This window comes from Mizuhopecten yessoensis, unplaced genomic scaffold (genome assembly GCF_002113885.1).
Source record: "Mizuhopecten yessoensis strain PY_sf001 unplaced genomic scaffold, ASM211388v2 scaffold11177, whole genome shotgun sequence".
In the NCBI taxonomy this organism is placed as follows: domain Eukaryota; kingdom Metazoa; phylum Mollusca; class Bivalvia; order Pectinida; family Pectinidae; genus Mizuhopecten; species Mizuhopecten yessoensis.
Window position 1 is genome coordinate 1,055,311 of NW_018408918.1, and position 61,014 is coordinate 1,116,324.

At 34.2% G+C, this 61,014-nt stretch overlaps 2 protein-coding genes across 2 annotated transcripts; one reads left to right on the forward strand and one right to left on the reverse strand.

Annotated features, from left to right (window-relative positions):
• Window positions 1-2,253: 2,253 nt before the first annotated feature.
• Window positions 2,254-46,841, reverse strand: LOC110440285. Its single transcript, XM_021483258.1, has 19 exons — window positions 46,541-46,841; window positions 36,170-36,420; window positions 32,139-32,228; window positions 30,034-30,205; window positions 28,235-28,460; window positions 27,087-27,183; window positions 26,458-26,529; window positions 25,034-25,185; window positions 24,273-24,316; window positions 23,591-23,696; window positions 22,395-22,568; window positions 11,770-11,914; window positions 9,460-9,579; window positions 8,033-8,084; window positions 7,610-7,765; window positions 6,632-6,760; window positions 5,402-5,962; window positions 4,732-4,845; window positions 2,254-4,480 (listed from the first exon to the last, which is right to left on the reverse strand). Exons 1-19 carry the CDS (start codon window positions 46,611-46,613, stop codon window positions 4,080-4,082), a joined length of 3,135 nt encoding a protein of 1,044 aa, XP_021338933.1. The 5' UTR covers window positions 46,614-46,841; the 3' UTR covers window positions 2,254-4,079.
• Window positions 46,842-52,771: 5,930 nt separating this feature from the next.
• LOC110440276 lies at window positions 52,772-60,543 on the forward strand. The gene is made up of 9 exons (XM_021483250.1): window positions 52,772-52,888; window positions 53,526-54,083; window positions 54,731-55,378; window positions 56,281-56,475; window positions 57,382-57,744; window positions 58,645-59,015; window positions 59,465-59,552; window positions 59,762-59,841; window positions 60,277-60,543. Exons 1-9 carry the CDS (start codon window positions 52,810-52,812, stop codon window positions 60,328-60,330), a joined length of 2,436 nt encoding a protein of 811 aa, XP_021338925.1. The 5' UTR covers window positions 52,772-52,809; the 3' UTR covers window positions 60,331-60,543.
• The last annotated feature ends 471 nt before the right edge of the window (window positions 60,544-61,014 follow it).

Sequence of the window (61,014 nt, forward strand, 5' to 3'; positions counted from 1 at the left end):
TTTCATGGTGTTTCAGATCGTTCTTGACCTACATTCGTTCCCATACGCCAGAACGATTCCACATTCGGTTAAGGATTGTTTTTCCAGAACATCTGTTTTAACGTCAATTATTTCGTAAAAAAACAAACATTTTCTATCTCTCCAGCGTCCGTCGCTTGTTGTTTTATCCAGTTTGAGACTGGATTCTGGTCTTTGATATTGACGATTTGTATGGAAGGATATTGATTTAGTAATGCTTGACGATTTCAAGAGATAATGAATTGGTATTCGGACAAATTTACGAGATGCAAAGTAATTCATGTTGAACTTTATTCAAAACCAACTCATTTTATGAATTTTAATAAAAGTTAACAAGAACTCAGCAGAGTCTACTGTATCATATGATTTAAAGAATCTAGCCACTCGACGTATGTCGGTTCTCTCCGTGTAAATGGTTGGGGGTCTTTTTGGAGCAAATTACGCCAAGATTTTTCTCTTCTATAAACATTTTCAAATATTGCAAAAATTAGGCGAAAGTTAAAACTAAACGAAAACAACAAAGACACGAAAACAATTGAATAAATATATAAACCACAATCAGTAGGTTTCGTGTTTAGCACCGCATCTGTTCCTTTCCCTTTCTCAGTTTTGATAACAAAAATGCACCAGGAAAATATGTCAGCCACCAACTACTTAAAATGGAATAAATGACTACACATGATGGGAAAAAAATCCGAAATAAATGCAATAACATGAAACGTTTACACATATGTATGTCCACTTGATAAATAAAGTTTCCGTGATATCTCTGAGTGTGGCTATTCAAATTAAAAATCTTCTTGTGTGGCAGGTTGTGATATGCATAATGCTAGAAATAGGTCCAAGCATATTTCTTAATATTTAGCATATTAATTGAACAATTTGAATAAATAAAAAAACGACATTTGTAGATTAACCACTAAAATATATAAATAGCATTTCAAACCTATATATGAAAATGCCAATTACTTCTCATTCATTACCAGCGTGCTGAACAAAGCCGTATGCATTTTAACAGAACTAATTCAAGTTTTAATTATGGTATATTTCAATATCAAATAGTTTAAGCTCCATTTCGAATATATCATTGAAAATTGTATTTTTACAGCTATACAAAGCAAAATAACTCAATGTTCATTTTGTCTATCTTTCTCATATGTCTATTTATTAAGTAATCTATTTTAAAATCCGTCAATTGCTCAATTAGAAGCAAAAGCAAAGCTTTCTGCATGTTAACTTTTCAGCACATCACTAGTCAATTTGAAGGAAAGTGATGGATTAGACTCATGGTCCTTTTTAGTTTAAGCTTCCGTGTCCCCAAATACGCCGTCGAATCAGGACATTATAGTATACCTGACTCATGATTTTATTTTTGTGTTAAGGATATTGTACCTGAATCTTTGGAATTTTACTCCTTTATGTACATTACCGCGAGACTACATCTTGCGTGACGTCATTTTCTATATGACTTTACATTACGTAAGATTAGCCTGCAATGCAAGGTTCGTGATTGGTTTGTCATTACTTCTATTTTCCAATATAATAATTTCCTCTGACCCTCTAAAGTAGTAAACTTGACTCGAGTCATTATTCTTACATGACGTTGGTTCTTGTTGGATAGAAATTTGCAATACCACACAAAATATACGGAATTTATCTTAGTCCATTTTCGTAAGATCAATTCTCTTTTAGAATCTTCTTGAGACGTTTATTACGTAGCGTCCTTTTGACAGTTAATGCCATGTAGAGTGTGTTATTTAAGAAATGAATGTTTTAGCAATTGTTGTTATGGTCCTATAACACACAATGCTATTGATGACATAATCATTAAGTGTAAGGAAATATTAGACATATGGTATAGTAAAGTGTTTATTTTGTTCGGTTTTCTACATCAATAAACTTGATTTTATACAAGCACTTTCTTACCCCGTACTTCTTGCATTGTTTAAAGTGAAAACTCATCGCAGACACAATTAAATTGATTTAATAGCAATGGTTCTCATACTCTGCACAGAAAGCAGAATTTTAAATACGATATTTATGTGTTTTTTTTATTTATGTATAAATTATCAATAATCATATTCTATGTTTTTTTGTTTTTTTTTGTTGTTTTGCGAAAACAAATTATACTGTTGAACCTTTTCTTCAACCAAATGTTAAAATGTTTTGAAAGGAATATGATTATGCACCACTACTTAATTTGTATCAAAGTAATATAAAAAGGATAAGCCGGTGTTTACCAGAATTTGTTTTTATTTCACAATCCGCTATGACGCTTTGTCCTTGAAAAAAACAGCAAGTTTGAGGACGACGTATATCTAATTGTTGGCCCAGAACTTGATCTCTAGATACTAGAGATACTGCATAAATTGTACAAATCTTTTTTTAGCTTCATATATATTCAAAGTAATCTTCAGTTTCTACTTCTAACCAAGTTCTAACAAATTGTAATAAACATAACACGTTTTAATTTCATAATCGTAAAATTATCTTTTTTTGAGGATTGCCATACTGGTCTCCCCTGCTTATGACTTTTTCAAATTCCATTTCATTCTCCGCTCTAGATCCTGTGTTGAGTGTCATCATTGACAAGGATGATTGCATTCAGATGACCAATTAACTTTTTTTTCATTAGCTTTTCTCACTTTTTTCCTTATCTGGGAAACTTCAATAAACGTTGTAGTTTACGGTAATCATCATGACCGAATTTCTAGCTATTATCTTTCAGTGTCTCACATGAATAATATGTTTTACCGGGTGGTCTAGATCGGTCACGTTCTATTCCCGAAAAACTGAACATTCTGGCACACATGGTGTTTTGTTATTTTCTCATTTCGTATCATGACCAAACTTAGTAATAGTTTCTTGGGCAAATCAGCCGTGCGATGCCTAAAACTGGTTAGTTTTGTTCATAGAAAAACTTAAATTTAAACAAGTGCGTCTTTACTTTATGTTTCTTGTGCATGTAAGTTTTTTGATACAGTAATTTTACTTTTAAAAAGGAAAGAAACCTTTCCTTCCGTATCATAATGTAATGCGCTCTTTCTTATGATTCCTTCAGTATTATACGGGGGATATACCTGCTTAGTGTACCATAACAGTACTATCATGCAAGTAGATGGTATGAGAAACAATTACTGCTACCAGTATGACCAATGTATAATGATAGACACTATCATGATTTATTAAAGCATTCGGTAAAATTGACCAGAGGCAAATATCTGACATATTTTCGTAAGCGATTCATAAAATTACATATGTAAACCAAGTGATAAATATACTATTGCTCTTCATAACCTGTGTAAATCACCCTTGACCCCATTAATCATCACAAAATTAGTCGCTTTACATTCTGTACACTGAATATAGGCCAAACATATGTGTATTTGGTATTGTCCAGATTTGCAAAGTCATACCACTAAGAAGGTATTAGATTATGTATGTTTCCTTTTAATCTATTCATAGTTTCTGAATTATTAGATTATTTATGAATTTTCAAGTATTGTACTTACGACCTTTATATTAGTTCATTTACATGAAAAAATCTGATATTGTAATTATGGATTGTTTTATTGCTTGATAAAAATATCCATCAGAATATGAGTATTTTACATTATTAAAAGGCAGATGTAGTCATATTTGATGAAGGTTAATAAACTATAATGCCCTTACGTTACATTGCTTGAACTTCCTGATAATTTATGCTGTACAGGACTTCGAATATCTTTCTAACATAAACCTGATTTTCCTTGTCTTCACATGCCTTTAATTATATCAAACTGAATGTATCGATATGTGCGATTTCATTTTGTTTATATTTAGCTGGCACAAATCAGCAACACCATTGTTTATTAGTTCTAAGTACATACAGTCTGGTTTTGATGTCTCGAACAACGCACAAGAGAAATTGAAAGAAAACTTCTTTGTGGAAACATTTCCGAAATATCTATTGTATACTCAATTTGGAAGTTTCTCACTTTACAACTAGTTATCGAATCCACATTTGAGCTGTTAAGAGATAAGCTTCATGGACAAAACGTTAAAATGCATCTTTTCAAAATTTATCCACGATTTCCATTTTGGAAATTCGAGAAAAACCTATTTCTTCCCCTCATTCGCCTCTGCCTTTCTCTCTGTTCTAGAAATCGTTTGGCTGCGGCGTCTCTTCCTGCATGTCTTTCAGATCCATAAATTCTATGGCCCCTTCCGCCTGTCTGACTCCTTCTCCTGCTCTTTACGCGTTTACTGCTTCTGTGTCTTGTGTTCCTGACCTTTGTAGGACGTGGCGTGGACGTCGGGACATTTCTCTTGTGGCTAGAAGCAGGAACAGCAGGTTTCCCGATCCTAGCTGTAACTCCCCGGCAACTATAGCAACAGAGCGAGCGCTTCTGGGTACATGCGTAATCAGGGTCCATTTTAAACGTAGGTTGACATCGACTATTTCTGTCACCAAATGGACAATCTGTAAACACGATCAGATATGTTTTATTCTGTCGACTGTTATTGGGGGGATGCGCATAATTCATATCTGAATAGAGGGGTATGGTTCAATATAGGAAAGAATCTATGTATTTAATTTAGTATTAAAATTTATTTTGAAATATATCTACTATAAAAGCTTTATTATTTTGCAGAATCATCATTGTTTATGAATGGTGCAATTAACATCAACATAAATATCAATTAAATATGAAAAAGCATAATACAAATTACCAGCCATGTCGGTGCGGAGGGATTCACATGTAGCACAACATGTTTTTCTGGTGGATAAGTCGTAGCATTGCAAAGCGGCAATGTCGGCGCAATGTCTGCCGCTGTCAAAGCATGCTGCAGCAGAAACGTAACAGATATACTGATATAAAAATAAATGTTTAACTTTCCTAGAACTCAAATTGATCTAATACTAAACGCTATGTATTGCAAAATAATTAAAGGAAACCATAAAGTGATATATGTCGTCTTCTTTAAAATTCTACGCACAGTAAAGGTCAATATGCACTAAGTCAACCTTATCATACTTTATGACAAAACATATCGATTTGCATATAAGAATGTCTTTCGCCCTCTTATCTAGGGATTGCATATATCATAAAATAGTCTGTGTAAAGGCAGAACATTGAAGCGCACTCTGAGTAAAACGTTAAGTGGTTTACGTAAAGAGTGCGCTTCAGTGCGTATGGCATCATCAAATATGTTTTTATTTTGTCGGTCTATCACTTAATGGATTTCCAAAACCATTAAATGACAAAGTTCGTTACAAAACAATATATAATTATTATAAGATATCTTTGAATGTTTGATGTTATATCACAACAGGCATAACGATGATATATAAAAAATGTGAATAATTATAAAAACCAAATATTTGAAGCCTGACTGATACCTGGTTTGGTTTCTTTCAATACAGTTTGTTTCTTCTTCTGTTGTTGCAATAGCGGAATATTCTTGGAGAGAAGGAACTCGTTTCTGGGAACGTTTGCAAGAGGTGAGGTTCTGACAGGTGGTTTCAGTGGTGCACAAGGTTCACAGCAAGTTGACCTAAATAGATTATTTTTACATATCCCTCTCAGCCATGTGTCCAACCATGTACAGGAAGCTTGGAAAAAGGTTGTGTTCTCTTTCACGCACCACAAACGTGAATCTATTTGTCCTTCGGGGATAGTAGCATGTCCGGATGGAGACTGTGGAGGCTTGGGACTGTTAATGTCACGGGGTACATTAATTCGAGGCCGAAGGGTCACAGGTGGGCGAGAGGTGAAGAAAGGCCGACGCGTCGGCGGTCGAAGTGTCGTCAGAGACAGCAGTGTTAGTGGCGCTTGTGTAGCGAAAGACCGGTCTCGTTGTGTTCCTAAATCCCCACATGTTTCACAGCAAAATTTAGCATTCTCTGGCGTTTCACAATCGCTTGGGTTGCATAATCTATAACGATCTCCATACTCGCACCCTGTGTGAAGTAATATTAACAGTCACTCACCAATAACGATAATTTGATCATGTTAACTTTAAGTTTTCAAGTTAAATCATATACATTAAAACCTCGATATGATGCCCCGTTTCATTTCCCATCTCGCCTATCGCCAGCACACCAGCATATCTCAATTTTTGCTCGCTTCTTAAAATTGTTTTAAAGGTTCCTCTCATTTTTACCGACAAACCCTTTATAACGCCAATAGTCATTATGACAGACGATGGCAGTATACCGATGTTTTAATGGGGTTGAATATATATAACAGTCTCCATATTTATACCTCATCTATACAAACGATTTCATAAAAGACAATCATCAAGAATAATACTTCGCTAACATTAACGTAAAGATTTACCTTATACAAATAAAAATAAAAATGTTTACAGATTTTATTGATAATCAATTGGATTGCACATTAGACTTAACGTCTATATCAAATTCCTTCCATATGCAAATATATATATATATATACATTCGGGATATACGTAATGAAGTTATGAAATGTAACAGTGTTTGTATCAGCATATTACAACTAGTACTTCCCGAACTAACAAAGGAAGTATGATTTTCTCTCCTAGTATTTTGTGGTTTTAAGCTAACGTCACAGATCTAAAATGCAATACTAATTTTAAATAAATATTTTACCTGATACATTAGTATAATGTCTTGCGCAAGTGCTACAACAAAGAGCTGCATTCGCCTCAATATAACACAGATCCTTCCGTGATTCCAATAAAGCACACTCGGTAGTATTCTTGTCTCCGTACTCGCATCCTATAACATATCAATACTGAAATGTTAAAATTTACCATATCGTGGAGTGATTTTCTGATAGAAACTGTGTGTTTGTGTTTATTCTGTAAACATTATCAAACACTTAAAACCAAACCTAAGGTATTTTATGTCTATAAACCTTCATGTCTATTTCTATCCCAAATCCTGAAATGGTACTTTGTCTCCTATATATAAACTTTATTTATTTTACAACAATTATGAAACAAATTATTTCAACTTATATTAATCACTCTTGTTGGCCCGGATGATCGCGCGTGGGGGGTCTTAGTGTGGGAGGAAAGCGGATTACCCGGAGAAAACCCACGTGGTCGGACAGGTGACCCCAACCTTCTCTCCTATGTCGACGATTATATTGTGACGCTCTCTCTATGAAAATCTTTATGTTTATTTATAAGTTATCAATTTTGACAGGGGAACTTTCACGTAACACAGTTAACATTCAAGAAGAGATAAATGGAAAAGTATAGCAAACGTACAACTATATTTTTAAGCGCAAGTAGATATTAGCGTTTTCACGAGATTTTCAAAAAACTATTTGCGTTTGCCTCAATACACATATATATCGATTACCTTTAGAGTAATAAGGATCTCTCTAGAATGTAACAACCTACCAGGTTATCATTTGACTCTATACAGTTGGCACTTTCGAAAGTCAAATAAAATTTCCCTGAGTCACAAATACATATATCAAGTAGACATGTCCCTTAAAACCAAAGGGCCAAAGCTCTTTTTGTGGAGTCAAAAAAACACGTTTAATAGTCTTCTGAAAGTCATAGCCTAACTAACTAATTATTGCATACAAATTACTATCATGATAAAGTTACTTACCAACAGTGTTTTTCCTGAGACGAGCACACGTGCTACAACAGAACATGCTGTAGTAAGGGTCATAACAACGGAACGGCTGGGCAGACAGGAATTCATTGCAGGACATATTTCGATTTCGCCCAAATTTCCTTCGGGAGTCACCATGTACGCACACATCTAATAGGAAAAAGGTATCCAATGATACAATCAAGTCATTAAGAGTAATTTCCCTTTGTGGTATACAATGATGTTAGCTCATTCTTGTGTAAGCATCAAGGCAAATCATGTAAAGGGATATAATCCAGAAGAGTGTAGCTAGTTATTTTACCACATGAGAAACCTGAAAATTATTTTCCTATGATATGTTCACAAACGGTTATCAAGTTTCATTTACTATCAAGAAATACTTTTTCCTTTGACAATATTTTTTATGAAATCCCTTACCATTTCTTCCGGGAGCAAATTCGGATACTGTGCATACTCCATCAATGCACCACTGAAAAAAAAGTAGCTTGAAACTTGAGTGAATACATTGAATGTTTACGTGTACTTGGTTAGTATGCAATGTGGTATGGACTTGTTAAACCACTGACTCAGTTATAATGATGGTTCCAATAGTGTTTACGTGTACTTGGTCAGTATGCAATGTGGTATGGACTTGTTAAACCTCTGATTCAGTTATAATGATGGTTCCAATAGTGTTTACGTGTACTTGTTCAGTATGCAATGTGGTATGGACTTGTTAAACCATTGACTCAGTTATAATGATGGTTCCAATAATGTTTACGTGTACTTGGTCAGTATACAATGTGGTATGAACTTGTTAAACCACTGACTCAGTTATAATGATGGTTCCAATAATGTTTACTTTCAACGTCCATGAGGTAGTATGCTACTTAATGTATCTCAGTGCGTATCAAAACAAATTACAACAGTGAAATATCACTAATCTCAATTGCTATTCATTTGTATTAAACCAGGGCCCATATCCATGAAACTGTTTTCATGCTTAAGCATGAAATCTGGGCCTGTATTCATGAGACCGTTCCCATGCTCAAGCATGGATTCTGCGCTCAAACCAGCTTCTTGTAACGCACCTAAATCATGTCAATGATCAAAAAGTCAAATTTAAATATTAAAAACAGTATTCAGCTTCAATTTTCTTTAATTTTTGTCCAAAACTTTAACAAAATAAGATTTTATAAAGAATTTATAACTGGAACAAGAAATTAAACTGGAGCACAAAATTCATGCTTGAGAATGAGAACGGTTTCATGAATACGGGCCTTGAACTTAAGCCGTCCTTCTTATTTCTCTTGTTTAAAGAATGTAACAATGTCAAAAAGTCCAATGTAAACACTGGAAGCAGTATTCTACTTAAAGTCTTGCCAATTTCTTGCATATCATGGCCAATATGATGTTTTATTGATATATCACTGGCGCATGAAATTGGGCTTGATCACAGAATCTTGGTATGAGCATGAGAACGGTTTTGTGTTATACACACAATAAGAAGAATCTTAGTGGGTGAAATAAATGATGAAGAAAAATCAAACATATCAAACTACATCTAGAAATTTCAAACGAACAAAAATATATGTGCAATACCAATGATGTAACAAAATAAAGTAAAAGGCTTGAAATTAGATTGAGACAATAATTTTGAGAAATTAACAGTTTTAAGCATATTCTTCCTGATACTTGCATAACTATCTGAAATACTATCATATTTGTCCGCCATATGAATTACATGTATCTCGATAATACTCCCCATAAGTACAATGTGACAACAGCTCCCTGAGGTGTAAAGGAAGCCTAGGACCCAATCATAATGTACATTATAAATACTTGTATATTACATAACGACTTACCCTTTTATCCCCACAGGATGTGCCCCTGTACGCGTTAAATATGTTGAAACTTTCACTGCTGAGTCTGTTCTTACACGCCATACTGGTACATATATCGTGTGGTTCTCCAAGTCTTCCGCCCTGTAACACAGTGTTGCCAATTATAGAATCAAAAATATTGTAGCGTATTGCTACAGAAATCACGAAGTTCTCTCGTCTTGTATCTCAGCATGCCCACAAGGTAACATGCACCTCCCAGTATATCTCCGATAAAGTGTAAACACATTCAGGACAATAATACAGGCAATTAAGTGACAATAATAACTCTTCTTGAATACATTCCAAAATGGTCGTTTGATGCCTGGGTCGTATCGAGAGCTACCTTTGTCAATCTATGGCCTTACATATTGAACCTTTGGCATTTGATATTTCATGTACACTAATATATCACTTTTGTAAAGTATAAAACAATGTCGGCTCATTAGAACGTAAGCTTTAACTCTGCATGCTTAGATCGAGCAATGTTCACGACAACCATCTATGACACTATATTTGAAAAAATAAATAAATATCTACTAACAATACCCATGTGAAACAAGTTGATAGTGAATGAAAAATGAATGAATAATGTGTAAATCCAATTAAAATCTAATAAATTATTTTACGATAGTTAACAATATTACTAAGAAGAAATGAAATGAGAAGTGTGTTCCTATGCTTCGTTCGAAGGAGATACTAAGAAGACGTTATATTAAATGTAATCCAAATGTAGAGTTTTACTCGCTTTTATCATTCTCTATCTGCCTTCTTTATTTAATCAAAGAACAATTATTGAACTGTTAATATGCATGCGATGATATAAGGATCTTACTACATCATAAATCTTCGCTAAAACAGAAATATTCCAATTAAGAATCCACTTACGATGCTAATAAATGTTGGCGTCCAGAAGAAAAAAAAAAGTGCGTTCGGTAGCGAGAACGTTCGCGAGCGTTTTAACCGTTTGCTCAAAAAGTACACTGTTTGCAGCAAACGCTCGCGAACGTTCCGGCCTACCCGCGAACGCATTTAGGCGGTGACTCACCAGAAAACCAAGATGGCAGTGTGGTACCCAACCATATTATGACAAGAGTCGAAGTTGAAGGACCAATACACGTTTAAAATACTTTTACCACACATGCTAAGACAAGTACTCAATATCAGAGGACTTGGGTCAAAGCATGGTTTTTGTGTTCAAACTAGTTTTCTTGTAACTCACTTTAATCAGTTGAGAGAGAAAAGAAATCGAATGAAAACACTGAAAACACTGAAAACGGTTCGACTTTTAAGCTCTCAAAAATTCTTTTAAACCATTGACGAAATGTGTTGTTTTATTAATTTATTGACGGAAAAGTAGTCGGACTTGTCTGAGTTTGACCATGAGGACGGCTTCATGAATACGGGATCAGATCAAGAATATAGGATTCACACAACTAAATCAGCCAATCAGCAAGTGTTTCATACGTTTGTAGTTCCTATCTGAAATAAGTTCCGGCTAATTACCGGGCCACTGATGGGGTTTAATAAGGAACTAATGACAGATTTTTAAATAAATGAAATGTTCAGGTATTTAACTTTTGAAAAATATATACTTTTGATATATTTCCAAGTCTGTGTGCGGATTTGCACAGGGGCAAAATGCCTGGGAGCGTTTCTGTTTGGGGTCACCGGTTTTGCTTGTAAACTTCAGGTTGTCAATTTCTTGGCGCGGTGACACTCCAATTTGCCACTAAACCTACCAAAAAGTCATTTTGTAGCCTTTGCAATGTATGTATTTATGAATCTAGACAGTTGTCACTAGTTTTGAACTTCAAATATTAAAGTTATTAGCTAAAATGTTTGGTAATAACATATAGAAAATTATTTAGTTGTGTGAGTCCTATAATGACGAGCACCCGCGATTAATACATTATTATTCGTTGGCAGCATACGTATCATGGTTATGTTATGCGCCGGGAGGGGCCGCGGTGGCCAAGTGGTTAAGGCGACTGACATTCTGCTATACCATTAGTCACAAGTCATCCAACACTGGGTTGCGGGTTTGAGACATACGTGGGGCAGTCGCCAGGTACTGGCCGTAGGCCGGTGGTATTTCTCCGACTTTCCTCCACCACCAAATTTGGCGCGTCCATAAATGACCATAGCTATTAATAGGACGTAAAACATAAAAAAATAGTTATCCTTGGTTATCGATACTGTTGTGATAGATTATTGCTCATTTATATTGCAGGAATTATACATTGTAACTTGTATCAAGACCAATGGAACCTTACTTTTCTTGACTCTACTTACCCAGGCGTAGTATGAAGGGTACCCAAGATTAAGGGCACATTGCTCGTTCGGGTTGTACTTTTGGCCGAGCATGGTGCTAACATGTCTGTCAAACTCATTGGTATCATACACGAAATCTTCGTTTTCCAGACAATGGCCTGGACCTCTGGAAACGAATGACACCATATTGATTACGATATCATAGAATACTTAAATTAAAAAGAAGATATCGAAGGAAAGTACCTTCCAATTCAATTCGAAATGCATATTAAATGTATATACACAAATATCACGAAAGCGTGAAGGATTTAGATATCTGCAAAAATGATGTGTGAAGATAAGAAAATCAGTCGTAATTCCTCTATGTTTAATTGGAATTCAGTCTGGAAGTACTGTTTATACCACAAACAGCATTATACAAAGTATACCACACACAGGCCAGAACTATGTCACAGAATTATACAAAGTATACCACACACAGGACAGAAATATGTCACAGTATTAAACAAAGTATACTACACACAGAAAAGAACTATGTCACAGTATTAAACAAACCATACCACACAAAGGAAAGATCTATGTCACAGTATTAAACAAAGTATACCACACACAGGACAGAACTATGTCACAGTATTAAACAAAGTATACCACACACAGGACAGAACTATGTCACATACCACACACAGAACAGAAATATGTCACAGCATTATACAAAGTATACCACAGACAGGGCCGAACTGTCACAGCATTATACAAAGTATACCACACACAGAACAGAAATATGTCACAGCATTATACAAAGTATACCACACACAGGCCAGAACTATTTCACAGCATTATACAAAGTATACCACACACAGGCCAGAACTATGTCACAGAATTATACAAAGTATACCACACACAGGACAGAACTAGGTCACAGCATTATACAAACTATACCACACACAGGACAGAACTATGTCACATACCACACACAGAACAGAAATATGTCACAGCATTAAACAAAGTATACCACAGACAGGTCCGAACTGTCACAGCATTATACAAAATATACCACACACAGGACAGAACTGTGTCACAGCATTATACAAACTATACCACACACAGAACAGAAATATGTCACAGCATTATACAAAGTATACCACACACAGGCCAGAACTATTTCACAGCATTATACAAAGTATACCACACACAGGCCAGAACTATTTCACAGCATTATACAAAGTATACCACACACAGGCCAGAACTATGTCACAGCATTATACAAAGTATACCACACCCAGGACAGAACTATGTCACAGCATTATACAAACTATACCACACACAGAACAGAAATATGTCACAGCATTATACAAAGTATACCACAGACAGGTCCGAACTGTCACAGCATTATACAAAGTATACCACACACAGGACAGAACTGTGTCACAGCATTATACAAACTATACCACACACAGGACAGAACTATGTCAAAGTATTAAACAAAGTATACCACACACAGGATAGAACTATGTCACAGCATTATACAAATTATACCACACACAGGACAGAACTATGTCACAGCATTATACAAATTATACACACACAGGACAGAAACATGTCACAGTATTAAACAAAGTATACTACACCCAGGAAAGAACTATGTCACAGCATTATACAAAGTATACCACAGACAGGTCAGAACTATGTCAAAGTAGTAAACAAACTATACCACACACAGGAAAGATCTATGTCACAGTATTAAACAAAGTATACCACACCCAGGAAAGAACTATGTCACATCATTATACAAACTATACCACACACAGGACAGAACTATGTCACAGTATTAAACAAAGTATACCACACACAGGACAGAACTATGTCACAGTATTAAACACATTTTACCACACACAGGACATAACTATGTCACAGTATTAAACAAAGTATACCACACACAGGACAGAACTATGTCACATCATTATACAAATTATACCACAGACAGGTCAGAACTATGTCACAGCATTATACAAATTATACCACACACAGGGCAGAACTATGTCACAGCATTATACAAAGTATACCACACACAGGACAGAACTATGTCACAGTATTAAACACATTTTACCACACACAGGACATAACTATGTCACAGTATTAAACAAAGTATACCACCCACGAGATAGATCTATGTCACAGTATTAAACAAAGTATACCACACACAGGACAGAACTATGTCACAGTATTAAACAAAGTATACCACCCACGAGAAAGATCTATGTCACAGTATTAAACAAAGTATACCACACACAGGACAGAACTATGTCCCAGCATTATACAAAGTATCCCACAGACAGGAAAGAACTATGTCACAGCATTATAAAAACTATACCACACACAGGAAAGAACTTTGTCACATCACTATACAAAGTATACTACACCCAGGAAAGAACTATGTCACAGCATTATACAAAGTATACCACAGACAGGAAAGAACTATTTCACAGCATTATAAAAACTATACCACACACAGGAAAGAACTTTGTCACATCACTATACAAAGTATACTACACCCAGGAAAGAACTATGTCACAGCATTATACAAAGTATACCACACCCAGGACAGAACTATGTCACAGCATTATACAAATTATACCACACACAGGGCAGAACTATGTCACAGCATTATACAAAGTATACCGCACACAGGACAGAACTATGTCACAGCATTATACAAATTATACCACACACAGGACAGAACTATGACACAGCATTATACAAAGTATACCACACACAGGACAGAACTATGACACAGCATTATACAAAGTATACCACACACAGGACAGAACTATGTCACATCCTTATACAAACTATACCACACACAGGACAGAAATATGTCACAGATACAAAGTATACCCTACACAGGACAGAACTATGTCACAGTAGTAAACAAAGTATACCACACACAGGACAGAACTATGTCACATCATTATACAAACTATACCACACACAGGACAGAAATAGGTCACAGTATTAAACAAAGTATACTACACCCAGGAAAGAACTATGTCACAGCATTATACAAAGTATACCGCACACAGGACAGAACTATGTCACAGCATTATACAAAGTATCCCACAGACAGGAAAGAACTATGTCACAGCATTATAAAAACTATACCACACACAGGAAAGAACTTTGTCACATTATTATACAAAGTATACCCTACACAGGACAGAACTATGTCACAGTATTAAACAAACTATACCACACACAGGAAAGAACTATGTCACAGTATTAAACAAAGTATACCACACACAGGTAAACAAAGTATACCACACAAAAGTCAGAACTATGTCACATCATTATACAAATTATACCACAGACAGGTCAGAACTATGTCAAAGTATTAAACAATTGATACCACACACAGGAAAGATCTATGTCACAGTATTAAACAAAGTATACCACACAAAAGACAGAACTATGTCACATCATTATATAAACTTTACCACACACAGGACAGAAATATGTCACAGTATTAAACAAAGTATACCACACACAGGAAAGAACTATGTCACAGTATTAAACAAAGGATACCACACACAGGACAGAACTATGTCATAGTATTAAACAAACTATACCACACACAGGAAAGAACTATGTCACAGCGTTATACAAAGTATACTACATACAGGACAGAACTATGTCACAGTATTAAACAAACTATACCACACACAGGACAGAACTATCTCACAGTATTAAACAAAGTATACCACACACAGGACAGAACTATGTCACATCCTTATACAAACTATACCACACACAGGACAGAAATATGTCACAGTATTAAACAAAGAATACTACACCCAGGAAAGAACTATGTCACAGCATTATACAAAGTATACTACAGACAGGACAGAACTATATCACAGCATTATACAAAGTATACCACACACAGGAAAGAACTATGTCACAGCGTTATACAAAGTATACTACATACAGGACAGAACTATGTCACAGTATTAAACAAACTATACCACACACAGGACAGAACTATGTCACAGTATTAAACAAAGTATACCACACACAGAAAAGAACTATGTCACATCATTATACAAATTATACCACAGACAGATCAAAACTATGTCAAAGTATTAAACAAACTATACCACACACAGGACAGAACTATGTCACAGCATTATAGTATACCACACACAGGAAAGAACTATGTCACAGCGTTATACAAAGTATACTACATACAGGACAGAACTATGTCGCAGCATTATACAAAGTATAATACAGACAGGACAGAACCATGTCACAGTATTATACGAAGTATACCACAGACAGTCACATCATTATACAAATTATACCACATACAGAAAAGAACTATGTCACAGAGTATTAAACAAAGTATACTACACCCAGGAAAGAACTACGTCACAGCATTATACAAAGTATAATACAGACAGGACAGAACGATATCACAGCATTATACAAATTATACCACAGACAGATCAAAACTGTGTCAAAGTATTAAACAAACTATCCCACACACAGGACAGAACTTTTTCACAGTATTAAACAAACTATCCCACACACAGGACAGAACTATGTCAGAGTATTATACAAAGTATACTACACCCAGGAAAGAACTATGTCCCAGCTGTATACAAAGTATACTACATTCAGGACAGAACTATGTCACAGTATTAAACAAAGTATACCACACACGGGATAGATCTATGTCACAGCATTATACAAAGTATACCACACACAGGACAGAACTATGTCACAGTATTAAACAAACCATACCACACACAGGACAGAACTATGTCAGAGTATTAAACAAAGTATACTACACACAGAAAAGAACTATGTCACAGTATTTAACAAACCATACCACACAAAGGAAAGATCTATGTCACAGTATTAAACAAAGTATACCACACACAGGACAGAACTATGTCACATCATTATACAAACTTTACCACACACTGGACAGAAATATGTCACAGTATTAAACAAAGTATACTACACACAGAAAAGAAATATGTCACATCATTATACAAATTATACCACACACAGGACAGAAATATGTCACAACATTAAACAAACTATACCACACACAGGACAGAACTATGTCACAACATTATAAAAATTATACCACACACAGGGAAAAGGTGTCACAGCATTATAAAAAGTATACCACACACAGGAAAGATCTATGTCACAGCATTATTCAAATTATACCACACACAGAAATGAACTATGTCACATCATTATACAAATTATACCACAGACAGGTCAGAACTATGTCAAAGTATTAAACAAAGTATATCACACACAGGAAAGATCTATGTCACAGCATTATACAAATTATACCACACACAGGACAGAACTATGTCACAGCATTATACAAAATATACCACACACAGGACAGAACTATGTCACAGTATTAAACACATTTTACCACACACAGGACATAACTATGTCACAGTATTAAACAAAGAATACCACACACAGGACAGAACTATGTCACAGTATTAAACACATTTTACCACACACAGGACATAACTATGTCACAGTATTAAACAAAGGATACCACACACAGGACAGAACTATGTCACATCATTATACAAACTATACCACACACAGGACAGAACTATGTCACAGTATTAAACAAACTATACCACACACAGGACAGATCTATGTCACAGTATTAAACAAAGTATACCACACACAGGAAAGAACTATGTCACAGTATTAAACAAAGTATACCACACACAGGACAGAACTATGTCACATCATTATACAAACTATACCACACACAGGACAGAAATATGCCACAGTATTAAACAAAGTATACTACACCCAGGAAAAAACTATGTCACAGCATTATACAAAGTATACTACAGACAGGACAGAACTATGTCACAGTATTATACAAAGTATACCACAGACAGGAAAGAACTATGTCACAGCATTATAAAAACTATACCACACACAGGAAAGAACTTTGTCACATCACTATACAAAGTATACTACACCCAGGAAAGAACTATGTCACAGCATTATACAAAGTATACTACAGACAGGACAGAACTATGTCACAATATTATACAAAGTATACCACAGACAGGAAAGAACTATGTCACAGCATTATTACCACACACAGGAAAGAACTTTGTCACATCACTATACAAAGTATACCACACCCAGGAAAGAACTATGTCACAGCATTATACAAAGTATACTACAGACAGGACGGAACTATGTCACAGTATTATACAAAGTATACCACACACAGGAAAGATTTATGTCACAGCATTATACAAATTATACCACACACAGGACAGAACTATGTCACAGCGTTATACAAAGTATACTACATACAGGACAGAACTATGTCACAGTATTAAACAAACTATACCACACACAGGAAAGATCTATGTCACAGTATTATACAAAGTATACCACAGAGAGGAAAGAACTATGTCACAGCATTATAAAAACTATACCACACACAGGACAGAACTATGTCACAGCATTATACAAATTATACCACACACAGGACAGAACTATGTCACAGCATTATACAAAGTATACCACAGACAGGAAAGAACTATGTCACAGCATTATTACCACACACAGGAAAGAACTTTGTCACATCACTATACAAAGTATACTACACCCAGGAAAGAACTATGTCACAGCATCATACAAAGTATACTACAGACAGGACAGAACTATGTCACAGTATTATACAAAGTATACCACAGAGAGGAAAGAACTATGTCACAGCATTATAAAAACTATACCACACACAGGACAGAACTATGTCAGAGTATTAAACAAAGTATACTACACACAGAAAAGAAATATGTCACATCATTATACAAATTATAGCACACACAGGACAGAAATATGTCACAACAATAAACAAACTATACCACACACAGGACAGAACTATGTCACAACATTATAAAAATTATACCACACACAGGGAAAAAGTGTCACAGCATTATAAAAAGTATACCACACACAGGAAAGATCTATGTCACAGCATTATACAAATTATACCACATACAGAAAAGAACTATGTCACATCATTATACAAATTATACCACAGACAGGTCAGAACTATGTCACAGCATTATACAAATTATACCACAGACAGGACAGAACTATGTCACAGTATAAAACAAACTATACCACACACAGGACAGAACTATGTCACAGTATTAAACAAAGTATACCACACACAGGAAAGATCTATGTCACAGCATTATACAAAGTATACCACACACAGGACAGATCTATGTCACAGCATTATACAAATTATACCACAGACAGGACAGAACTATTATACCACACACAGGACAGATGTATGTCACAGCATTATACAAAGTATACCACACACCGGACAGAACTTTGTCACAGTATTAAACAAAGTACACCACACACAGGAAAGAACTATGTCAGAGTATTAAACAAACTATACCACACACAGGACACAACTATGTCACAGTATTATACAAAGTATACCACACACCACACACAGGACAGAAATATGTCACAGTATTAAACAAAGTATACTATAAACAGAAAAGAGCTATGTCACATCATTATACAAATTATACCACACACAGGACAGAAATATGTCACAGCATTAAACAAAGTATACCACACACAGGACAGAACTTTGTCACAGTATTAAACAAACTATACCACACACAGGACAGAACTATGTCACAGTATTAAACAAACTATACCACACACAGGACAGAACTATGTCACAGCAGTATACAAAGTATACCACACACAGGAAAGAACTATGTCACAGCATTATAAAAACTATACCACACACAGGACAGAACTATGTCACAGCATTATACAAAGTATACCACAGACAGGAAAGAACTATGTCACAGCATTATAAAAAATATACCACATACAGGACAGAACTTTGTCACAGTAGTAAACAAACTATACCACACACAGGAAAGAACTATGTCACATCATTATACAAATTATACCACAGACAGGTCAGAACTATGTCAAAGTATTAAACAAACTATACCACACACAGGAAAGAACTATGTCACATCATTATACAAAGTATACTACAGACAGGACAGAACTATGTCACAGCATTATACAAAATATACCACACACAGGACAGAACTATGTCACAGCATTATACCAGGAAAGAACTATGTCACAGCATTATAAAAACTATACCTCACACAGGACAGAACTATGTCACATCATTATACAAAGTATACTACAGACAGGACAGAACTATGTCACAGCATTATACAAAATATACCACACACAGGACAGAACTATGTCACAGCATTATACAAACTATACCACACACAGAACAGAAATATGTCACAGCATTATACAAAGTATACCACAGACAGGAAAGATCTATGTCACAGCATTATAAAAAATATACCACATACAGGACAGAACTTTGTCACAGTAGTAAACAAACTATACCACACACACAGAAACATGTCACAGTATTAAACAAAGTATACTACACACAGAAAAGAAATATGTCACATCATTATACAAATTATACCACACACAGGACAGAACTATGTCACAGCATTATACCAGGAAAGAACTATGTCACAGCATTATAAAAACTATACCTCACACAGGACAGAACTATGTCACATCATTATACAAACTATCCCGCACACAGGACAGAAATATGTCACAGTATTAAACAAAGTAAACTACAACCAGGAAAGAACTATGTCACATCATTATACAAAGTATACTACAGACAGGACAGAACTATGTCACAGCATTATACAAAGTAAACCACAGACAGGAAAGAACTATGTCACAGCATTATAACAAATATACCACATACAGGACAGAACTTTGTCACAGTAGTAAACAAACTATACCACACACAGGACAGAACTAAGTCACATCATTATACAAACTATACCACACACAGGACAGAAATAGGTCACAGTATTAAACAAAGTATACTACACCCAGGAAAGAACTATGTCACAGCATTATACAAAGTATACAACAGACAGGAAAGAACTATGTCACAGCATTATAAAAAATATACCACATACAGGACAGAACTATGTCACAGTATTAAACAAAGTATACCACACACGGGACAGAACTATGTCACATCATTATACAAACTATACCACACACAGGACAGAAATATGTCACAGTATTAAACAAAGTAAACTACACCCAGGAAAGAACTATGTCACATCATTATACAAAGTATACTACAGACAGGACAGAACTATGTCACAGCATTATACAAAGTATACCACAGACAGGAAAGAACTATGTCACAGCATTATAAAAACTATACCTCACACAGGACAGAACTATGTCACATCATTATACAAAGTATACCACATACAGGACAGAACTTTATCACAGTATTAAACAAACTATACCACACACAGAACAGAACTATGTCACAGCATTATACAAAGTATACCACAGACAGGACAGAAATATGTCACAGCTTTATACAAAGTATACCACAGACAGGACAGAACTGTCACAGCATTATACAAAGTATATCACACACAGGACAGAACTATGTCACAGCGTTATACAAAGTATACCACAGACAGGACAGAACTATGTCACAACTATGTCACAGCATTATACAAAGTATACCACACACAGGACAGAACTATGTCACAGCATTATACAAAGTATACCACACACAGGAAAGAACTATGTCACGGCATTATACAAAGTATACCACACACAGGAAAGAACTATGTCACAGCATTATACAAAGTAAACCACAGACAGGACAGAACAATGTCACAGCATTATACAAAGTATACCACACACAGGAAAAAACTATGTCACAGCATTATACAAAGTATACCACACACAGGACAGAACTATGTTACATCATTGTACAAAGTATACCACAGACAGGACAGAACTATGTCACAGCATTATACAAAGTATACCACACACAGGAAAGAACTATGTCACAGCATTATACAAAGTAAACCACAGACAGGACAGAACAATGTCACAGAATTATACAAAGTATACCACACACAGGAAAAAACTGTGTCACAGCATTATACAAAGTATACCACACACAGGAAAGAACTATGTCACTACATTATACAAATTATAACACACACAGGTAATAACTATGTCACAGCATTATACAAATTATACCACACACAGGAAATAACTATGTTACTGCATTATACAAATTATACCGCACACAGGAATAACTATGTCACAGCATTATACAAATTATACTACAGACAGGTAATAACTATGTCACAGCATTATACAAATTATACCACAGACAGGACAGAACTATTTCACAGCAATATACAAATTATCCCACACACAGGTAATAACTATGTCACAGCATTATACAAACTATACCACAAACAGGACAGAACTATGTCACAGCATTATACACTAGGACCACATAAGTCATATTTTCAGAACCTAGGAAAAAATACTGCAGCATCAAATACAAAAAATAACTATAGAAATCAAAAGGACAAAATTTAAAATATATTAAAAAGAAAGATATAGGATATTTGATAAATTTTCCACAAACCACTGGTGATAGCCAATGGATTATTATATATGCATGTTTATTTACTTACATTGTTTCAAAGTAATCTACGATCTGTTCTTCTGAACAAGTTGAAAACCTGTAAGAGTTTTGTCCCTTGGTTGCGTCTCCGGCAGTTCCGCCTCCTACAGCCGTCATGATGAACCCGTCGTTCGGGTCGCAATGATTGTCGTATCGCCGATCGCCGTCATGGCTGGCGCCGAGGCTACACACAAATATTGCTTACATTTACTCTTAAGTTAAAGGTTATTTTTTATTATATACCCAAACACGCATTATTTGAGAAAGAAGTTGTTTTGTTAACTCATTTCTATGAAATAACAACGTCAAAAAGCAGAATTAACAAAGTAACAACTAAGGCTGGGTCACAATACAGATATATGGAATAATGGCTCAGGTTGACATCAATCATTTATCACAAACTATTCTTCAAAAAGAACATTCCTTACATTAAGTGTCATTTAAGATACATAACTGCGATAAATCAATAATGGTTTTAAAAACACGTCGTAGCAATATTTAAGCATTTAAGGTACTCATAATATTTCCCAAGTATTAAAGATATATTATTCTTTATTATTATTTTTAGGTGTTACAGATGGTTTTAAAGTATTTTCTGTTTCTTTTTTGTATTGAGTTCTTTATATCTAAAACAAAAAAAGCACAATTGTGTTTGAACAAATGATAATATATTTCATCTCTGTACAGATGATTTAAAATTCGCTTCTGTTACTATTCATGTAGCTTCATTTAGGATATTTCATATTTTATCAAATATTAATGCAGATGAAATCTTTCCTTCAGAACGTGACTGTCGTGAGCAATCCAATCCTAGCTAAAAGTTGTTTCTAGGAGGTAACGTAATCTATCTGTATTTACGATGATCACAATAGTATAGTATGTCCAACATTGCCATCGGATCTTGTTCCCTAGTGCTCTTATATTTCTGACTCTCTCACTGCGATTAGTTTATACCCTTACACATGTTTTAATGGCTCGTGATAGTCCAAAATTTAGTGGAAGGCGAAACAAAACAAAACAGAAATCGATTAAAACGAGAACATTTTTATGAATAAATGAATGTTAACAATACGATTGACATTAAACGAAAGATGTGGTCATACAATGGCTTATCAGATACTCTTTAGTAATAATAACACGTTTACCTTTAGCAGGAATCGATTCACTGATGATACTGATATTATGCGTGGGTTATTTGTTACCTACCTGTGTGCTAGCTCGTGAGTGGCTGTCAAAATATTATCAAATCCACCTTCGTCTTCAACTACTGATATGCCCTTTTCTTTGCACACGGCTCGAATGTGAGCAAAACCTGTAATATATGAAACGTTTGGTGAAAAATCTAGGTCATTACATATGTTTATTCGACATGTCCTAATCACACAGTCTCTAGTACCTAAAGCAGACGAGATCTAGCGATCCAGGTATATTTCGGATGTTTCGTACCTATATTTGTAATATTTATCATAGCGCAACTTAGCTAGAGTGCTACTCTTGCCTAGCTCAGTTGGTTAGAACGAAGGAAAAATAATTGCAGGTCCATTGTTCGATTCCTAGTCTCTTTTTTTTATGCTATACTTAATATACTTTGATTGTTTTCTTTAATCTTTATATATGTTTTTTTAATTAAAGTTCTGCAAGGTACGGTTTGTATATTTTTCTTTTAAGAAATGATATATTGAAGCTTTAGTCTTTAGTCATACCGGAAAAAGTTTCTAATTCATTGATAGGTTTGGCGATGGTACCTTTTGGTACCTAAATTTATTATTATATTTAATAGAAGATATTTGTACATGTGTCAGATTACGTGTTTGATGCTAAACACGTTTATGTTTCAACAAAGCCATTCCTAAGAAAAACAAATAAAATATAATTGCGTTTGTCTTACCTGCAACTTTTGTATCCGAAAATGATTTGACGTACAAATCATATCTGAAAGGGATAGAAAAAGTACGTAATTGCACTTATTTCATAAATTGAATCAATAATTTCTTGTGCTTGGTATTTAATTTCCATAAATGGCTCAATCACTGATAAAAATCCCGTGATAAATTTTATTGATCATTAACCCGCATTCTAGGAATATGACCCAGACTATTGCATGTCGAATAACGTACAGTTCATTCATAACCTATTACACCAAGCCCTATTCTGGACTGTGAGTACATGTACCGTAAGACTCGTTTCCGCGCTCACAAGTGTATAGCGTTTGCTAACTTAGACAATACATGGCAATATCAATCGAATAAGGGTCAAATGTGTTATCAAACTGGTTTGGTCACTAATACATTGATTGTGTAGGTGATAAAAGTCGATAAAGGGTCTGTTTGTATTGTAAGCTTGAGACCTAATGTAAGTAATTGAATTACTTAACATACACATTTTACTTATTATTTTTTGGTAATAAACCAGTAAAGCTGTATGTTTCTTTATTATATACAGCAGATTAACGTAATCCTACTCCAGCCATTTTTGTTTTAAAAGTAGCTTAAACCAGCTTGATTTTCCACCTATTTGGCCCCTAGCGTCACCATGAGTCCTAGATTGACAAAACAGCTGTATGGTGCAGTGCAATTAAATTCTTGAGTACTTTATCTACATTATGTATGACGTAAGCTACACCTTACATTCACTCTGCGTCTTACTTACTGTGTGAAGAGCATCAAATGGTCGTGTGGAGGAAGGTCCTGTCGGAAATCTTTTTTCCATTCAAACAGTTCTGCTAGAGCAATAGAGGCGTTCAGAATGTCACGTGGACGCTTAGCAATCTTCTGAAGCGTCCATCGGGAATCCTCTTCTTTCTGTATAGATATAATTTTCGTTACAACGACCAATTATATAAAGGGGCTGAAATCTTAATGTATATGAATACCTAAAACCATTTACAAACGTATTACATTCACATAGTCCTCTGTATTTATAATATTACAATGTAACTGGGATGTTAAACCAAATTACGTCATATTGAATGATCTTTGAAAAGGAACATTATATAAGGAATGTTGTTTTCTTTTTTCGTATCTATCAGTCATTCTATGGCGTTATAAACAGTTTTTATTTTGCTGTAAAACTGACAAATTTGCCACGTGACGTCATCAATGGGATTATTGTTTTTTATCGTTTGGTATTGGTTAGTGACTCTTCTTATTCTGATGCATTCGTTTAACTGTCAGTGTAATTTTCCTATTAAGTTACTTTTATCAATTCTTACAAAACTGAGGTAAAAATAAACATTGAAACATACCTAGCAAACTTATATAAATTGTAAAAACGATACGATACGTGTAACTCTATTGTTTTATGATACAATACGTATTGTGTTATATTCTTTTACACATTAATCATATCCGTAATTTTTATTGATTTAATTGTTTCTCGTATTAAAACTCCCATTATCAAATGTTTTTTCTTTGTGTCCTTTTTAAACTTAATGTAATAGAAAAAGATAAGAAGCATATGTTGTTAGAATATTCCTGATGATAAGTACAATTGTATACGGCGGCAAATGTGTGTCATTTCGTTTTTCCCGAAGACAAGACCAGATTTAATACAATAATTCTCATTATTTCGTCTTTTCGGGACCAAAAGAGAAAAGAATGAGAATCTAGGATTGTTGATTCTCGTCATGTCGCCCTAGAAAGTGTTCTATTACATGTAATGTATTCAGAAACGACAATGATGTGCACTTTGAATCAAATATCACCTTACACGATTAATTACCGAGCATTAATACCTTTACGTTTCAAGATGTAGGAAGACTGGCTACCTGCCCCTAAGTTTTTATAAAAACAAATTCAACTGCATTTTACTACTAGCTTATCTCCCCCTTGTTTAGAACTTAGTATAGACTGGCTACCTACACCTAAGTTTTTTTATAAAGAATTATCAACTGCATTTTACTACTAGCTTATCTCCCCCTAGTTTAGTATTTAGAATCAGACATCCAAGTGATCAAGTTGATTTTTTTAAAATAATTAATTGTTGTAGAGACGGAGGCGAGTCTGAGTTGTAAGCAGCTCATGGAATATTGAATCAAGGCGTATCCTTAAAACCAATATTCTTCCTTTACTTACATCAATGATGACATAGCCCGTTATGGCTACCTTCACCTCAAATGTCTCGAAATTATTAAATCGCAAGTCCACCTGAAAGTATAACGTAAAGGAAAACATATGTCAGGTATACTGTTATACGTGAGTGTCTATAGTTTACGATGTTAATGTTTTCAGTAACCTGGAAATGTAAATAAGTAAAAGATATCCAAGTTGACAATAAAAAAATCAATTAATTCTTTCCACTGATTTTGAATATACAATTATGCGTTAATCATGGCAAACCTTTTTCATGTCATTATTTTGCTAATATTTCAACCTCAAGCATTTTTTTATTTACAAAATGCATGTCATTTTCAATACAATTAATATTCTGTGTGGTTTTTAATTCACCGAAACGCACGTTAAGACACAAATTTATGCTTACTGATCTTTTTGGGAAATATCTGAAAAATACAAATTATTTCAGAATTCTTGTGAATCATTTTATTTCAATAGATAGGCAAGTTAAGGTGTTTTTTAATATGGCAACCAAAAAAAATGCGTTTAATTGTGGATAAGGTTATATTACTAGAATTTTAAAAGCTGGGCTGTGATTGGTTTACCTCAATGAGACATTCTGAAATGATGTCAAGTCGATACATACTCACCCCGTTGATTATATTTGCCATGTGTTCTCGAATATTTGCTTTAGCTTGCTCGTCTCTTTCAAAAGGTGAGCTTTGTGTTGGCGTTGCATCATAAAACCTATAACAAATCATTTTGTTTGCTTAAAAATGGTTATCGTTACCAATGAAATACGGATAGATAATGCATGTAACATCCTCGTAACTATATATAAATTATACCTAAACCCTATTCTAATATATTTACATTTTTATTAGATAAGCAATTCCCTAAGGTATCTCATTTACTTACTTTTTTCATATCACGCTTCACATAAATATATAACACTAAGTAGAGGCTGGGCCATTGATACTTAACAAAATGGTATTCCGGAAATAATAGTTAACACTATATATGCAATTAGATTTAAAACCTGTTTAGAGATCAAGAACAAGTTATCCTGACGCCCCTACAAGTACACATGTTTTCTTGTGCTGTAAAATGTTCCAGACTTGACAGACAACTTCCTAGAGCAGTTTGGTGATTAATATTTTTATTTTAGATGACCGAAATATTAAGCTATCAATGCCATGTTATCCAGACATTTGCTTAAGATAACATTTAGGAGAATATGACCGTAAAAACACTTCGAACAATACATACTATTCCATAAATGCGTAGTAATTAAGATATATATACTATTTAAGATAGTTCGGTGAGAGATGGTTAAGTTGGGATGCAGTGGGAGGTCGGGCCAAAGGATCATCATTTAGGCTTAGGCTTTAGACTTCGTTAGAATTTATGATAAAGTAAAAGTTTCCTTTTTTGATGAATAGTCCATATTTAGAGAAAGCATGTATGGTAGATTTTACATGACAATGAAAATTCAATTAAAATAGAAACAACATAGTAAAAGTACTTCAGTCTAGATTTCTTCCTGAATCTAATACCTGGTCAATTAGCAATCAATCAATCATATAATTAACCAATTATATTTCATTCCACTGCAACGCATCACAATTGATATAAAGTAATTACAATGTATAAAAAATGTCAAGTGTTTTTTAACCACAGGTTATACATGTATATATACTCAAAACAAAAAAATGTATTTGTACATTACAGGTAAAATAGATCCCTTTACAAACAACTGAACACGTGTGGGCCTCAGTTAGAACTGATTCAGCCTTACCTTTGGTATATATTATTGTCAATTACTAAGAGAATGCCGAGGTGATAGAGTGCACGTTTGTGGGGCGTTGGGCGATTACTGTTGATGATCCGACCAGTTGTTCTCATCGCCATAGGGTCTGACGAACTATTACTTGTTAAATCGATCACAGACTCAGATTGTCGCATCGCGCCAATTCTTGTTCCCAATCCTATTCTCTTGCTTTTTATTTTGTTAACCGCACCACCTGTTATAAAAATGATACAATTGAAAACAAATCACATATTTGAAATATGTTTAAACGGAAATGTATTTACTTAATCTCTAAAGTCAAAAGCCGAAATAATAATCAAAGAATAGTTGAAGAACTAGTCCTTATATTTACATTCGTTCGGTTTACGATTAATTTTAAACAAATTGTTAATTAATGAACGGACAACCTTTTCGGAACATGTATTTCTATTATTGCCAGTTCTGGCAGACGATGACCGTTTGTCGGAAACCAATTAGGAATTTCCGTCAATACCTTCATTTGACGTTTATCCATGATTTGTCTCCGATTAACAGTATGGCCAGAGGATCCGCACAGTTTACAACTGGAAAATACCCAAGCCTGATAGTTCCCACCTTTATAGGTTTATAACAACCTTTTTGGTGTGGGTATTTATCTACTGGCTACACAAGAACACGTAAAATATATATATTGTTATTTGGGTTTTAAGTATATTTACGTTTTAATGTGTGATGGTAATTATTTAACACTGACATGTAATTGACTTTACAGGATACGGTGGTCAAAACTATACTGTGGATATATGTGGATGCATACTCGGAATGTAGTTAATTTCGATGGGAAACGGTGGTGGTGGTAAAAAAAAAGTGTGCATAGAATGTTATTAACTTGTTTAATATGTAGAATAATTGATTATTAGAAAAAATTAAAGTAGTATATATAATGGTTAACATGTTTTATAGCTAAATATGATATATTATAAGAAGTAGATCTGTGAATTGTCTCCCCTGTATAAACATGTATGTAGTTGTTTAACTACTTTTTTTTAACATATGCATGTTATTCAAATATAACAGTCGTGGATTGAGGAAAGTAGATATCCAGTAGCATGGCATTTTAAATGTGGTTGAAACAGTTGTGCCGGGACGCCTTGTTGGCTAGGAAGCTCAGTCGGTTGGAGCAATATCATAACAATCTGTACGTAAAGGTCCGAATCTCGGTCAAGCCCGCTCATGTTTTACAGTTAAACATTGTTATTGATTGTATTACGTTTATTTAATATTCATTAAATTTCGAAAGGTATGTTTTTAAGAAAAAAATGATTCATCAAAATGGTCAATGTCGAAAGAAACAGTTTCAAATGTATATTTACAGTTTTTTTGGATGTAAACTGGGATCATTAATCAATCACACTTAGCACATACAAGGGAATCTATACATATGAGTGTAAAAAGGAACAGAAACATGAATAACATTATCGTATAATAGAAATGTTAAAATATATCCGGAAAATGAAAATTACAAAAAATGAATGTCGTACACACAGATGTGACTACATATTTACAATTTGATAACAGAAACCGTATGCCAACAATACATTACACGGCATCATACAGCTGTTTGACCCTTCTAAGACTCATTTGTGATGCTAGAGGCAAAAAGGTGGAAAACCAAATACATTTGTAGTCTCAACTAAGAAATTCAAATTTAAGGATAACTGAATTGAGTAGTTGTCTAAGTCAAGGAGCACGTTTGTAGGTTTTATTTGCTTGTAAATGGAATTTTCCGTACAGCCATTATGAGTTACCTGTGTCCATGTAATCTGACATTGACGCCAGGTGCCTTTTTGTCTTAAACACTTTGTACAGACGACCTTTTCTGTGACCACGTGAACCCAAACTCCGTTTGACCCTGTCACTCGAATCTCCCGGAATCATCTGTATTGCATATTCAACTCCTTCTACATTAAAACTGCCAGTCTGGAAGACAAAACAATAAAACATGTCATTCTACGCGCATAATGGTGGTAGTAGGGTCAATTTCTCGTCTGTATATGTGTATATTACTGTTATAATATTCACACAGTCTACGAGCGGATAGACACTAAAACAGCGGATATTTGGATATTTTGATTGTGGAAAAACCTTTTATTTTTTTCACTTAATTGAAATAACATCAACTTTCTATTTTAAATGAAATGAATTCAAAATGCAATATTTTAAAGCTGTTCACAGAAATCATGTTTTCCTTTTTTAAACAGGCTTTTTATTAAACATCTTTCTACAACAGTATCACAAAACACATATCTGTTATTTAGCATGAGTATTACTTTATACATATATGAATAAATGTATGTTGATGTGTCTTAATTGATTCGACGATGCAAACGTTAGAGTATTAGAGCATGTTATATATTTTGGCAATAATGATAATAACCGTTTCTGTTAGTTTTTTTTGTTTTTTTTTAAATGCTGTTTTATACAATGTCTATATTTCTATTTCATATTGTATATCTTTAACATATAATGTATGCAAATGTGTATGCTTGGATGATATTGACATAGTTAGCCCACTAGTGTGTGCTTCGCATCTTAATGTTGATATGTGAAATAATATATTTGGCAATGACTTACGTGGTTCTGTTGTGACATTACTTCGTACAGTTTATTGTGTATATCATTATCTCTAGCTTCATATGTTCTTGTGATTTTATTCCTTACCTTGATTAGACAGCTTATGTATATTTGAATGTCTATGTATCAAACAGTGAAAACGTCTTGCTAGGCTCTGCTGTGATGCTGGTGTTTTAACAGTTTATGTGTACTGTTACCCTTATGCAAAATAAACAAAAACTGATCAATGCGCTTAGCTAGGTCATATTGTGGTGTTAAATCCCGTCTAGTGCTTAACTTTGATCTTTAAACAATAAAACTACGATAGCGCGCGATATTTACGACATCAAATGATACACATATACCATTAATTCTGAGGACCTTTGTTTAAATCACGAGGTATATTAATTGTTATTTAGCTGTTTGTATACTGAAACCGGACACGTAAATATAGAGAATGGGGATGAAAAAGTTTAACAACAATACATCATTGACGTCACTTCTCAAGGTGTGTAGGTTTAAAACGAGAAAAACGCGGAAATACAAACGAACGCTTTTCGTCTTATATAGTCTAAATCATAATGCAAACGAATCTTCTATAGTATAAAATGTTTGCGTGTTTATATATAATACTGCTTCATCATTCGTAGGATGTATGATAAGAGGATATTTAAATATAAAGCCAGTGTGAGTAATTGATCACTTTATTTGTTTGCCAATCTGTCACGTTTATTTCAATGCTAGTGTTTATTGTAAATTCTCAGTTTTAATCTCTATTTCAAAGGGATGCCTGTCATTGTTTACACATACCATATAACGAATGTTTTTAAATTACTTGGTTTTTTAAGGACCCCTGCCCCACTGCAGGCAATACACTAGAGAACTCCACAGTGGGTTTTTTGTATGAACAGTAACCTCCCCTTGATTATATTTTATTTTGGATATATCACTGAAGCCAAGAGAGGTCAGAGCATTTCTGTTGATCAGGTTGCTTAATTGGTTAGAACAACGATGTAAAAAGTTGGTGTCCAGGGTTCGAATTAAGGTCTGGCCCTGCTGAATATTTTCAGCTCTTGGCGGTGGCTCGTGCTAACCATTCATAGCATTACTTAGGGCGGCTCCGATATAAAAACAAATATCTCAACAATCGTTTTTAGACTCTTTATAGAGATCCGACACAAGCTGACCCCTACACCGGTTGTCGAACCCGCGCCTACAGGTACAGCGAGGTATAAGTGCTGCCAAACGCTCTAGAACGTACGTTTGATCAGAGCAGGTACTTAATTAATTGAATAGTTACCAGTAAAGGGTCGCAATGTCCTCTCGATAGTCCCTTGCACGTCACCTTACAAGCGGCTCCCGTTTTAATGTCTTGATAAAAAGCAACATTCTGTAAGAAAAAAGAAAAAGTATTTAAAAACAATTTGAACAGCGAAAAAATATACACCAAAATAAGAAAAGACAGCATTAACCCGGAAAAAAAATATACACCAAAACAAAACGAAAGACAACATGAAACCGAACAGTAAAATCGACACCAAACATTAAGATAATTAATACACAAGGAACAGAGGAGCAACCAAAGCAAAAAGGAAAGCAGCAATCACAATCCCCGATTTAAATCTGAAACAAGCTAGTGTTTTAGGTGTAGTAACACGGTCTTCATGTTTTCCTCAAAATCAAAAGCATATTTCTATTAGCAATCGTCCGAACATGATTGTATGATAGTGTTGTATAACCAGGCGGTATACCTGAGAAACTATATTTACTATCTTTACTTTTCCTATTTTCGTTGGTACCTTTTCATTAATATCTGTTTTAGGATGATATTAATTACTACAAGCACCCTAAAACGGTTCCGATTCTAATTCACAGTGAACGGAAATATTGTCCGTAAGAGTTTCAAATGTTTTTATTTACCATAGCTACTTTATCACCCTGCCAAATTTAGTTGGCATTCATATCAACAATGAATATTATAGGCTGATTGTTGACATAATTATTATGATGACGTCACAATGATAATGATTGAAATTGAAATAGTGGCCCTTCGTAGTAATCATTTGTTCTATATATTGATCAAGTATATATTTTTTCGTTAACAATCCATAAATATATTCTATTTCATAAACTGTTAGAATACCAAAAGAAGTCAATGAAAGCGTCAAAGCTAAATAGAAACATACAAATTCAGCATGAAGTTAAAGTGGATTTCATTTATTCACTAAAAAAATTAACTGCTATTCTAACATTATCATGATATGATCGCATTTACATAGGGCTTAATTACACAACACGTCGTTTGGCAACACTTCATACTTTCATTGTTGTACAGTGTGGAGGAGTTGTATTGTTACGTGGCAATGACAGGTGAGCACGCTGTTGGAGTATTGCAGCCCTAAAAATAACCTTCAGCATTAAAACGCAATTTGTCTCAATCCTGAACAGCAACTAAAATGACATATCACTCAAGAACAACCTTGCACCTGGTACTTATTCCGGCAGGGTTAACATGAAATGCAAGCTTAAGGGAAATATCGTCTGGTGCAGTCAAAACATGAATTTATAACATTAAAAGAGGTGAAAGATGCACTTGTCTGTCATTTCTATATTTTAACATAGATTTTGGAATACTTTCGGCATGCAATTTCGTTCTTTTGAACTTAAGGATCAGTAATGAGTCCTCTTTAGACATAATGGCTATATGGTGAAGTAATTTTTTTTTAACTGTTTGCCCGTCTGTATTAACTAACTCATATGTTATATAAGTGCGTCCTAATATTTTTTTCATGTTATTTATGTGATATAAGTCAAATTTATCGTGAATAAAGCTTTTGTTGTGAAAAAAGCGCAAAAGCTTCTGTCTGTACATTTAGTAACTATCAAAACAATATACAGTTAATTTGACACGATTTATTTCTAGAGGTATATTGAAAATCTTCTAACGTAAAATCAGTAACCTCAAATATATATAATGTTTCAAAAATATTGTTTGTTTTGAGTTTGAAAATAATATTTTATATTGGTGACGCGATCCCTAACGAGATGACTGTTAACAGTAAAGTGATGTCATCAATGTATTACTGTAAAGTATAGGTATTAGTTTGACTTTGAAGTTGGCTTATATGGAGCGTACTTACTTTATGTACGTTATAATGTAGAGTTTTTGACAGATGTCCTAGTGGCAGATTTAACAGTGTTCCAATCAGAAAAATAACTATGCATTTTGTATAATAATGTACCAACGGCAAATGGGTATTGTACATGTACGTGTTAGAAACAGTTTACAGACTCACAGTTAAAGGATCTGTCAATATTGCCTTTACAGAAGATACCACTGGATCGTCCTTCTTGGACTCATTAGTAATGCTAGGGATCAAAAGAGTGGAATAAAAGTTGGTCTTTATTACTGTTGAAACAGTGAGGCAGGTGCGTAAAACACCTCTACTAATTTTTAAGATGAGTACAGATTTATTCCAAATTAGATAATTAGAAAAAAGGGGGTACATTATACAATAAACATGGTGGTTTGCCATCCCATTTTTCTGTTACAGTAATATAAAAAGAAAGTATCATGTCAGTTAGTGTTTCTCATAAATTATATATTTAAATACTAAGATTTAGATATCTAAAATACACACGAAGTCTAGCAAACTAATTTATTACTAGTCAAATGATGCATGTTTCACATTTGAATATAGTTACCATTATGATATATATGATGACTTTGCCTTTTTAAAACATGGTAAAAAATACAAATTATAAGTTAAGGTAAATGCAATATGAATGTCTAAACTTGCAATATAACGCTAATCCTGGCAAATTAACTTTAGGATATTCATTTTATGTGAATTTAACTAGAGCGTCTCTTAAGCTGTAATAGCAAGATAAATGTGCTCTGATTCTCACTTAGGTTTAAAACCCCTTTATAATACTACAAACATTAAAGTGATGCCAGTGATGAAAGTGACATCATTAAGATATCTAACAAATTTTCCTTTCTTAAAGCTTTAAATTGTATACTTTCACAATAAAACAAAAACAGATCGCCATCAAAGTTAAAGCACCGTTGGCATTAATTTGGCATCAAAATTAACAAAACAATTCAAAAGAGTATTCATAGCATTGGGATGTTATATAAATTTATCGAGGACGAATATTCTATGTATATTATCAAACTTATTTTATTCAAATGGCGAAATGAGGTTACGTTACTACCGTATCAAGCACTGTTCAAGGGGAATCGTTCATGTATCAATGAACATTCTGTTCTTTCGTTACAGTTGACGATATTTGAAGCAAAATATATAATTACTAATTAATATGTATCGTTCAAGATCTGCTTTTGTGGAAAGTCACATTTTCTACGTTTTGCTAAGGCCAGTCAAACAAATGGAATGTTATTTGTTGTGAAATTTGGACCCTGAGCAGAACAAATGCATTCAATTTCTTTCAAGTATTTGATCAGAAATTAATGAATGTTTGCGCATTTAATAAAAAACAAACAAACAATTAAGATAAAAGTCCTTAAATTCTANCCCCCCCCTTTTTTTATATATATATATTTATATATATATTCACTGGATTAAAAGAGCAGGCATTTTTTGCCGTATCGATTTTTTGTATATTTTTTTGAACTTTTGCAGGATCAAAGAACAATAAGGCCATAGCTGATATAAATGAATAATAAAATTACAGTATTGCATAATTTTCCATAATTTAAGAGACTAATTAAGTACGATCTGCATGTAAAAAAGGTATCTAGTTTTGACACATTTTTCAGATGCCCTTAAATTGTTCATAATATGTTAAATTAAATTAAATCATGTTACACTAGATCAAAACGAGCTTTGAACGTGATTTAAACTTCAGAAGAGCAGATTCTTTACATACATTGTGCTGCTCTTTAATGATATTGATCACGTTAATATCCATTTTTTAACACTTTATTACTATATTGAGTCGTTATAAAACATAATGTCAGTAATAATACCAGTAATATGTCCTTACTTGTTCAAAAAGAAAAAAATATCTCTAGATATGAACATATTTTAAAATTTTAAGAGCTTATTATCTGTTACATTATTAATTATGTATGTGTTCGCACCACACATCGCTTCTTGCCGTTGCGATAATGATGAAAATGACGACGCGGACGATGATGATCCTGATTATGATGATGGTTCTAGTGTCATGCTGATGCTGTTATTGTGATGACGGTGACAACGATTGCGACGACGACAACGACGACGACGATGATGATGATGATGATGATGATGATGATGATGATGATGATGATGATGATGATGATGATGAAAGTTGACTTCTTACCTTATGGATGGGAATATTTTCTTTTCGTAGAGTCTTTCTCCCTCTTTCATCCATTCGAGTCACATAAACATCACGAAGTTCATTCTTATTACTAACCAATTTTAATGACAAGCTCACAGGTTTTGCACTCTGCAATTCTATGCCCATATTTAGATTGAATGGCATACCCATGGCCATACGGTCAGGTGAACTATTGTCATTGCTTTCTATGATAGCCACATCGATTGGATTGTTAGATGGTTCAGGTTCTCCTGAAAAAATACATGAAAACATTTACATTTCGTACATAAAACTTATATCGATTCAAGGGGTTAGCCTGAAAAGTATCTTTTTGAATAAATATGAAGTTAGTCTTCCATTTGAGAGCAAGGAAGTAAGCATGTTTCAGATTTTCTCCTCATTAATGCTTCAGCCATTTTGAATTTTAAAGGTGCAATCCCCTGTGTGAGTGTTATGTTCATCTGTCAAGATACAAGGTGGTAGACCTTTCTGTATGTTGTAACCTTGGAGGCCACAGTTATCTCTTTGGAGTAGTGACATATTTCATAATAAACATTCTATACATTTCTTCTAATTGAAGTTAAGCATCACTCTTAAGTTTTAAGCATCGGGCCATTATCAAAACGTCCTAGAAGGACAAGGTAGGTGTATGATGCAGTGCTTTTCATTTTTGACACACTGTGTCTATTACCAAATCTGAAGGACGCTATCACCTGTGTGTGTGTTACGTTCGTCTGACTTGAAATATAGATGAGCTGTGTGTGTGTTACGTTCGTCTGACTTGAAATATAGATCAGCTGTGTGTGTGTTACGTTCGTCTGACTAAAAATATAGATCAGCTGTGCAAGAGAAGAGAATAAGTAAATTTCTAACATGTGGTTTCATGAAAAAATACTGCGATAATTTACCTTTTTCATAAACATGTTTATAACATTTCAAGCTGTAACTCTCAAGATCTAAAGAATATTTCACTTGACATTTAAGAAAATTTTACATGTGATATCACTTCACATAAAACCTCTTCAATCAATGATTTTTTAAAAAAAAAAAAAATTAATATTTTAATCGAATGCCATTAAAACAACCAGTTGCTTACTCTTTGATATTTCATGAATCTTTTCAGTGTTTACCATTAATTCATCTTCTACATTAAGGTCACATAATAATGACAACACACTTCATACTAGTGTGCTGAGGCGTGCTTTAGCTATACCATGATCACCAGTACACGACAGGTGTACTTACTAAACTCATTTAATGATTCATCACAATGTATCACTAAGTATCGCCACTAATGACGTACGCGTAACATCCGTCCTGTAGTGGAGTGTGTGACTTAACATCAATTTATAGCTAACCACATAATCAATATGTAATCTTTATTGACCCGTCGTCAATGACATTCAAACTATCATTTGGTTTGGTTTTGTTTGATATGTGCATTACGACGACGAGACAGGTTTTGCTGGTGGGGGGAAAGCCGGAGTACCCGCAGCCAAAACCACCGACATGCGGACTCAAACCCTAGACTAAGTAATGGAATACTAGTGATCGTAGATACTTTCACCACTCGATCACCGTGGCCCCAAATAATATTTGGTGTCGAGTCATAAAGTATTTTATGATGTACACACATATATCATATATGTTTAATTGACACTAGGGATAACGAGACAAATTATTTCTACATCCTCATTGGTTGGATCATAATCACGTGACGGTCGATAATTACTGATGTTCACTCAGACAGATTAATTGAGAAACCACAGGGCAATGTTCCCAATAGTCTCGTCTCTTCAACTGTTACGTTACAATCCCCTGTGCCGAATGCATTGTTTTTCCCCTTCATGATTTCATAACATTTTATCTTTATAAGTAGTACAAACAGCAGAATTTTATATCGAATACAGGATAACAACCTGGGAAATTTATTTCGGTGAATATGTGGGTTTACGTACCTGGAAAGAAATAATCAGTTAACAGAGACTAAAATGTATGCTAACCTTAACTTCGTCTCGGTCAGTATATCCTTTTCAAGTTCATATAATCACATATTCACCTCAGCAAATTTCCATAATTGATGATTATTGTTATAAGACAAAAACAGAAATGCCTAAATTGTAACGGTTCTTCATCGTGTCACATTCAATCATATCCTAATATCTTGACAAACATGAAGGTCACATTAAATTACCAGAAGCGAAGTTTACATATAAACTGTAGGGATTGAATGGATTGTTTTCATGTACATGTCGGCAATGAATAGCAGAAGCTGATCTTCATATCCTGTGGATATCAGAAAATATGTAGATCACCTACTGCTATTCATTGCCGCAATGTACATGAACAAAACTCTATTCAATTCATATATTTACGTTACGGTAAACTACAATAAAAAAGGTTACAACACGGTTTGTAAATTTATTATTTTTGATATAAGTATCGGACAAAAAAACATAAAAAAAAGGAAAAGTCAGAACTCCAGCCTACACACAAACTTCAAATGTTCAACTTCCGTCGATCAGCTTATTTGTTGTAACGAAAATTATATATTACATGTAGAATCTAATAATAACCAACACCATATTTCTTTCATTTTTGAAAGTTGATCTTATTTGATGTCGTTATTTTGCATAAAATACCTCATATAATATATTTTAAAAAGTTTATGTCCGCACTATTTCAAATCATTGGTCACCATAGTAACCATCCAGGACACCCGGCGGCAGTAGGCATGGAGCTCATATGAAATTAAAAGTACAGCCGTTGAATATGCTGCAGATGTAAATGATGATTAATTGATGGATGAAGTGCCCTGTGTCATTACAAAGTTCTCTGGGCTTACTGTGCAACTTGTTTCACGGGGCTTACCTCCCCGGACCACGAGGAACAGATTGCGAGTCGGGAGTCAGTATTTAATAGGACAATGTTATAAAAAAAAAAAAAAATCTCGGAGAAGGGGCGATAACTCTTCTCAGAAACGGTACTATGCGTAGTAATATGATTTGGTATTGTGTGTGAAATTAGCGGACCGGTTGCACGATAATCGTTGTATTCATAGTGTATTCATGGTCTAATGGCAGTTGTTTTCAGTTGGTAGATTCATGTACAGAACAAACATCAAAAATGTAAATATATGATAATATACTGTACAACATTAACAGCGCCCTACATGATTTACAAATCATCTATAAGGCATTGTACACTACATGTAAAATAATCGTCCCAGAATTACATGTACAGCTGCACTATAAAATTAGCATGCAAGCCGTTGCGCATATAAAGTGACTAAATTTTAACAAGACGGCTGCCGGAAAAATGCTCTTTAAAGCATTTATCAAAATAACAATACCTGCTATATATCACTCTGGAGAATATAACTTTTCTAAATTATAGTAACAAGATAAAATTGTTTGCCATTAATGCAAAATCTACAAATGTGTAATACCGACATTTTGTTTTTCTACCTGGATTACTACGGACAAATGATGTGTTTAGGCACTTAAACTAAAAATTATAAGAAATTGATTTTAATGACATTTGTGACTGTAATATTGTCGCATTTAATTATCACTGAAATGGGTTTTAATGGATTAAATGTACAGCCACCAAATGATGTGCATATAGCAAACTGAGTGAACCATATCCAGCTTTGTTTGCAGAGACATACGCGGTCTATAATTGGTTTGTAGCGATACAAACGGCTAATGTAGATGTCGTATTTTTTGTGGTATATCTGAGTAAATTAATAAATAGGAATGTGCAGATGCTCGTAAACGTCCTTTGACATCATTTTGTATGCATGCACGGGCTGTGAAATTACCTATGTATATGTATACATTTAGCGGTTTTTGCGACAGTCATGCAGTACGTATGACAGTTCTTTTGTTGTAAGTATGTGTGCATTGTATTTTCGATGTGAACGACAGTAAAATACGTTATTCAAATTTTGATGTCTATTTTTTAAGAGACAACAAAAAATTCAATAATACTTTCTTATGTGATGCCGTTATACATATTAAGTCAATGTAACCAAACATACATGTGTAAGGTGTTACGATTAAAACGTCATACATTAGATAGGTATGACATCATAATTAGTCATCAGTACTTGTCATTGTATCCCTAGCTGTCCAACTGACATAGACGTCTGTAAGTCACATCACATAATGGTGTTTATTGTTGGAAGATGTTACTTATCAATTTGTTTGAATGGTATAATATTGCAAACAATATACTCTATACAAATGGCACACAATGATTTCCTTATTAAAATTGAGTAATAATAATGTCTCAATTATTAATTTGTTTTTTAAGTTCAAATTAAGTGCTATATGAATTTAGGTTAAAAGTAAGTAAGAAAAGTATGATGGTGAGAACTGTCAATCATTAATATGACTAAATTCATTACTGTTTTGATCAAACCGTTTTCTATTACAGTTTTTTTATATATATGAAAGCTATGCAGTGCATCTCTCTCCGAAAAAAAGGTAATAATAAACTAAATTCTTTGATGAGTCAAGTAAATAATAAAATGTGTCTTTTTGAAGTATACAATGTGATGTCTTCTTGATGGTGTATAACGTCAAGTTTGAGGTGTATATTATGTATTATTATATGCATGAACATTTCTCGCAATCACATTGGTCGGATCCTATACACGTGATCAGTCCTCAAAAACTCATGTAGACTGGTTATCCGGTGAATATCGATTTCTAAATATAGCCTGTACGGAAATTCCCCGGAACCTGTCGTAGCGCATGCGCAGTGAGACTGGAACGCGACATTAGAAGATGGCTGCTGGCGAACGTTTCTCCTCCGTTACATCAGAAAATTACTAAAACTATTCGAGGATAAAGATGCTGTTAACTTAAAAAAGACCATTGAACAAGCAGTGCATGTCCTCCATGCTTATCTTAGGAAAAATAATCTAGACGATACCTTCGAAAGCTACAATGATGAACTGTTGTATTCAAACCGGGCTAAATTTTACACGGAGGCTCGCGTACAAAAATCAGAACCTTTAGTTTTGTTTTGTTTTATTTTATTGTTGAAGCATATAATAAAACAGTTATGGGCTTTTGTGCTGGTAAATATGATGTGATATGAACCTGAAAGAGTGATATTGACCTCGGCTTCGCCTCAGTCAATATCACTCTTTCAGGCTCATATCACATCATATTCACCAGCACAAAAGTCCATAATTGTATATTGTCTTATATCAGATTTTGTTTGTTAGGGGTTTAACGCCCTCGCAACAGCCAGGGTCATATGAGGACGAGAGTCTAGGGTGAAATCGCCGGAAATAGAAAGTAGATAGATTCTGCAGGTGGCCCCTACAGAAGTGGCTTCTTGCGATCATGCAGTGGGATATAGCAGGCCTAATTTTCCCCCGAACTTACGCGGGTAATTATAATTATAATCTAAAGTTTATTGTGAGGGTTTAATAATGATTTGACTTTATCTAGTTTGAGGTAAAAAATATGTGTACAACATAGTGTATTTTATGTAAAAAATAACCAACACATAATGTTAAGTTTGCGTTGTGTTCATAATGTTCAGTTTGAAATTTAGATGTATAACATAATGGTTAGTTTGAGGTGTATAGCATGATGGTAAGTCTGAGTTATATACTATATTGTCTATATTGAGATGTATGGCATAATGTTTATTTGAGATGCATAACATTATGGTTAGTTTTAGGTGTATAGCATAATGTTCAGCTTGAGATGTATAACATAATGTTCAGTTTGAGATGTACAACATAATGTTCAGTTTGAGATGTACAACATAATGTTCAGTTTGAGATGTATACAACATAATGTTCAGTTTGAGATGTGTACAACATAATGTTCAGTTTGAGATGTACAACATAATGTTCAGTTTGAGATGTACAACATAATGTTACGTTTGAGAGGTATACAACATAATGTTCAGTTTGAGAGGTATACAACATAATGTTCAGTTTGAGATGTCTACAACATAATGTTCAGTTTGAGATGTACAACACAATGTTCAGTTTGAGATGTGCAACATAGTGATCAGTTTGAAAGGTATACAACATAATGTTCAGTTTGAGATGTACAACATCATGTTTAGTTTGAGATGTACAACATAGTGTTCAGTTTGAGAGGTATACAACATAATGTTCAGTTTGAGATATACAACATAATGTTCAGTTTGAGATGTATACAACATATTGTTCAGTTTGAGATGTGTACAACATAATGTTCAGCTTGAGATGTATACAACATAATGTTCAGTTTGAGATGTATAAAACATAATGTTCAGTTTGAGATGTACAACATAATGTTCAGTTTGAGATGTGTACAAAATAATGTTCAGTTTGAGATGTGTACAACATAATGTTCAGTTTGAGATGTACAACATAGTGATCAGTTTGAGAGGTATACAACATAATGTTCAGTTTGAGATATACAACATAATGTTCAGTTTGAGATGTGTACGACATAATGTTCAGTTTGAGAGGTATACAACATAAGGTTCAGTTTGAGATATACAACATAATGTTCAGTTTGAGATGTATACAACATAATGTTCAGTTTGAGATGCATAACATAATGTTACGTTTGAGATGTATACAACATAATGTTCAGTTTGAGATGTATACAACATAATGTTCAGTTTGAGATGTATAACATAATGTTACGTTTGAGATATACAACATAATGTTCAGTTTGAGATGTATACAACAAAATGTTTAGTTTGTGATGTACAACATAATGTTCAGTTTGAGATGTATACAACATAATGTTCAGTTTGAGATGTACAACATAATGTTACGTTTGAGATATACAACATAATGTTCAGTTTGAGATGTGTACAACATGATGTTCAGTTTGAGATGTACAACATAGTGATCAGTTTGAGATATACAACATTATGTTCAGTTTGAGATGTATACAACATAATGTTCAGTTTGAGATGTGCAACATAGTGATCAGTTTGAGAGGTATACAACATAATGTTCAGTTTGAGATGTACAACATAATGTTCAGTTTGAGATGTACAACATAATGTTCAGTTTGAGATGTACAACATAATGTTCAGTTTGAGATGTATACAACATAATGTTCAGTTTGAGATATACAACATAATGTTCAGTTTGAGATGTACAACATAATGTTCAGTTTGAGAGGTATACAACATAATGTTCAGTTTGAGATGTATACAACAAAATGTTCAGTTTGAGATGTATACAACATAATGTTCAGTTTGAGATGTATACAACCTAATGTTCAGTGTGAGATGTATACAACATAATGTTCATTTTGAGATGTACACAACATAATGTTCAGTTTGAGAAGTATACAACATAATGTTCAGTTTTAGATATACAACATAATGTGCAGTTTGAGATGTGTACAACATAGTTCAGTTTGAGATGTACAACATTATGTTGTACATCTCAAACTTGTACACATCTCAAACTGAACATGATGTTGTATACATCTCAAACTGATCACTATGTTGTAAATCTCGAACTGAACATTATGTTGTACATCCCAAACTGAACATTATGTTGTACACCTCAAACTGAACATTATGTTGTAGACATCTCGAACTGAACATTATGTTGTACACCTCAAACTGAACATTATGTTGTACATCTAAAACTGAACATTATGTTGTATACTTCTCAAACTGAACATTATGTTGTATATCTCAAACTGAATATTGTGTTGTACATTTCAAACGTAACATTATGTTGTATGCATCTCAAACTGAACATTATGTTTTACATCTCAAACTGAACAATAGGTTGTATGCATCTCAAACTGAACATTATGTTGTATAAATCTCAAACTGATCACTATGTTGTACATCTCGAACTGAACATTATGTTGTACACCTCAAACTGAACATTATGTTGTACATCTAAAACTGAACATTATGTTGTATACCTCCCAAACTGAACATTATGTTGTATAAATCTCAAACTGATCACTATGTTGTAAATCTCGAACTGAACATTATGTTGTACATGTCAAACTGAACATTATGTTGTATAACTGAACATTATGTTGTACATCCCAAACTGAACATTATGTTGTATACCTTTCAAACTGATCACTATGTTGCACATCTCAAACTGAACATTGTGTTGTACATCTCAAACTGAACATCATGTTGTACACATCTCAAACTGAACACTATGTTGTACACATGTCAAACTGAACATTATGTTGTATACCTCCCAAACTGAACATTATGTTGTACACCTCAAACTGAACATTATGTTGTACATCCCAAACTGAACATTATGTTGTATATCTCAAACTGAATATTGGGTTGTACATCTCAAACGTAACATTGTGTTATACATCTCAAACCGAACATTATGTTGTAAATCTCAAAATGAACATTATGTTGTATACATCTAAAACTGAACATTATGTTGTATACCTTTCAAACTGATCACTATGTTGCACATCTCAAACTGAACATTGTGTTGTACATCTCAAACTGAACAATAGGTTGTATGCATCTCAAACTGAACATTATGTTTTACATCTCAAACTGAACATTATGTTATACATCTCAAACGTAACATTATGTTGTATGCATCTCAAACTGAACACTATGTTGTACACATGTCAAACTGAACATTATGTTGTATACCTCTCAAACGTAACATTATGTTGTACATCTCAAACTGGACATTATGTTGTATAGATCTCAAACTGAACACTATGTTGTATACATCTCAAACTGATCACTATGTTGTAAATCTCGAACTGAACATTATGTTGTACACATCTCAAACTGCACATTATGTTGTATATCTAAAACTGAACATTATGTTGTATACTTCTCAAACTGAACATTATGTTGTAGACATCTCGAACTGAACATTATGTTGTACACCTCTCAAACTGAACATTATGTTGTATAAATCTCAAACTGATCACTATGTTGTAAATCTCGAACTGAACATTATGTTGTACATGTCAAACTGAACATTATGTTGTATCCCTCTCAAACTGAACATTATGTTGTACATCTCAACCTGAACATTATGTTGTATACATCTAAAACTGAACATTATGTTGTATACCTTTCAAACTGATCACTATGTTGCACATCTCAAACTGAACATTATGTCGTACATCTCAAACAGAACATTATGTTGTACATCTCAAACGTAATGTTCAGTTTGAGATGTACACCACATAATGTTCAGTTTGAGATGTCCACCATAATGTTCAGTTTGAGAGGTATCCAACATAATGTTCAGTTTGAGATATACAAAATTATGTTCAGTTTGAGATGTATACAACATCATGTTCAGTTTGAGATGTGTACACCATAATGTTCAGTTTGAGATGTAAAACATAATGTTCAGTTTGAGATGAACAACATAATTTTCAGTTTGAGATGTATGCATCATAATGTTCAGTTTGAGATGTGCAACATAGTGATCAGTTTGAAAGGTATACAACATAATGTTCAGTTTTAGATATACAACATAATGTGCAGTTTGAGATGTGTACAACATAGTGTTCAGTTTGAGATGCATACAACCTATTGTTCAGTTTGAGATGTACAACATAATGTTCAGTTCGAGATGTACAACATAGTGATCAGTTTGAGATGTATACAACATAATGTTCAGTTTGAGATGTACAACATAATGTTCAGTTTGAGATATACAAAATAATGTTCAGTTTGAGATGTATACAACATAATGTTCAGTTTGGGATGTACAACATAATGTTCAGTTTGAGATGTAAAACATAATGTTCAGTTTGAGATGTACAACATAATGTTCAGTTTGAGGTATATACCATTGGGTTTGGTTCGCGTAGTGTAACATAGTATCTATTTTGAGGTATACAAAATAACCTCTTTTTTAAGTTAAATAACAATACATGTCGTTTGATGTGTACACCATAATAGCCTGTATGAGATTAGTACACAATATAGAGCCTAGTTTTTGGTAATTAGAAAACAACATAATGTCAAATCACAAGACATATTATGAAATATGAGGCCTGTGAACAACATTATGTTAAGATTGAATTATTTAACATAATGTCTAGTTTGAAGGTGTAACCATTATTTAGAGTTTGTTCTATAACATAATGTGTATTTTCAGCTGTTTAACATCATGTCTGGTTTGAGGTAAGTGTTAAACGCCATGTCCAGTACGGAATAGGTGTTTAGCTTACCTACTTACTAATCACTCACTATATGTATACAGTATCTTATATACACATAAAAAGTAGGCGTAGTTGTTCCAAGCTGACATTAATTACTGTTGCCTGGCGGTACACCGGAAGGCTGTCATTTGTCATTGCATAAAGACTTGACAAGCATACAATTAGAAATAAAACAAATTCCACTTACCTGTGTTTGGTATAAGGCATTGTGATTCAAGTATATGTAGAAAGATAATCACAGTAGTTATAAAAATCCTCATTCTTTGTTTGAAATCACCAACACTTAAATATGTCCAATGTCGATCGGGTTGTTTTATTCGGATTTGGAACAGGTGACGTTAGGGCCGAGTAAGCGTGTAAGGTACGTCGGGGATTCCCCAGTGATATTAACGCACGTTAAGTGAGGCGTGATAAACATACTTATTCATGTGTACACATCACTGTGATTCCGAGATGTTCCCTTAATTTACCATTGTCTCCAAACCTAATTGCTGTCGCCCGATTGGACAAGAGGACGGTTCATTGATAACGTCACTAACGTCATCATATTTATACACCTAAAACTTCTATGGAATGATAAGTTTACAAAATGATAAAGCATTAATCAGGTTAGAACGTAGTATTTGTAATAAAGACAAAAACAAAAATGTGATGTAAACGTGATGTAACAAGGATTACAATACGGTCACACAATTACATATTTATGTATTAACGATATCGTTAACTTTATTATTTTTGTTTTAATTATTTAGTTTTATTTTCATTTAAATATTTATTTCATTTGTATTATAAACACGTCAAAAGCCCTGGTAAAATTTTTACGTGTCATCGCAAGACGTATAAATTGAAGACAATTTGTGACAGAAATCATCGTAAAATGCAATTAAAAGATTGCGCTGAACTGCTTACACCAACACAAATTCATAATTCGATCATACGATTGATACAGAAAGAAAAACACAAACGAATGAGATAACCAAAAGCACCGATGATATTATTGACCATAGCAAACGTTTCAAATCCAGATGGCCTTAAAGATTAAGGTCATCCTTCACCACACAAAAAAAACAACGTCAAGATGTGTACCTTCAAAGAACAGAAGCTATACAGAAAGCCAACTATAGACCTATGGAAAATTTGAATTGGTTTGGCTAATCATTAAAAGCTAAGATCATTTAGAGATGTTATTAAATAATGAACTCGTCTTATATCCCAATAAACATCAAATTCTGAAAGCTGGAAATCTTCTAATGAAAACTCAACAAAGCAAGTAAACCTAAAGTATTGTAGATAAAACAGTATATCGTTATAAAAAGGTAAAACACAAAAAGTATGTACAATATATATATATATATCTAGAACAAATCGAAGCAATAATATCTCCTCAAAGCGCAAAATTGGACCAGAAAATATCAATTCTCATGAAGAAACATATTCAAAATCATTGGCCTTTACATCAGCACTACATTTTCTCAATGAAAAATTGGAACAATGACGGCGATCATAAAGCTCCCCCAGATTGGCCAGATTTATTCAATGTAGGGTGAACCTAGACTGTCAGTGGCCTTGATTATTAAATAATGTTGAATCTATAAGATTAACCTTTTATTCTGTCATAGGTGGAGTAATAGGTTGATATGCTTGTTTGTTAGTGAGCACCCGATGGTTTCCTTTATTGTCACGGCTGATCCCCTTTCTATGATATCCTTTATTGTCACGGCTGATCGCCTTTCTATGCACTTGATTTCGTGTTTTAGTGATGAATCCTTTTTACCTTGTAACATAAATTGTACATAGTATAGAATGAACTGATCATCCTGAAATGTACACCTGCGTGTACATATCTACATGTAATATGTCTTGTTATTGATAGTTGTTTACTAAAAATAAAGATTTCGTTAGTAATAAATATTATTATTATGATCAAATGCTACAGTTAAAATAATAAATTAGCATTAAAAACTTAAGTTTTGTGACTGTTATTAAAGCAAATAAGATAAGCTCGCGGCAAAGAGAAGGGAAATAACTCTGAAAACAATAACAGTTCATGGTGGCACGGGCTGGTTTTAACGGTATGCTGTTGCACATTGTTTTATTTAATGATATGTTTTCTGCTTATCACAGTATTGGGCGTCAACTATACTGTTATTATATTCTACGTTTATTTTGAACACAAACAGTAATCAAAAACTTATGATTATCTGATATTTAGTTAATATATAATAGGAGAACATATCAGTGGAAACTGCCTTAATATACAAGTCAGTACTGTAAAAAAAAAAAAAAAAAAAAATCAAACTTGAACATATAGTCTATTATCTAATTTGAACATATTGGTGCACTGATGAATTGGTGTATTCACAATATTCCGTCTTTGCGTATTGCAGCGTTATCTTCTCTTGTGAGCAGGTATTGATTATTACGTCATTGTTTTGTGTGAGAAAATTACGTCGTTTTCTCAAAAATTGATGACGTTACTCTCACAAACCAATGACGTAACTATCAATATCAACTCCGCAATACGCAAAGACGGAATATGTGACAGACAAGTGTGTAGGTACAGTCTATCTAGTGCACTATAAGGGTTTTGATATGGAATTACAAAAATATGTCATTGTGCTCCATAAACAAATGCAAATATGTGTTTTCCTGATCACTATATGTTCTTCACTCGCAATACATTATTAAAAATAAAATATCGGTAGACATACCAACATATCATATCCTCTCTCAAGTGTACAGATATGATTGATCTCATGGCATGAAAGTGCAAACTCCCTTTTCTCCAATGCCAGATGTTTGTAATTTCGTAATAAATCTAAACGTGGCGGTTCGCACTGCTTCTCATTTCCAATAATCAATGAATGACAGTGGGGCCATGCTCTCGTTTTAAAACATCCATCACCAGGATTATAAACCACTAGTAAATATTGACTCACATAATACTTATATGTATCAGTACAACACATTGTAGGTGTTCGTACAATACACAATTATGCGTTTGCAATATATTCGCAGCCTCCACTTTCTTGCAGGTTCATGGAAAGAATAGTCAAAATGTACCCCCACTCTATTTTATCGTTAGAGGCGATTAATGTATGACGCTGGGAGAATTGATGAGGGAATGGGTTGGGGGGGGGGGGGGAGGAAGAAGGGGGGTGGGTTTTCTGAGTCATCTGCTTTAAGGACATTGAAACCAACCCTAATCTGCTGCCCCACGGCAACACTTTGGATTAATCCATGTTCTTTCCTCGCACTCATATGCTTTCATATCTGTATTGGCAACCCATCATCATATAGTCTTCTCTTTTGCGAAACTGAAACAAACACACGTAGCATTATTTCTCCATGCTTCTTTAAGAGATACCTCACTGTCTTTAAACATGATAGATTCATAGATATATTTTGAACGATACGTCATAATATGTGAGATCACACTGTATACCGGGGAACTTTTGACCAGTCAAATATTCGCCCTTCACTGGTAAAATGTGTATTCGCCCAGTGTTAAGTTTGCCCTTCACATTTAATTACTATATGAGTAAACTGTGTACTAGTTTTCGCTGTTGTGATTAGTTCGCCCTTATGACGGATGGCGAAAAAGTCGATAATCAAACTGCAGCGAACAATACCTGATATGCAGTGGTTATCTGGGAATATTGATCTACCCGTATACACGTTTTAATGGATTTAAAGAAAAAGTAGCCGAATAAGACAACGATGAAATAAATAACGTAAACTAGAATGACAGGAGAAGGCAATTTTGAAACCGATCTCGTATATAACTTTTGTGTCCCCCTAAAACAGCTAAGGCATTTATAATTCTGCGTTACAATAATTTGAAAGAGGCATTGCCTGACCATATATGAATGTTATTCCCTTTCAATGACTTGTGCTTAATTCTCCTGTTTAGTCCATCCTACAAGTGTTCAATTGGGGACAAATCAGAGCTTTATGGATGCCAATCAATAGAGACGATGCTATTTGTTGCAAGAAATTACCTACATACTCTTTCACTGTGTGGCTTCCAATTATATATCAAAAGCACAAAAGCCCTTCAACGCACTCCCAGACGCCAATTTGCGCTCACGTTGATCGCGATTCATCTGGGAAGAGCATGGACCCCAAACGGCTCATAGAAAAGCGTCTGGACATATGTGCCGTCAACCATACGACTTGTTCGGCTTTGTGGTGTCAGCTGTAGACCAACATACTGCTGCGTTTCGGTTTTGCTTTATTAGATATTCAATGGAAGACTTTCCAATTCGTGGCCTTGTCTGCTGCAGTTAATGGTTCTTCAGATATCAGGCTGACCCATTAGAAATATAAGAAAATATTTTTAGAAAGGAATAGTGGCAAGAAACGTTGAATCAAGCAGTCAATTTTGGAGGGTTCTTATCATCCTGGAAAGCAATGAAGCAATGTACAAATAATTCTCCGAATAGTTTTAATGATACACATCAGGGGCATCATCTTTCTTCTACGTCTGTTTTTTTGATGACATCAATATTTGATATACACAAGGTTACAGGTAAAAGGCAATAATCGATAACGTCATTACAATGTGCAAATCAATGAAGTCACAGTAGTACAATACGAAAGAAATTGATAGCTAGATACAGTTATACACCAAGACAAATTGATGATGTTACAAGTGCAATTTTGTAATTTCAAGTATGCTAGAACGTATTCCAAAAGCATGTTTTTTTGGGTTCCATATATTGTCAGACTATCTTGCTATTCTGAACAAGCAAATACATATATCAAAATATACACTTCAATTAAACTCTTGTCGAATGAAAAACGTCTAAACAAGTTAAGATTTGACATCTATTGCGTTATCTTGTTCACCTAGACATTAGGTCGAACAATATTCTATGCAAAATGCCTCCAGTGTGCTTTTATTCAGGACATAAGTTGTGTTATTTCTTATAATTGCATATATTTACATTTGCATGGCATTGTCACTATATAGCCTCTTTTGAAGCTGTGTCGTTGATGGGACTTAAATTACCATGCAGCACGAGACATAATTCTTAGCGTATTAATACAACACTGACCGAAACTACAATATCCAATGTAAATAAACATGACGGCTGCTGAAATATTGCTAGGCATTGTGAAATTTGACAATGTCATTGTAAATTTATCTGCAATATCGTACAAAACGCACATCGGTTGAAATCACCAATGCCGACAATGGAAACAATTTTAACGCTCATGCAATTTATCAGAAATATGGTCTGTTACACTGCACTGATCAACAGGGGTTCGTTACATATGTCTGACGTACACATATTCTATAGACCTACTGACACATATGTTACAGACCTACTGATATGAGTCACAGCACATACATGTATAAACATTTCAGACATTTGTAATGAACCCCTGTGCTCCGTCGCAAGATCACTCATTTCAAACGCTATCAGTTTCATGCGTCTCGCAGCCACTGTTTCCTCCGTTTCTGACGACATGTCAAATAACGAGGCTGTTATAGAATCTACAGACTGTAGTTATATTCCCATACAATCAACAAATAAATTCACGTCTGGATTCTTTACAAAATGAGCAAAGAGAAAAGTTCGAATTAACTTCCAAAAATAACTCACTCGTGGAGGGCAAGGTCGAATTTACGGTGTTGACTGTATTTATCCATGCGCCAAATTTGTTCCGGAGAAAAATCGAAACAATTTCAAATCTAACTTTTAGCTCGGAATTCTATTGATGAACTTAAATCACCCTATAGACATATCGACGCAATTGTATTTATACTGAATACTGAAAAGTGTCTATTAAAATTTCAAAGTACTACTTTGTTTGCCAATCAGCACGCGACAAACACGCTGTTCAAACTATTGAACGAAATTTTGTAGACTGTCGATAAGGCGGGCATTTTGAATTCTAAATATAAATTATAAGATAAAAAAGAACATAAGAGGCAGAGAAAACGCGCATTATGTTGTAATGCTTGCAAAGCTGTGTCATTCAAATAGATCATAAATACCATACACAAACAGTTCAATGCTTAAATAAATCAAACCTTATAACGACAATAATGATTAATCGATACTACATGTGCACTTAATGGCAATCATTCATCATTTAAATTTGCATTTTCTTTCTCTTAAAACAGATGTTTTATGTAATACATAATTATTCATACAATTCAACATCCCCAATTTACATCTTACCCCTAGGGAGTCCTCCTTCAAATATACCCCTTTTAAAATGTCAAAGAATGTGCTGAGAAACCTTGCTATAACTCCAAATGATCATTATCCATTGATTACTGGGTATTTCCAGCGCCTAACGAAGACGCGCCTGAGGAAACGCTTGGACACTGATGGATGAGGATGGAACCAGAAGGTCGCATCAGCTTGTCCTTCAATGATGATTCAAAAGGAGCTCCCCCTTTTTTCTCACTAATACATCGTATCCCATGGTTCATGAACGATGCCCAACATGGGGAGGTTAGTCATTGGAGTAATAATTGCTGTTATGTCTATCAAAACGATAGTCACAGCAAACCATGGTAAGACTTTTCTTTTGATGTTAGCAAGGAAAATGATGATTTAAATTATATATAGATATATAATCGCATAAAGTTTTGAATTTTAATTTACCGCAGAAGAAAAAAATCAGAATGTCAAAATATTTGCTTTAAGAAAAGATATATACTACCTCATTATGTATCCTTGAAGGAATTATTTCTCAAATCGTTCTTCGATATTAACTTCTTCTATAATTGGTAATGGTTCTAGCATTTAAAGTCAATGGTCTATCGTCTTGAAGGTAAAACTCATAGGTAATACATGTACTTCAGTATAAGCTGATAAGAACTGATATAAATCAGGATATCGGAAGTTTTGTGAATTAGTATCCCTATAACATGAAGACATTGAAGATTTGAGATCAATCATAACCTAAAAAAACGAATCTACGAAATAACTACGTTTTAAGTGTGCAAGTCGATGCAGATCTAAGGAATGATATTCCTTGTCAATTGTGTTCCGAAACATGTAAAACTACAGCGAAAGCGAAATATGCATGCAATACTGTTTATACATAAATATTATTACTGAATCCTGACCAAATCACTAGTATACTATAAAAGTGTCAATACTTCGAACACTACATGCTGTCTAAGTGATGCACGTAACTTGTTGTAGGTCAATGCCGTCGACTGTTGGACTTTGTTTGTGTTGTGGACGGATCTGACAGTATTAACGAAGAGGACTTCCAAACTCTGTGCGATGTTGTAGAAAAAATGGTGGATGAGTTTGAAATATCTCCTGGGGAAGTTCGTATGGGTTTAGTGGTGTTTAGCACAAGAATTGCCACGACAAAACCGCTTACTTCCAACAGGGCAAAATTGAAAGTGAAAATAAGAAACTTTCCCCATCCTCAAGAAGGTACCAACACAGCACTGGGGATCAAAACGATGCTCGATATTTTTACCTCAGACAAGTTACGGAGAAAGCGTCCCGACATCCCTGCCGTGGGTATGGTTCTTACAGACGGTCGCTCCAAAAGTATGCTGAAAACATTAAAGCAGGCAAGGAAAGCGAAAAGAAATGGTATTGAGATGTTTGCTGTAGGGATATCGGACCACGTAAACATGACGGAACTTAATGGGATAGCATCACGACCAGAAAATGTACTTACTGTCAAAACATTTAACCAGCTGAGAGATTCGATCGACCGTCTGGTTAAAATGGTTTGTCCAAGTAAGTGTTATTATATGTAGCAAGCAATGCCGCGATTTACTTTCGTCCAAGTCAGTGATACTATATGTAGTAATGACACAATTCACTTTGTCCAAGTAAGTGTAACAATATGTTGAAATGTCGCAATTTACTTTTGCAATTGTCTAAAATGTATAAATTGTATACACTTCGTCAGATTTATTAATATACTATATAAAACAAATATTTATGTAATACAAATGCATTTGTTTCAATATGTCTATATCACATAGATTCTTTACAATTTTGATGACGCTTTTAATTGTTCCGTAATTCTTTTCCGTTTACCGTTATGGACAAATATCTATAAGTTTGGGTTTTTTTATGTTTTTTTTACTTAATGTAAATCGTATTTTTGGACAGTTTGATATTCTGTCTAAAAAGGTTAACTCTATTTAATAAAAGTAATATATTCCGTCGAAAAGAAAGAAACAAAATCAATACAAAACAAACAAAAATATTTCCAATTTAAAAATGTTTTCCAGTATTTGTATCTAGTAACAGTTCTTTAACAATAACACTTCTGATGATATTTCCAAAATCTCAATTTGTTCCTGAAACATCAAGACAATCGAAGTGGATACAAAATGTTAAAGGTTTCATCTTTATTGTTTTCGTTTTTCCAACAGCTACCACGACAACAACAACCACGACAACTACAACTACCACGCCCACAACAACTACCACACCCACCACAACTACCACACCCACCACAACTACCACGCCCACAACAACCACCACACCCACAACAACTACCACGCCCACAACAACTACCACCCCCACAACAACTACCACGCCCACAACAACAACCACACCCACAACAACTACCACGCCCACAACAACTACTGCGCCCACAACAACTACCACGCCCACAACAACCACCACACCCACAACAACTACCACGCCCACAACAACTACCACACCAACCACAACTACCACACCCACCACAACTACCACACCCACCACCACTACCACGCCCACAACAACCACCACACCCACCACAACTACCACGCCCACCACAACTACCACGTCCACAACAACTACCACGCCCACAACAACTACTACGCCCACAACAACTACCACGCCCACAACAACTACCACGCCCACAACAACTACCACGCCCACAACAACAACTACAACACCAACTACAACAACGATCAAGCAAGAAATATATCACGCATCATCTTTTAGGAAGACACTCAAGATTGTAAATATACGAAAATTGGCCATCAAGCAACAGAAAGAACAACGCAAAAAAACAACTGGTTGGATTAAAGGTTTGTCATAACATCAATCATATTTAATGAAATAATATATAAGTAAAAAAGAACGACTTTCTTTTCAATTTCACGCTGGTATGAATGCAAATCGGTAACATGTTTATTCCATTAAGCCCTTTATGGAAGTTTTTCAACGTAAATATATATGTAACTAATTTACTTTTATACCGGCATGAAGATTGACAAAATGCTGTTATTTTTTTTATATTTACATTGTTTACTTTTAGCTATCATTAACCTAAATACTGATATTCCCTGATATTTTCGATATTGAAGTATCTATGTCGTCGGTGCAAACGAGATTCCTGAAACAGCCTAACGTCACCATAATGTTTGCTCCTGACGGTTGTCTCATTTCAATCGAGGCGGAAGTAGAATGTTCAAAAGGACGCTGATCAAATGGCATTGATTACTCTATGTACGCAATATCTTTGGTAATGCTTATAGAGGAGCTCTCAGTGGAAAAGTAAATACAGTCCCATAGCTCTTCAGAAATATGTCATTTGATATCTGCATGTATCAAAACAACACCCTGCAATATTATCGGTTCTCTATTTATCCCCATTTTACGTCATTGTATAGGGCTTATATTTGTATATTGTAGAGTTCATTTCATTGGAATTAATTGTTGAACTGTTTAAAAAAGTTTTGTGTTAGATATCTCATTTTGACATAATATTCTTTCATTCTGAGTAACTACCTTCAGCTTCTACTTCAAATAGTTGTTGTACTAGAAAGTTCAAAAATTTAGAATGCATGCCACTGTTTAAAACTTGTTCTCACTATGTTACTCAAATTATCGAATCATATCTCGATCGTTTTAATATTGAATGAAACAAAAATTCCAATGTGATCGATTTCAGCCTATCTAATGTGAGTTTAATATGAAAAACAAATAGGTCCATGTGACGATTGCAGTATGATGAATGGAGTAGGCTATAATTCACACCCAAACATCTGCAGCAAGTTTATTCAGTGTTACTTTGGACCCCATGGGAAAATGAGAGCGTCCTATAGAGAGTGTCCGTTTGGCTTCTTCTTTGATCCTGATGTCATGGCATGCCGTCTATCGTACCAGTGCAACTGCAAAAGGGGTAAGTTGACCTTATCTATAAGCTGCAATGCAAGCATTTTAAAATATTTTTGAATATCCAATTACCGAATTTTAACTTAAATGTACACATGTACAATCATATTTCTCGTTTTTATGAAAAACACACTTTATATATAAACTTTCTTAATTTGACAACCAGTTAGTTATACTTATGTTAAACATTCTCGTTGGCCTGGATATTAGCACGCAGTTGATCTTAATATGGGATTATACAGGAGTATCTGGTCGGGCAGGTGACCCCATACTTTTATCACGTCATATCGGAAAATAAAACCAGAGTCGTCTAGGGGTGAGTGGGTAATCCACTGTCCCACCCGACAAACCAAAATATATTTTGATTTATGAGTTTCTGGTTTGCATAGGACTAATGTTGCAGTGGAAATTTTCGCCTACGGAAGATACCGATTTTAGACTCTTAAAACTGCTCGCGGCGTTGACATATCCACGTTGGCAATGATTCTGAAATCTATATATTTTCTAAATGTATCATCTAAATAATGTATAGAGTAAGCATATTATATTAGGGGTCTCGGTGACCAAGTGGTTAAGGCGTCTGACATTCTGCTACCACTAGCCCTCCACCACTGGATCGCGGGTTCGAGGCCTACGCGGGGTACTGGCCATATGTCGGTGGTTTTCTCCGGGAACTCCGGCTTTCCTCCACCATCAAAACCTGGCACGTCCTTAAACGACCATAGCTGTTAAAAAGACGTAAAACACAAACAAACCAAAACCAAAAGAGTAAATATTCGCGTGCGCATATTTTTGCGCAAAATTCATCAACGCGAAAACCGCGAACATTACCACACCGCGAACGTTACCAGTTTTACGGTATGTATATCATTCTGTTTCGATATATTATCTTTTGTACTTTTCCATTTTATAGATAAATGTAAGATGCGTCCCCATCTAAAATCCTATCCATACAAAGGAATACAAAACTGTCGTGCATATTGGTTGTGTAAAAGGGATGTATCTACGGCCAGATGTTGTGCTAAAGGATATCGATACAGGCGAGGCTATGGCAAAAATAAATGTGTCAAAGACCCCGGATGTCAAGATGAATGTCCACCAACACTTACATCAGTATCAAAATGCGAGACTCGCATGGTGTTTAGTAACGCTAAAGTATACGAGCAATTCATCACAGGATGGAATATGTGGGTGCCACGCCCATGTGCACCTGGGAGCTTATATGATGCGGATAAGTGCGCATGCACAGGACACGTATCTCACATTCCTCCCAAACGTAAGTCATTACAATATTCGATTGTACATGCATGCATGTGTATGCAATTTTAACATACACGATTGAGACAAATAAACAAATATTTGTATATGTCATATATAATTCTACCATTGCGTTCACGCTGCGATGTAATAATAGAACGCTTTATAAATCACTAAACATCAAAAGCAGCATTTCACACATTTTCTATTGAAAAATTGAAATAGTATTTGTATGGTAGTAATAGTAGATTAGGAAGTGAATAGTTAACTTTTCACTTCTCTTGAATAGGAAACTGTATCTGATTAAAGGTTACAAATGTAATTATTTGTTTTATATATCTAGTTATTTTCGACATAGTGATTGATATATATAGTTTTTGTGAAAATATTGCATTTCTTTTACTTTAGTGGCCATATTTCTGTTTGCCGAGAGGTTGTTTTGGTGATATTTTCATGTAATAGTTCTTAAACGACCTCATGTTTTACGCTATATGGTACATCCAGTCATTAATCAGCACACCGGCTCTCTCCTTTAGCAGGAATGTATTTGGGAAAACATGGATATTTCATAGTTAGCGCTATGTATTGATAGATAACTGCTAAATATAAAACATTCATTTACGACATTCATTTTTTTGGTACGATTATTAACATTAGTGTTTAGTATTATCTTTATCAATAGTTTATATATGAATTATTTGACTTGATATACATGTAATTTCAGTATTGCATGGATGCATTATCCTTTTTTAATTAAGATGGATAATTACAAAATTCAATTCTTAATAACTAGATGCATATTACAGCATTGTTCAGTAGAGAAAGTGAATACATGAAAATTAAACGATATTAAATACACTTAAGTTACTTTCCTTGCATTTTGACATTTACTCTATTTCAAACCATTGTTATTTTACAGGAAAATGTAAACCTGAAGTATATCTACCATTTACAAAGGATCTTAAGGATCATTCAGGTTCACACAGCTATGTTCAGAATTACAATGTAAAACGAACCAAAAAGGGCTACGCGTATTTCAATGGAAGATCAAAGCTTATCATTCCCAGATATTCGAATGCCGATTTCAAGGAAATTGTGATCAAGATCCGTTTTAAGGTCAAAAAGTGTAAATCAGTGCCTCGCAGGCGACCGAAATTGATGGCACTTGTCAGCAACAGTGACTGCTGCAATGACGACGCTTCCCTCATGATGGTTCTCAGCCAATTCTCTATCCATTACATGGCAATTACAAAACATCATGAGCTTGCCTCCTTTCATATTGCTAAAAATGTAAGTAAAATGAAACATTTGTTTTTCAATCAATCATATTTTAGAATGACTATTTGGATAAAGTTGTATTTGGTAACTTATTTTTTGTTTTGTCAGTCAAAGATTCTAATTCACTTTGATCGTTTCGCTCATCAGGTAATCATGGAAATATTGCAAAAAATGACTATTTATTCCAACAAATGTACATGTTACTTTTTCTGTTAAGAAATATCGCAGAAAAAATAACATAATCTTAAAGCAAAGTCGGTGTCCATTTTTATCTCAAAATTTACATTTATTTCCCTCGCATTTGGTACATTTCAATCGTTCATGGTACTCAGCTATTGATTATGATTTAAGAAATTGCACGTTGTTCTTTTTCCTTGTTTTTTGGAAAATTCATCATATTTTACATATTTTTTTATATATTTTTTATCATATTATTAAACAGATGTTTGTCGTTTTTAAAGGATGGCTGGAACGATGCGTACTTTATTCATGACACTAAGAACCTGTGTGGGCGCTGTAATGGAGCCGTGAAGACCGCACCCTCTCCAGGTACCACTACCTACTGCTAGTCTCTATACCTAACAACACAGACATAATCAATACAAATATTCTTCTTTCAAAATAGCAATGCATTCACACAGAAACTGTTTTAATTTTGACGAAATGATATAGTTACAAAAACAATGTTTTCTCAATTAGTGAATCTTTGATTGTGCTGAAATAACTGTTATGTATTATTTGTTTGTTTATTACCACAGGTAGTATTAAAAGAACACACACAGGGATCCATATTGGTTACGGAAGGGGATTTGACAACTTTAAGGGATATATTGATGAGGTACGTAATCAATTACAGATTTTGATGGCTTAATCTTACATTTACGGTTTGATCGACATATATATATGCGTGTTTGTATTATGGCGAATTCAAATCAAGAGAGGAAAAATGTAAACAAAACAGAGAATACCACGAACACCGAGTCCACCTCGGTTTATTATTTCCCCAACATTTTAGAATGCTTAGTTGATTCGTCCATAACCTGTCATTCTTGTGTACTCACTACATTGCCTTTCGCCCTTCACATGTTATTTCTATACAGTTTAAGCTGTGTACTACTTTTATTGTTATGATACATTTGCCCTCATGGTGGAGAGCGAAAATGGCAAAAAATCTAAATTGCGGCGAAAGATTCCCGGTATACAATATATTGAAGTTATTCTTTCCAAATTAGATGCATACATATTCTTGTTTATGATTCAATTTCCGTTTCAGATAAAGATCTACCGGTGTCGGCCAGATTTTTTAAAATCACAGAAAAAATACTGATATTGTATTTTCCGTAAGTCTAAAACCGCAATTGTCACTTGCAAATTACCTGCCTAAGTAAAAACGTTCTGCTGTCATAGTGATACGAGATAAGGACAAAATTACAGTGATATATTCATCAGAATATTTCATGCTGTGTTGGCTATCTAACTTTTAGTAAATTCTGGAACATAGATGATAATAAACCGCTAATGAATAAACAAATATTTTCTTGTGCAAAACGGTGTTTTTGTCCTTTTTCGTAGTATATATCCAAACAAAAACTACCAAGAGACTCAGTATACGCTATGTAACTAGCATGGCCATATTTTACTATCAGATGTATATATTATCAGCAACTAGACCCAGGGAATTATTAATTTCATTTTGATCTTCAGAGTTGTCTCCCTTTGTTTACAAAGGGCCTGTTTCCAGTAATGTTAATTCTCCATAGGAGCCTGCCCCCGTATAATTTCTTATCTAGCTCAACTACTGTTTTTTTCTTTTCCGAAGAATAATTTTACACCTTTCCGACACCCAGATTTCATAATTTCAGTGAAAATGTATTTTTATAAAGTTGTCAATTTCAGCATCAAAGACATAAGTTCGTAAATAAAAGAAGGTTATCTCGAAATTGTAATTCGCAACATAGTATAAATTTCTTTTGATAAATATTTCCAAAACATCGTGTTTATTCATAAAACA

Coding starts and splice junctions, on each gene's coding strand:
- LOC110440285 (XM_021483258.1), bottom strand. CDS start 46,613: ATGAGGATTTTTATAACTACTGTGATTATCTTTCTACATATACTTGAA. Junction 24,317..25,033: donor CATTTGATGCTCTTCACACA/GTAAGTAAGACG, acceptor TATCCCTTTCAG/ATATGATTTGTACGTCAAAT. Junction 9,580..11,769: donor ACCCTTCATACTACGCCTGG/GTAAGTAGAGTC, acceptor ACTGTGTTACAG/GGCGGAAGACTTGGAGAACC.
- LOC110440276 (XM_021483250.1), top strand. CDS start 52,810: ATGCCCAACATGGGGAGGTTAGTCATTGGAGTAATAATTGCTGTTATG. Junction 56,476..57,381: donor CCAGTGCAACTGCAAAAGGG/GTAAGTTGACCT, acceptor TCCATTTTATAG/ATAAATGTAAGATGCGTCCC. Junction 57,745..58,644: donor ATCTCACATTCCTCCCAAAC/GTAAGTCATTAC, acceptor GTTATTTTACAG/GAAAATGTAAACCTGAAGTA.